This window comes from Miscanthus floridulus, chromosome 10 (genome assembly GCF_019320115.1).
Source record: "Miscanthus floridulus cultivar M001 chromosome 10, ASM1932011v1, whole genome shotgun sequence".
Classification (NCBI taxonomy): Eukaryota; Viridiplantae; Streptophyta; class Magnoliopsida; order Poales; family Poaceae; genus Miscanthus; species Miscanthus floridulus.
The window spans coordinates 87,790,945-87,863,033 of NC_089589.1; the positions used below are offsets into that span (position 1 = coordinate 87,790,945).

Genomic DNA, 72,089 nt, shown 5'->3' on the forward strand with positions numbered 1-72,089 from the left:
CACAGATGCACTAGATATTCAGGACACCCTAGAGTACAAAGAACACCCGATCCGGATACTAGATAGAGCTGAGAAGGAGACTAGAAGCACCATGATACCCATGTGCAAGGTTTAGTGGAGCAACCACACTGAACGGGAAGCTACATGGGAGAAGGAGTCCAAACTCCGGATGCTTTACCCCTACCTCTTCAAAAGGTATGTCACACCTTAAATCTCGGGATGAGATTTCTGTGAGGGGGAAGGACTGTAACAACCCAGAAATTTCTAGAAAACAAAAAAAAATCACAACTACAAATTTTTTTTCTAAAAATAGCCAATGGTTAGTGAATGTCTTGTAGGAAAACTACCCTAGTTGCATAAGTAGTACCTATTATAGATGTTTATATCCTTGTATTTAATTAAATTTGCATGAGTTGCTTCTTATGTTCTTTTGTATTGATTAATAAAAGCAACAACATTTATTTAAATATTTAAATAAATGTGTGTGTGTTGTAGACAACCCTTGGTTGAACCCTAAATGACCTCTAGTGGACCCCACTAGGGCATACATTTGTAGGCAACACATGTGTATGCATGTAGGAACTATGGAGTAGCTAGAAAAATGAAGACATAACATAGAAGAGCTAATTCAATTAAGCTAAAATGGAGAAACCCCTTTTGGCCCTAGAGCTCAAGCCAGCCTAGCTCCACAGCCCACGAATAGACTCCAGCCCAGCAGGCCACGCACTGGCACCCACGGGCCAACCCAACCCCCCAACCGGCCCAGCCTTTTAGCTGCCCCACTCCCACTGTGAAGGGCCACAGATTTGGCACGGCCCAACAACGCCGAGACGGCCCAGCTGGGAGCCCGCTCTTCATTCGTGTTATACAGAAGCCGCTCTTCCCTTTTTCCTGGTCACCGCCAACTGGGACCCCGTTGTCATTGTCCTCCTCGTGCCTTCACCCCCTTTTCGCACCCGAGTCAGGATAGAGGAGGAGGAATCTCCATCTCTAGTCGTTCTCTTCACGTCGGTTGACAACAAATGCGTGGATACAATGCCACATCGCCTATCCACATTGCTACCGTCCCTAGCTAGAGCCATCCGCGCCATGATGCCATCGCTGTGGCCCACGCCCTTGCAACCACCCCTGGCACCCTCGTACGAAGCCTGAGCAGGTTGTTGCGCCAAAACGGAGGCGCTAAGGCAACCCGCGACCGTGCCATGACCTTAACCCTAGCCTAAGCGCACCAATCACCTCCACGTGGCCCTAAGCCCCCTTCCCGCTGTTCACCTCACCATGATCACCACCTCCCTATAAGAAGGCACCACCGAGGTGCCCTAGCCATTTCCCATCACCTCACCGCCGCCCTGGTGGCCACCACTACCCATCACGACCAAGAGAAGGAGGGGAAGGAGGGAGAAGGGGGTAGAGAAGAGAGGGTACTACCGGAGCCACCGAAGAGGAGCCACCAGAACGGAAGGCGACGACCCGATCGGCTACAGTGGAGTAGTTGCTCGGCACGGCACGGCCTCGCCCCGACACTGCCTCGACTCGCCCTGCATCGATATCCCTTCGCCATCGCCACCTACGGTGAGCCCCAGCACCCTCCTGGCTCTCTACCGTAGTGTTCGCGGGCATCACTTCGCCGTCTCCGTACTAGGAACGAGCAATAGGAGGCCTTGACCCCTATACCCTACTTACACACATGCACGCACACCTACCGCCCCAACCACAGACGGCACTATGCACCGAGGGCCTAGGAACGCTAGAGGGGCGACGCGTTGCGGAGCATGCCCACCATGGCTAGAGCTCACCATGGCGAGGTTCCGTTCTTGCCATGTCAGGCCGGTAGAAGCGAGGGAAGGATAGCAAGATGGAGGAAGAGAGCCACGTGAGGGAGCTGCTCGCGTTTACCTTGTCGGTGGAGCCGCGCTCCAGAGCGCCGTCGTGCTAAGAGCGTTCCCAATCGCACCGGCCACCTCGCTGGACAAGGGTGGGCCAAGAAGTCTTCGGTTGAGCCTAAAAACGCTGCCGAGGAGCCGTCGTGGCTAGAAAAAGAGGCCAGGACAGTTGTTCGGTGCACCATGTACACCATGAACCAAGAGGAAGAAAGAGAAGGTGAACGCGGTCCACCGTAGATCCCATGTGCACCCGTGAACCGCTCGGTCATGCCCACCATGAGCCACGCCTACAAAGACTGGAGCCCTTTTCGAATCCATAGTGCAACGGGGCATCACGAGGAGCTACCATGTGTCTAGGCTGGCCCGGCCCAGACCGGCCCAACCCGGCCCATATCCAGCCCTAGCCCGGCCCGCTAGAGCCCGGTCTCGGCCCGGTCAAAGTTGACCGTTGACCATTGACCAGTCAACGGACCCACCTGTCAGTGACTCACTCCATCCCAGCCAATCGGGTGCTGCCACGTGTCACTTCCTGGAATTTCCAATTCTTTTTCTTTTTTAGAAATTCATTTAATCTTTGAAAATTCATAACTAATTCATTTTAACTCAGAAAAATACCAAACCAGTGTTCAAATCTTTCTAAAAATGAGCTCTTTGTCATAGGCTTGTGTTTGAGTGCCTTTGGATCTTTCGAATTTCTATTGCTCCTTTGTGCACCTTTATAGGAGTCGCTCACGCGACCATATGTTACGTTTAACAAGCCGGAGGACCTGCCGACTGAGGAGTATGACCCCAACTACAGCGAGGAATTAGGAGACAACCTACCCGATGCCATGATGCCATGCCCCACCCAATCTCATAGATCCTATTATGCATGCTATAACTAGAATTGCTAGCGCTTTATCTTTTATGCAATAATATGATGTTAGGTTGCATGGTAGTTTTACTTGAGCCTTATACCTTGTTGCAACCTTACTCCTGCACACCCGCTGATAGGCTAGATGCTCGCTTGTTACATACTTACTGCTTTACTATTACTCGCATTATATCTATGATGTGATGCTGGTGAGGGAGAGACGTATGTGCGTAAGGCACGAGGTGCCGTAAAAATTGGTAAAACTAGATAATGAACATGGGGAGATCTTGGTGTGTGTTTTGGGTGTGTGGTGAGGGTTGAGTCGATCGGATAGGATCTTACAACAAGTCTTTGGGGCAAGTCTTGCCGAAGGGGTGCAACCTGGGCATCCCTTGTGAGAGTTACCTATGGCGGGTATATGTGAGAGGTGGACCGGGGTGTTGGTTATCCCTGGTGAGGTGCTGTCATGGCATGGGGAGTTGGTGATCCCCTTTTGAGAAGATATCCTGTCCGGTCCCCCTAAGGACTAGTATGTATTGAGAACTGGAACCATGGGACCTTCGTGCACACCACTCGCTCCCGATGGGCGGAGGACGATTACCCGACTGACTAGGGCGGTACCACTACTACTAGGTTGGAAGGTGATAGTGTAGGGAGGTACGGGCATGGGGACCCACACCCTCCTAAGACAGCGTAATGACCTTGGGGGCCCGGTACTACGTCTCACAGTCTCAGCGTTTCGGTGGACTCCAAGGTGGCCCAGGGCTGAGTGGTAGGGTGGTACTGTACCGGTTGGGAGGCAGTCGGAATCAGCCTAGACGAGCTGGATCATCGAGGATGGCGATCTTGTGGATTACCAGGTGTACACGCTCTGCAGAGTTGATCGATCTATACGTATAGCCGTGTCCGCGGATATGGACATTCCCATGACCTACGCTTTACTTGATTAGAGAGAGGAGTCCTTCTCTACCTTTCCCCCGGGTTTCGTGTTGGATTCCGGCTTTGGCCGTTGAGGCAAGATCTGAGCGGGAGTCGATCTCGGCGCCTAGAGAGAGAGTGAGATGAGATGAGATGTGTGTGATGGGTGGGGAGAACATGTGAATAAGATGGGTTTCAAAAAAACCTGATGAACATATTATTATTAAAATATTAACTACCTGCATAGGAAACCCACAGCCTAAATAGGTCTCTTTCTAGTACCCTCAATGCATTCCACTCTCCACAAAGCAATGCAAGTATAGGGTGGGCGATGCGTGGCCAGTACCAAGTGTACTGATAGATTTTTGGTAGGTTCCGAGCCCGAGTACGACTACGAGGGCGATGACTGGGAGGACTAGAGGGTCTGTTCTGCGCTCGAGCTGGTTCCAGGAGATCGTTTTCCGCTGCTATCCTCGTCTGAGGCTGTTCAGGATGCTATGTGTGAGTGTGTTCCGCCCTGCGTGGCGAAGAGAATAATTTATGTAAAACTCTTTATTGTACTCTGATAATCGTGTATGACTTGGTGTATCACTGAGATTTGGGTGAATTGACGGATCATTTCGTCATTTTACACTTTGTTTCTGTGGATTTCCCTTCGTGGAAATCAAGGACGTTTCAGAGAGGCTTGTCGGAAGGCACACCGAAGACCCTCCTACGCGTGTGGAAGGACCGAGGCCATCCACGGAGTTACCCGATCAAGAGCTTGGCTCTTGCGAGGGGTTCCAACGAGAACCAGGGAAAGCTTGCACGCTTCTTGATACCTCAGTAAAAATACCGGAGTCGTCGATGGGAGTTTGCATCTCTACCTCATCTTTACCTTCCGCATTTATATTGCTACCTTGGTTGTTGTGTGCTTTACTTTTCTAACTTAGTTAATAGGCTAGTTGATAGGATTAGAACCGATATTGCATAACTTCTTTTATGGTAGAGATAGCAATACATTAGCAAAACCATAGTTGCACATTTAGATAGTTTATCTTATTACATAGGTTTTGCTAAGGTTGAAATTTGAGACCATAATTAGAAGTAGAATTTTAAGTTGGCTAATTGGTCCACCCTCTTGGACATCACGGTTCTTTCAACGTTAATTACATAGTGGACATGCATCATTCGTGCGTGTCCACAGGCGGGTACATAGTATATACCGGCACTATACAAAAGAAGTGCATGGATGTTGGCAGCATATACGCGTACATTGGCCAGAATATCATCAAATGCATGCAGGATGGACCCGTGTAGGTCGAGTCGAAATGATTGGATGCTAGGGATGGACCCACAGGGTATGCAGAGTGGGCCACAGCATACCCTGGGGTCCGCCAGTCATAGAGATAGGTAGAATTTTTCAATGTAAAAAAATAAAAAAAGAAAATTTTTACCGAATTACATAAGAATTTTTTTTACTGCACATACCCAGAAGTAAAAACTAGGTCTGCCACTGTTGGATGCAATACTGCATGCAAGAAGACTCCCTCCATGAGCCGCTGTGCCCGCCGGGCGTCCCATACATATATGCCCTCCTGATATAATGAAAGCTCACATCATCGGTGCATATATTGGTGTGAGAGGCAGAGAGGATCACATTCAGAATTAGATCAAAGTCGGAATTGAGTGCATTTGATGTTTTACACCGCATCAAACAGCAGGAATAGCTCAATAGTGGTGCAAAGAAAATCGAATTACACAATGCTGATAAATTCGAAATTCAAGGTTTATTAGTAATTCTCATACACACCGGTAGCTGGCTACAAAATAACTTATTCTGTAGCCACTTTGAGTTACGATAATTACTATGTTAATTTACGAAATAATAGTAACTCCTTACTAAGTGGTTTACTATAATGTTATGGTAAATATCTTCCTATATTATAGTAACACAAGTATCGTAAATATGTACTAACATTATTGTAAATTAGTATATAAAATTATAGTAAATGGAGGTGGCTACAAAATAACTTATTTTGTAGCTGGCTACTAAATATACTATCTCAATATATCCATATATATATATATGCACACATCCATATATCACTCCCACAGCACACGTGGCTACAATAGGCCCTATACGTGGCGGTTTTGGATAGATCGAGATATATATATATATATATATATGCGCGACAAGTCTTGAGAGAACGAAAATGCATAGAAATTGCATTGAGAGAATGGAGTAGTTGTTGCGGTTGTTATATGGAGTGATATATGATGTTCCGATGGATTGATGTGTGCGCGTTGTTGGTACTGGGGCATGCATGGACGGTCCTATTGGCCTCATCATGTCATATCGTTTTCGGAGTACTAAATAGCTAAAAATATTTCACTACTAAAAAACGATTTTTAGCAACGGTTTGATTTTTTTTTGTAGGGGCGGTTGGTGATAGAGCCGTCCCTATAGTGACGTGCTCGGGTGCCTAGACACCAGCCGCCCCTACAAATAGAACAGTAGGGGCGGCTGGTGTTACGAGCCGCCCCTACAAATGGGGTCTAATTTGTAGGGGCGGCTCAATCACCAGCCGCCCCTGAAAATACTATTTGTAGGGGCGGCTGGTTATTGAGCCGCCCCTACAAATGGCCCCATATTTATAGCACCGATTTATAGGGGCGGCTCAATCACCAGCCGCCTCTACAAATGCCCCTTATATAAAATAGATGCAGCACCTTCTTCCTCCTCGGGTCACTCACTCCAACCCGTGAAAGAAATATAGGGAGGCCTTGGACACCTCCCAAAAATTGCTCTACTAAGGGGGGAAGGTTTTGGTCTCAAATCCTTTGGTGGAGAGGTTGTAGAAGGTAAGAAAATGTTATTCCATACTTTTTTTTGAAGTTTTAATGGTTGGTTAGTGAGTAATTAGAGTTTTGTTTTTCTCTCTCTTCTATGGTGCTTGAGCTATTTATGAAGCAAATTAGACCCAACTTTTCAATGTACTAGGATAAATTAGGGAGGGGAACAAGATCATACCCTTATTTGGTCCATGTTTCTTGATTTTGTTGAACAATTAGTTAGTTTTATGGATGTTTCATGTGCATGTGGATCTAGATCTAGGGTTTGGTTTTTTTATTAATTTCATTTTTGTAAATTTATGTTTGATGAAATTGGATTAGGGTTTGTATGAAAGATATTGGGTAAAGTATAATTGTTGCTAATTGTTGTCTTTGAAATTATTTATTGTAATCAATAAATATGTATTTTAATTATTTATGGATAAATGGGCCGTTAATTAATTTTCTTTTACCATGGTGTGTTTGTATGCTTCATGTAATTATATTAGATTTATATTCATATATATCTAAAGTATATACAATTATTCTCAAGTAATTATTAATTTGTTTCATTTTTATATATATCTGAATAAGTACTCCTTTAATATTTGTTTTGTTGTTGTTGTAAAAGATGGAGTACAGGAACTCTTGGATGTATGGTTCGTTAAGGTTCAAGGCAAGTTTCCGTGAAGAGGTGGATAAATTTATTGAAGCCGCAAAGAAGCATGCAACGACATTGAAAGAGAATAAGGATACAATTATTTGCCTATGTAAAGATTGCAAGAACCGTATGGCATGGACAGATGTGACTATCATCATATCACATTTGATTATGTGAGGATTTGTTGAGAACTACACAGTGTGGATTCATCATAGTGAAACGGTTATTGTTAACGACAAGGATGAGGAGGAATACGACGATGAAATCATAGAATCCCTGTCCCAATATTTAGCAGAGCTTGATGCACGAATGGATTTCGAGTTTGATAATAAACAAGGTGGTGATGCTGGTGGTTGAAATAGTAATGACAAAGGTGGTGCCAATAATGATGGTGGAGCACGTGTCAGGGATGAAGATGATTTGGAGGACATGATTCGAGCCCTTGGACCAGAGATTTTACTAAATAGCCTGAAAGGTCTAGAAAAATTGGAAAGGGTGACAAAAGCATCGAAGGAGATTGTGTATGGTGTTGAAAAGGGTTGTCCGATACATTTGACACTGCTACGTTTTATGCTTGAGCTGCTCATCCTGAAGGCTAAGTACGGCTGGTCAGACTGTAGTTTCAATGATCTATTGCATCTCCTGTCATGGGTGCTACCACAACCAAACTCAGTTCCCACCAACACATACCAAGCGAAGAAGGTCATAAGTCCATTGACAATGGAGGTTGAAAAAATCCATGCATGCCCCAACCACTGTATACTTTTTTGTGGCAAAATGTTCAAGTCACTCGATAAATGTCCCCGGTGTGGGACCAGCCAGTACAAGAACAATAACCTTAACGGTGGGGACGAACCCTCCACGGGGAAAAAGAGGAATAAGAAGGGTACCAAAAAGGTGGTACAAGAATCTTAGCCCCCAGAAGACACTCCATTAGGCAATGATGCAAAGTAGAGAAGAATTCCTGCCCTGGTAATGTGATACCTGCAGTGACCGACCGCTTGAGATGTATCTTCCTAAATCCTAAAGAGGACGCACTCATGACATGGTGGGATGATGAGCGCAAGGTGGATGATGATAAGATTGCACACCCAGCTGATTGTAGTCAGTGGCAAAGGTTTGATGAGAAGCACAAAGAATTCGACGATGACACAAGGAATGTACGGTTTGGCTTGAGCACCGATGGAATGAATCCCTTCAATGAGAGGATGAGCGAACATGGCACATGGCTAGTGAACTTGACCATGTACAACATCCCAACATGGCTGTGTCAAAAGAGAAAGTACCTTCTCCTCACTATTCTTATTTCTGGCCCTAAACAATCAGGCATTGATATAGACATGTTCCTCGAGCCCTTGATACAAGAAATGGAGAGGCTATGGAGGCATAGGGAGCAGATGTATGATGCGTTCCGAAAGGAGGACTTCATATGTAGAGCAATAATATTTGTTACTACCAATGATTACCCCGCGCTGTTTGCTTTGTCTGGACAGATCAAAGGGAAGACGGGATGCTTGGTTTATTTGGATGGTACTATGAGGCTAATGGAAAATACACTCTACCCACGGCGTGCTTCAACCTAATACCAGACAAGAAGAGAGCTATATGCACTTTCTTGAGAGGGATCAAAGTCCCGACTGGGTTTTCAGCAAATGTGAAGAAGCTAGTGTCGATGAAGGACTTGTCAATAACACACTGCAAGGCTCACGATTGCCGTGTGATGCTGATAGTATTTCTACCTATTGCAATCAGAGCTATAAAGCTAGAGTTCTTGAAATGGCCATCACCCGCATGTGCTACTTCTTTTCGAAGATCTCACAGAAGACGATTGGCAAGGAAGAGCTGAGTGACCTACATGAATTTGTGGTGGAGACACAAAACCAACTAGAGATGTGTTTACCTTCTGCTTGTTTTTGATATAATGCCACATCTCATGATTCACATGGTTCATCAAATACAGGCGCTTGGCCCTTGCTACTTGCATGAAATGTGGTCCTATGAGCGGTTCATGTCGGTTCTAAGTCAATACATGCATAATCGAGCATACCCAGAGGGCTCCATGATAGAGGGTTACAGTACTGAAGAAGTCATCGAGTGCTGTCAAGAGTACTTAAAAGTACAGAAAGGGATTGGTAAATCTGATTCTCATCACAAGGGTAGGCTGGCTGGGAAGGGCACCAATGGTAGAAAAGTGTTCATCGACTATGATTATAAAGAGGTGAGTCGGGCACATTACAGTGTCGTGTAGAGTACACAACTGATACAACCGTATATTGATGAACACTTGGCTATCATTATGGCGGAGAGAAATGGCCGTTCGGATGATTGGGTCATGAAACAACACAAGCAATGACTAACTACATAGTTGAAGGACCAAAACATATCGCCTGGAGAAACCATAGACTCTATTACCATTAGTAGGTTGGCGGAGGGGCCATCGAGACAAGTGACATCTTAGAATGCTTATGACATCAATGGGTATACGTACTATACCCACGTAAAGGATAGTAAATATGTGAACCAAAATAGTGGTGTTCGAATAGAGGCTCTCGATGGATTAGGGCAAAAGATCTAATACTTTGGCATCATTGAAGACATATGGAAACTTGACTATGGAAGGGATATAATGGTGGCCCTATTTTGATGCTGCTGGATCAAACAACACCAACTGAACAAGATTGGATTGAGAGTCCTGGACCTCGAGAATCTAGGCTACCAAGATGACCCTTGGGTGCTCGCTTCACGTGTCGCACAAGTTTTCTACATGTCTGACCCATAAAGTAACCTCCCCCCGAAGAAGAAGACAAAGCATGTGGTTGCCTCCGGGAAACAGCACATTATTGGAGTTGATGGCGTGGACGATGTTGAAGCTTACAATAACTACGATGAGATGCCGCTATTCATAGACTTTCCTAAGAAGATCAGTGTTGTGGAAAAGAACCTCCCCAAAGACATAATGCCATGGGAATGAAAAGGTGTCAAGGGAAAAGTCGTTACAGCGGGCTAGCTAGTTGTTGAACGTGGAGTGTTTGTGTAAGTGTGTGTTTGTAAGACTTCATTTATGCATGCGTGTGAGACTATATATTTATGTACGTGTGTAAGACTACATATTTTTGTATGTGTGTGAGACTACATTTTATGCATGTGAGACTACCCTTTGCGACATCCAGATGACTCTATTTGAACATCCACTCTATTACTACTAAAACTTTATGAAATCACTTAACACTTTATGAAATGAAAAAATGACCAAAATTAAAGTAGGAGATCTTGATGAGTTTTTCATCTGAAATCATTTACTCTTTCAAAATATTGTTTCAAGTTGAAATTGTTTAATTTTCAAATTTTGAATCGTTCAAACAAAGTCACATGACAAGATGACCAAAATAAAAGTTGTACATGTCGATGAGTTATACAACTTTTATATTTACAATATTTTCATTTTATTTAATTTAAAGTCATAAAATTGTAGTCAAAGTTTTAAAATTCAAATTTATAATTTTTGTTTTTTCGTTTTCTATATTGTTTTGACTACAATCGTTTATATATATATTTCTTCGTATATATAATAATACAAAATATTATATTTGTGCATATACACAATTGTTTTTATATTACTTTTATTTTGGTCACAATTGTTTTATATATACACAATTGTTTTTATAATATAGAATTAACAATTTAAAAAAATAAAAATATATTTCTAGGGGCGGTTGGATCAGGAACCTCCCCTACAAATGCATTTGTAGGGTCGGCTGGATCAGGAACCGCCCCTACAAATCATCTTGCCTATATATACGAGGCGCACGGGTGTTGTCTTCATTTGGGCGCTCTCTTCTCGTCCGACGCCGTCAGGCTGCCCCGCCGACGCCGGCCCGCGCCCCTTCCCCACCGACGCCGACCCGCGCCACTTCCCCTCACCCACGTGCCCCATCTCCACCCCTGCGCGCCTGCTCCTTCCCCACCCTAGGGTTTCTGACCCCGCCGCCAACGCCCGCCCGCTCCTCGATGGTTGGCCTCCGCCGGCCAACCGCTTCCCCTCACCCGCGTGCCCCATCTCCGCCCCTGCGCGCCTGCTCCTTCCCCGCACCCGCGCGCCTGCTCCTCCCCACCCTAGGGTTTCTGACCCCGCCACCGATGCCCACCCACTCCCCGGTGGTTGGCCCCCACTGGCCGACCGCTTCCCCTCACCCCCATGCCCCATCTGCACCCCCGCGCGCCTACTCCTTCCCCGCACCCACATGCCTGCTCCTCCCCACCCTAGGGTTTCTAACCCCGCTGTCGACGCCCGCCCGCTCCCCGGTGGTTGGCCCCCGTCGGCCGGCCGCTTCCCCTCACCCGCGCGCCCCATCTCCGCCCCCACGTGCCTGCTCCTTTCCCACACCCACGCCCCTACTCCTCCCCGCCCTAGGGTTTTTGACACCGCCGTCGACGCCCGCTCGCTCCCCGGTGGTTGGCCCCCGCTGGTCGGCCGCTTCCCCTCACCCGCGCGCCCCATCTCCGTCCCCGCATGCCTGCTCCTTCCCCACACCCGCGCGCCTGCTCCTCCCCGCCCTAGGGTTTCTGACCCCCACCGCCGATGCCCGCCCGCTCCCCAATGATTGGCCCCCGCCGGCCGGCCGCCCCAGGATAGCCCGTGCGGGGAGTTTCCCCTGTGCAGGTCGCCCGCCCCAGGACCTGCTATAGCTCTGTTTCGCGTGGTGGTTGACGGTCGTCTTCAACCTATGCGCGTCGTCGGCACCTCGTCTCCAGCCTCCACTAGTCCCCACCATATCTCGATCTGCTGGAGGAGCTGAGCCCACCAGTGACGAAGGTATGCTGCATGCTAGTTATGATGATGATATTTGCAATGTTGCGGGTGGTGGCTGTCTCCTGGACTATCCCTGATCTGTGCATTTTGACTATCCACTAGATTATCGCTGAATTATTCTAGCATACTGCTTGAGTATAGAATTATTTCTTTAATGATCTATTCTGACTTCCTAGATTATATACTATAGTAAAACTTACTTATTTGTTTTTTATCAGCAAGTACACATGTTATTTCTTATTTGCAGTATGACATAATATGATTTGTGGTAGGTTCTTGCATTGTTCTATCATGCTGGCTTGACTATATTTTTTTATGAAAACTTGTGCTACTTGCTGGACTATGATAGTAAAGTTGTATTACTTGCTGGACTATGATACTTGCTTGATTGTATTAGTTGACAGTTTTGATTTAGGTGATTGTCCTCCACACCTAGCATGTCAAAGTTCTATGTTTTGTGTTTGGTTTTAATTGGGCTCCATGACACTTACACTGCATACTTTCAACTGTCTTGATGCTTACTACTTTTAGCACATGCCACTCTGTAACTAATAATTAAGTTGTCCTTGCTACTACTTTATACTCTTACTCTTACTACTACTTCACTACTCTTACACTACTACTCTTGCTGCTCCGCTCTGCTTGCTGCTTGCTGCTCAAAATTGAAACATGCTTCCAATTATAGAAGCTGTTAATGCTTATCTTGGACATGATGATGGCTATTTCGATTTTTACACGCTGAGCAAAGTGCCTAGAGTAATGGGAACTATACATGATGTTCATGCCCATTTTGATTCACACTGAGCAAAGTGCCTTAGGTCAATGATGTTAGATTTTTAGGCGCAGGAGGAGCACCCTTAGGTGCGGCAGCCGCACCTTACTTACGATTGTTGTCTGCAATTTTTGCTAGCTAATAATCAGTACACCCTCTCAGTGCATCCTCCCTGTCTAATTAGCACTATTTCCTAATGGTATCTGTGTACTGATTAGTAGCTTTGATGAGAACTTGGGTTATTAATTGAGACCTAAGGCACTTTGCAATGATGTTTCTATACATTCTTAATAGTATTATTTCCCATCTGTGAACTGTTGGTACTCGTTTCCTGCCATTTGCAATAGCTCATTAGCTCATTAATCCTAGCTATTCTTTCATTGTATGCTTGCAGCCTTGCACTTGTTTGTTTAATTAGTGGGACTTCGATTCATCTAGTTTCATTTTTTGGGGAATAAATATCTGCTGAGTAGAAATAATCCTTGCATTTATATTATTCTTCTTACATTATCATTTGTATGCTTGCAGCCTTGCACTTGTTTGTTTATATTATTGTGGCCGGTGGCTACTAATCTTCTCTGTACTTGTTGTCTTCTCTGTACTCCTCTTCTACTACTACTCTCCTCTACTCCACTCTACTCCTCTCCTCTTCTAAGCAGCTGTTGCTTTTTTTGCTACTTCTACTACTTCCCTACTACTATCTACTACTTCTGATTGTCCGATCTGCTTATCAGGTTTGGAAGATATTAAGCATATGTTTTGGAAGCAGCACCTGCTACTTCTGATTGTCCAATCTACTACTCCCCTCTCCTCTATTTGTTGCCACCTTTCCTATCCTCTATGTTTTGGAAGCAGCACCTGCTTTTTTTTACCAAATCTCCCCTCTCCTCTCATCTCCTTTGTTTTACCGATGATGAAATCGTCCAAGTCCATACATTATATGGAATATGAGCTGATGATCAAGAACTTGTGAGGAACTTGGCATCATTAGCAGCCGCCCCTACATTACCTTCTCCTCTCTTCTCTGTTATGATGCCTTGATGCTCCAAGTTCAAGATTAGATGATGTTTGACATGTTTTTGAGACCTCTACCACCGCTACTTCTCATTTTTTTATATATTGTTGTTTTATAGGACTACTTTGGTTTATAGACCTTTTTGATTTCTCATACCTTCTCGCATACCTAAAGCACACTTTCTTGCATCTATTAGAACAAAGCGTGAAATAATGTCGTGGACACCAGACAGTGCAGCCCGATGCCCCGAGCATGATGAGTAGCCAACCCTTGAGGAGCAAGCACTAGAGGACCAGCTTACTTAGGAATAGTTCAATAAGGAGGTACAAAATGATCTAGAAGTGATGCTTACTCAGGAGCAGTGTGACGAGGAGGAAGGCCCCGAAGGAGAGGCTGCTGAAGGCGAAGAAGAAGAGGATGATGCTGATGATGACTCAGAAGAGGGATATGTAAGTCCCGAGGATCCTTTCCCACGTGAAGCCAGAAGGAGGCCAACGGAGGAAGATTTGGACAAGGACTTTGACCCGAATGAGGAGGTAGGGAAAAAGCCTTAGCTTGTAAATTTTGCTAAAGCTTTGGTTGTGTTACCTCTGCTAACACTTTAACCTGTCGTATATACAGGTCCCTCCTGAAACTTGGAAAAGATGACGTCAACGTCCACGACATCTCGCTGGACAAGACGGAGTAGAGGAAAGGAGAGCAGAGGCAACAGCCACAGAGATAGATCACGATGCCTCTGCTCCACAACCTGAAGACACAACCACAACTACCAAGCCTAAGAGGAAACGAGGGGATAGAAAAGGAAATCTATATCTAGATAAGGCATGCTATGTGATAACAGAGGTCGGGCCACCAGGGGAGATCCTTGAGCCAAAGGAATTAAGAGGACGATTCCGTAATGCGATCGGGGCCCTAGTAAGAGATAAATTGAACCCAGCAATCCCTAACTAGAAAGTGGTACCAGAGAACAAAAAGAATGAACTATGGGATAGGCACCTGAGGGTCAATTTTAGATTTTTGGAGGATAAGCACGAACTGGTAAAAAATGCTTTCAGGATGATGGGAGAGGTATTCCGACGTTGGAGGTCGAAGCTTAACATGAAGTATATCCAAATGGTGTTAACTCCCTTCAAAGAGTTCAGCAAAATAACTCCTAGTCAATGGGAGGAGCTCGTGGCTCAGAAGACTTCACCGGAGGCATTGGAGCTCAGTGCCCGTAACACCGAGCTGGCGAAGAGGAACAAACACCACCATCATCTAGGCCCCGGTGGCTACTATGCTAAGGAAGAGCAGTTTAGGAAGATGGACAAAGAGGTCGTAGCTACTGGGAATATCGATGTGACGAATCTAAAGGTACCCTCAAGGAACTGGATATATGCGAGGAGTACAGAATCATCCGGTAGTAATCTTAAGTTTAATAAGCCGGAGACCCAAGAGGCGGTATCAAGGATACTAAAATATGCTGAAGACAAGGAGAAGGGCTCCTTCAATCCTTCCATAGAGAGGGACGAGCTTAGCCTTGGCTTGGGAAATAAGGAGCACACAGGCCGTACTAGGGGGCTAGGGAAAAGGACGACCTGGAAGCAAGGATTCAAAGAGGACAGGCACATGTACAAGAAACATGGCCGAGACCGGGAGACTAGTCTTGAGCTCCAAGTGAAGGCTCTAGTTGCGAAGGCGTTGTTGGAGCAAGGACTGTCTACAGAGCCACGGATATTAGTGACGCCGCTGGGAGAACTGACATTAGTTGGCAGCCCTCCAAAAGTTCCTAGCAGCCAAGGTTCCACTGCAGCCACAACCTCCGTCGATCGCATATGGGAACCAACTAGTTGCACCTTGGTGTTTCTCAGCGGCCGACAAAACACTGTGATGGAGGTGGCAACGGGTGTGGCACATCCTCTCGGTGGCTTACACCACAATAATAAGATATCGCCGGACTACACTAGGGTCGAGGTGCATACCGTGAAGCTCGAGTTTATGCAGTGGAGGATAGACTACGCAACTCCCAAGGGGATGGTGTTACTCGAAGATGTTATTGGGTAGTTCATCCTCTAGCACAAACGGGACATTATATTGACTGCTTCTTCACCGCCTCCCCCTCTCCCAAATTTGGAGCGAGTTGTTGTGGTTGGGGAGATATTTTCATTGTCTCGTGACCACCACGTACCTGAGATGCCACATTCTTCCCCGCCTCCTAGCGAGCATGTGCCTGATGAGATGCCACAACCTTCTCCAGCTCGTACCAAGCAAGTGCATGATGAGATGCCACAGTCTTCTCAATAAGCACAGCTGATACATGAACAATGAGTGCCTCCTGAAGAAGGTGATGCACAAGAAGACGAGGACATGCCTGAATGGGAACTTCAAAAGAAGATTCCAATCAACATAAGGCCAATTTATGTTCTGGTGAAAGACGTCTCGTCGGTGTCCAAGTGGTATTCACATGACCAGTTCAAGCCTGAGAACCAAGTTAAACAAGTCCCATCACGGGGTTCTGAGGAGGCCGTAACTAGCAAACTCCACCAAATTGCAAAGCAATATCCAAATGTTGATGATATCAAATGGTCAAAGGATTGCCCGAAAACATATGAAAGGGCAAGCCCTTTATACCAAACCGGGACATCCGGCGCCTACCACTTGGAATGAGAAGGTTCCATGATTGGTACTTGCATGTTCTCCCAACGAGCATAGATCTCATACAAGCATGCTTCCCCACCGGCATATTTGGAAGCCCAGCCAGGAAAATTGTCTTTGACTTCAATGACATGCACACATGCTTTCACCTGGGAGAAATGGAGATGAATCTAATTCGCATGTGGTGCTTGTAAGTCCTTGTCCTCCCGATATGATATGAATGCAATCTTTAAATTTTGTTGTAACTAACCAACGCCATGATTTGTAGAATGCAAGTGCACATTGTCAAACAAATGCCAAGTCTGAAAGCCGGGTATGTAGACCCTCAAGCTATAGCCCAACCAAATTTTAATTACCCTAAACAGTGGACAGTGGATGCCAAAGAGCTAGCTGCTACAAAGACTCTTCAGGAGAAAGAGCGCATCTGTACGGCGAAACTAAAGGAAGAGTCCCTTAAGGTTGCGGCATACATTGCTCTGGCTTTCAAAAATCTACAACAACACTCTACTATATGGCTACCATACAACTTTGAGTAAGTTCAACTATATACTTAAAGCTTTGTTCGATATATTTTATTCGATGCAAAAGAGCTTATCTAGTTCTATGATTAAATCCATGCAGCAACCACTGGATTTGTATAGCCGTCGATGTCGGGAGGAGCATGGCATGGGTCTTTGATTCAATAGATAAGGACCCGGCGACATACAAAGACTTCATATCGATTCTCAAGATGTATACATATCGATAATCCTCATTAGCTTATATATTTGTATACATACTTGTAACGTTCACTTATGGATACTAACAAGTTGTATTTGCTAAAATAATTCGAACAGGGCATTTAGGTTCTATGTCACTCATCATCACGGAAGGCATGATCCAGCGAGGAAGGAAAAGCTGGCTATAAAAACACTATGTGCGGTAAGTGTAACTTCTTCAGTACTTCGTTACATGGCTGTCAAAAGCATTACCTAACTTTTTCATATGTAAAACACACAGTGCCCCAAGCAGAGGCCTGGGAGTGTACATTGTGGATACTATATATGTTCTATGATGAGTAACACCAGTGCCTACAGGAGACACCCCTTAAGGATAAGTTTGAACCTCTTCATCAGTAGTATAAAAACTTCATACATGGTATGAAATACTAAACCGAAACTTGTTCTCTTATAGTGGAGAGAAGAGAAAGGAATGAAAAAAGACCCATACAAGGATGACCAACTCTTAGAGCTCGTCGGCGACCTTTGCAACTTCATATTGGACCAGATTGTACACGTCAAAGGCGCCTACCATAACCGAGAGTCTGAGTTAGGTAGAAATCCTCAGTACCAACATCTTCATGAGACTGAAAGGCTAGCTCTAGGAAGTTGATAACAATGTTTATGGAATTTGTATATTAAATGATGGATTGTATATATCCTTATAAATTGGACTTATAATTGTAGTTTATATAATACTATTGTGCTTGAAGTCGCGTTCGGAACGTTGGTCGCGGGCGTTCGGCAACGCGAACGTGGTTCGGAACGTTGGTCGCGGGGCGTTCGGTAACGCGAACGCTGGATGGAATACGCGGAAACAAACAGTTCGGGTCGAATTTGAATTGTAAATTTGAATTTTTTTAGCGGGAAAACGTACTGTAGGGGCGGTTCTAGATTGAACCGCCCCTACAAACAGGTATTATAGAGGTGGCTGGCACTACAGCCGCCCCTACAAATCGATTTGTAGGGACGGTTTGTAATACCAGCCATCCCTACAAATCGATTTATAGGGGCGGCTCAATCACCGACCGCCCCTACAGGCGGCCTGGAAACCGTCCCTACAAATGCATGATTTGTAGAGACGGTTCGATAGGGGCGGCTGGCCAAACCGCCCCTACAAAGGATTACCAGCCACCCCTAAAAATGTTTTTTGTAGTAGTATTTGTTGCGTTTTTTTTTACAAACTCTCCCGCGTTCTTTTCACCCTTTTTCTATTTTGCTTCAATTATTTATATATTATTGTTAGCTATACGAGAGATACTTATGTGTTGCATTTCTATAGTAGGGGGCGAGTTAAAGAGCATGTTATAAGTTGCAAAGTAAAAACATAGCATGGTGATCTATAGAATTAATTTTCATTTCACACCCTAAGAATTTGAGATAAGTTTATATGTGAACTTTGAAAAGTAGTGGAATGTTAAATTTTAAATCAAATAGGCTAACTTATTAACTAGATTTCAATTTCTCTAAATGAAAAGATCCCGACGGCCCCCAAAGGGAATGACATAACAAGGCCCTGTTCGATTGTCTTATAATCTCTTGTTTTTTCAGTCAGAATAGTATTTTTCTCTCACAACAAATTAGCCGGAACAGTGTTTTGGCTTATTTTCCAGCGAAGCGAACGGGACCAATGGAGGGCAGGCCGGCATGCATGAATGCATGTATGTACGTAGAAGAAAGCTCTGGCTTGTATTTTGTACTGTAATACGGTACGAGAAAGCTAGGAGCGCCTGCGCCTGGCAACGACCACGGGGATTTTGTTCATGTAGCGTCGTCGTCGTCGTCGTCTAGTACTAAAGTGCGCGCTAGAGTCCATTGGCAAGAGCACGACTGCACGAGCGCTACATACACGACGCGTGAGAGACGCCAAAACACGCATATAGGAGTATATATATAAATAAAAAGTTTTGCGTCACTCCTCGATGGATCCATATCCATCCATCCATCGACGTACGACGGCTCACTACCATTAACCGTCAGCCATGCACGCATGCATGCATGCACACGCGCGCTAGCACTAGGGCCATGCACATCGTGACATCCATATTTATATCCTCGAGCCTCCATGACAATATTTATATTGGTCGATAAATTCAAGAGAAACTAGCCTATAGTACGTCTTCACATGCATTATTTACCATGTATGCAATGCATGGCATATGGTCGTTACTGGTCATCGATGATCGTCCTGCAAGGCACGCATTAAAGCGCCCGTCCTGCTCCTGCAGTGGCGTTGGTTGCACCGGTCGGCCGTGTGACCGTGTCCGGTGTCCATGCATGCATGTGTGTACTATGTATGCATCGTGCGCGCCGACGACGGAACGGCGGCCTAGCTGCTAGCTAGGATAGCCTGATTTGTCTGTTTGCTGGTGATGATTGCAACCGAGATTGGCGATCGGGACCGGCCGGCCTATGGCCTTGTTTGGATCACCTCTAAATTCTAAGTTTTTTCACTCTCTCTTCGTCATATCAATTTTTAGATGTATACATAGAGCATTAAATGTAGATAAAAAAATAACTAATTGCACAGTTTGATTGTAAATCACGAGACGAATCTTTTGAGCCTAGTTAGTCCATGATCGGACAAAGTTTGTCAAATACAAACGAAATATGCTATAATATCCAGATTGTAAAAATTTGCGATCTAAACCAGGCCTATATCTCGATCGTCGTCTCTGCTCTCGATCTGGCTACCAACCATAGCTAGCGTACGTACACCGTGCATGCTAGCCTGCATGCGGGCTAGGGGACCGTGACTCCGTGACTGTACATCTGGCCATCTCTGTCTATGCATGGCTATTCCTCCGTCCCTCTAGCTCGCTATATAGATCGATTTCGCTGGGTGTGATGGCAACAGCGAACCTACCGGCCGGCGGTAGCAGCGCCGGCCGGGAGCAAGGCTGCAGTGTCTACCACCATCAGCCTCATGCCTCAGCTCGTGCGTGCATGCATGCCCATCCTGCCATCCATATGCAAACGGATGGGCTGTATAGCCTGTATTATGTCGATGAACCGTCCAATCCGACCGGCCGGTGTTATCAATATCATGCAAGCATGGGCAGGCTGTCAATTTGAAGGTGGATCGATGATTGCCTGCTTTTGTTATCATGCATACTCCCTCCGTCCCATAATAAGTGCACCTCTAGAGTTTAAAATTTGGTCCAAAATTAGTGAACATCTAGATAAAAGACAAACTAACTTCACTTGTATTTTTCTACTTTCTCTCTTCCTAATATGCAATGATTATATCTTTATAAGGACATATATGTAATTTGTCACTTACCTTGTTCTCCTCACCTAAACTCTAGAAGTGTACTTATTTTAGGACGGATGGAGTACGTGCTTCGGGTAGTATCGGTGATGGTGGTGTGTATCTTCATGACTTCATGCATGAGGCGTCTAATTAAAGTGGTCACACAAGTTATTATGTCTATAGATTCAGTGGTCAGTATGAATTTCCAATACGAGTTCTACACTGCGATTATTCGTGTTTCTCTCCCTACAAATAGGGAAACCCAGGTTTAATTATTGTAGTGCTTAATTATTAATTAGTTTCACAAATCAAATCATACTTGAGAAGATGTTACTCTCCCTCCGTCATATAATATAACGCATACAAACAAGCATTTAAAAATTATACCCAAAGATTTACAAATAAAAACTAGCCTCCAACTTTGGGGGTTAGTCACTTAATTAATCAGTCTGACACTCGCATCTCTTCCATAGGTCTTAAATGCCGTTTCCTACTCAATAGACTCAAGGCCTATTTGGCACAGCCCTGGCTCCGGCAGTAGCTTCTGTGAAGGAGCTAGAGGAGCCATACTAAACATTTTAGAAGAAGAAATTATTTTTTTGGTGAACAGTAGAGGAGCCAGAGTCGTTTTTAGGCCAAAAGCTGGAGCCACAAAAAATGGCTTCTCCAAAAGTGCTCTGGCTCCTCTGAAGGAGCACTTGAGGAGGAGCCCTGCACCAAACAGGCCCTCACATGATAGTCACGCAAGAAAGTGATACTTCACTCTGGCCACAATATGGGATTAAAATCATCAAGTTAATTTACAATATGCTCAATAGATTCAAGGGCACAGTTAACAACCTACACTTCCACCTTTGAAACTACAGAGGAGAAGATTCACCAAGTGTAATGATCAACAAGCTTTGACAATGAATAAGATTGATCATCTTTTTTGCAGCGTCGGAATGGCTCGAGATGTTCCTGCATAGACCTATATATAGGCCCTGGCTTGTATGGGATCCGATCATTGTCCCCGGTTCTTGTAGGGAGCAATGATTTTTAATTTTACTGAGATTTTGGCAATCATGTTTTTGCCAATTAGGAAGGCTAAAGCTGAACCAAAGGTGCCGCTTTTTTGCGTGGACTTTGTTCCACACGAAGGTCTCATGGCTAACAACCTAATGAAATGAGGTTGGCCTAATGACCCTGGCTGCAAGCTTTGTAGAGCCAATTCTGAAACCGACACATCTTTGCAACTTTCTCCAAAGAAGTATTGGAGGTAATTCAAGCAATCATTTGGCACGTCAGTGCTAAACTCAGTCAATATGATAAGATCATGTTATAAATACTAACACAAATGTTGAAGCAAATTTGACAAAAGCTGTAAGATAATTCGATTTTGGTGTAACATTTGGAAGGAGTTGAATAGGAAGAACCTTTCAGCAGAAAGTGTTACATCCGGGGCAAATCATTGTTTTGTGTAAAGATGTTCATCCGATCCACATGTATATGGCTCCATCTTCAACGATAACCTAATCATTCTTCTCTTCGCCCTGTTGTTTTGATCAAAACCATCCGAGTACTATTTAGTTGTTTTTCCTTATATTTCTGCAGTTGTTGTCTAGTTTAGCTTTTGCAACTGTTCTTTTTTCTTTAAGTTCTGTTTGGTTCAGCTTCTAGAAAGTGCTCCTAATGCAGAAAATCAGAAAAACAATAAACACAAAGCTGCTTTTCTAGAGACTGCTGCTTTTGTGTAGCAAAATTTTTGGTTTTCAACTTTCTGCTTTTTCCAAATGGATGGAAATAAAAAGACGTTTTATAGCTATTTCAAAGGAGATAAAGAGAGAGGGTAGGTTTTATAATTGTTTTAACCAAGCTTACAATTTTTTCACAACAGAATAGCACTCACAGCAGACTTTCCACAACTTATGATAGGTTATTCACCACTACTACAGAATAGCACTTCACTGTCGGTTCAAAACACCCCATCACTGTCGGATTTTGAACCGGCCCAATCATACCGGCAGTGATGAGGGTCAGCTATCACTGTCGGTTCCTACAAACCAGCAGTGTTCTTCAACTTCACTGCGGGTTCTTTACACAACCCGGCAGAGTTCAGTTCCACCAACACTGCCAGTTCATGAGACCACCCAGCGGAGTTCAGTTCCACCAACACCGTCGGTTTGTGTTTTAACCAGTAGTGTTGTCGTAACCAGCACTGCCGGTTTTTGACAAGAACCGGCAGTGATGGCTAAGCTAACGCTGCCGGTTTGTGGCTCAAGCCAGCAGTGCCATCTTGGCCATCACTGTCGGTTTGTTGCTAATCGGCAGTGATGGTTACGGGCCTGTTCGCTTGAACTTATCAGTCGGCTTATCAGCTAGAATCTATAGTATTTTTCTCTCACAACAAATTAGCTTCAGCCGGCTTTAATACCAGCCGAACATGCCCTACAACAACACTGCTAGTTTGTTGCTAACCGGCAGTGATGGTTATGACAACACTGTCGGTTTGTTGCTAACCGGCAGTGATAGCCCATTAGCATTTTATTGTTTTATAATTTATTTTAATTTATATTTTTTCGTGGAATCGGGTTTCGCTTTATATACGCTACGTAGACGATAGATCCATCAATATTAAACATTACAAATAATACGGTTACTGTTCAAATGTTCTTATCAAGATCTCAATCCCTCAAAATAAAAAAGAAATTATTTGATAAGATGAAGCATGCTTCTCGGACTTCTTACAATAATCTAATGAGCCGCTCTGGGTCATTCTGGTCCTTGAACTTCACGGATTGTGCAATGGAAAATACTCTATCTTTTTCCAATACCTCAGCTAAGATGAATTTTGCCAGCTCTGATTGCAGTGGAACGATCTCCATGTCTAGTAACCTTTTGTGGTTATATTTCTTGCGCTGTTGTTCAAAAAAGATGATATCCAAAGAGAAATCAGTAAATCATTTTGTTGAATTATTAACAGACATAAATAAAATGGGGATTATACACACCAACTTATCTGCTTCTTCTGATTTCCCACCGATGTAGCGAAGCATTGCCCACATTACATAAAACCCGCATTCATTGTTTCTCGTCGGCTGTTTTAGGTACTTCCCCTCCATTTCGACAACCTTGAATGGGACCTGCGTCCCACCGATATGTCTTCTTCGGACACTGTGCAACATTAAAAGGAGAAACATTAGAAAACGGTATGTGTGACTAGAAAATAATATTTTATTAGGATCGCTTACTAATTCAGCACTGCCACCAGTGCATCCAAATGATGAAATGGTTTTTTCTTCGAGTCCCACACCTCGATCAGATTTTTAGCAAGATTGACACAAATGAAGACGAAATGGTTGCTGCAATCATAGAATCCTAATTATCGAATAATCTTAACGAAAAAAGAAGCATAAAATTAAAAGTCGAGAACACATACTCGTAGTTGTGGGCTGGAAGTATATGGGTTTTGTTCTTTATCTTGAATTCATCGAAAACAACAATCAATCTCTCTTTCAGGTCTTCCACGTCACATCCATGGAGGCCTAAACATGTCTTCTCATTGACTCGCAAGGGGTCCAAGAAGCCTATGTTATCCCATTTGCTTTTTAGTATATAAAATTTTGCTATACACCTAAATAAAACCATGGGAATTGCTCAAAAGTTAACAATTTGTGTCTCAAGAGAGTAGTTAATTATAATATCATGCATGTAGGGTACTTACATAGTCCACAGCGTCAACATTTGTGAATCGAGAGAGCATTTCTGGTATAGCTAGAACAAGCACTCCCACTCGACATCGAACTTCTCTTCTTCAAGATAATGAAAAACATGTGGCGAACAGATAGTAACCTCAAAACCAAAGTCATCTGTCTCTGTTGCCTGAGCCATGTAATATTCATACAACTGACGCATATATGTTGTCAAATTTTTATACTTGTCATCAGGAACCAAAAGATTGCCCCTTTCATACTTTATTGCCGGTGTTCCTGTCCTTTGTACATCATAATAGATGTTCGTGGCCTCTTCCATAGTTAATTCGGGGTTGTCTTCGACGTACTTCTGTATTTTCCTTAAATCTTCATTGTGTATTTCATCGGCTCATATTGTAGCGTACTGATTCTGTGTTTACCTTTTGAATTTGGACTTCAACAAACACGGAGGCAGTGAGGCACAAAGATTGAAGAAACTAATACAATCTTCCTTCGAGATGTGTGCTGTAAATTTTTCTTCAATCAAGTTTGTAACGCTACCACTGAATGACATTTTTCTTTTTTGTTGGTCCACTTTAGGAGCATTAGCGACCGAATCCAAGGACCTTTTCTGCGACTGCGAGGATGCCTTTGATCTTGTTTTGGGCTGAGGTGGAGGAGGAGGAGGATGATGACGAGAATTCTGTTTTCCCAGGGCTGATGAAGATGGAGGAGGAGTCTTCTCTTTTCTAGGGGTTGATAAAGATGGAGTCGGACGAGGAGGAATAGAAGGAGACCTCTGTCTTCTCGGGGGTGATGGCAAGGGATGAGGAGGGGAGTGATCTCTGTTGGGAGATGGTGAGTGATCATCGTAGGTGGGCGAAGACTCACAGTCGTCCTCATCATCAGAGGACAATTGGTGGTCAAGCTTAATGAAGCGCTTGCGTCAAGCCACTTGAGAGCCCTTGTTATGACCAAGTTTTGACCTATCTTTCGTTGTGGGGTACTCAATGTGTATCTTGTGATACTCTTATCAAGTATTCTATCAATGGTGACTCGAGCGTACCCCTGTGGAATTGGGCGACCATTAATGGTCCCATCTCCCGTAGGCTAGGCCTAGCTGAGTGCCACCTTGTCCTTTGTCCATTCCTGACAGATGTACAACTTGACATTGACGGGTTCAGTGATGCCATCTACCGGATGAGGCATATTCACATCTTCTTCATCGAGCGGTGTCGATCCGTAGCTGCTGCGACCCCTAAACTGTGGGCTAAAGGCAGTAGGAGTAGGGTTTTGTGGTACTCCTGACCCCTTGGACAGCAAAATTTGTTGGACTCATGCTTCAACAGTCGCCTCAATCTGTGCATCCATTCTGTCTTCCATCTCTTTTAGTCACCTCAAACACTCTACCTCCTGATCCGCTCTACCCCTCGAGCGGCTCCGGTAAGTGTGACATTCTTTAGGAAATGCTAGTTTCCAATGTGGGCCTCATTGTGATCAAGTCGTATGTAAGCAGGTTCGTCACCCTCTTGAAGGATAGGTAGGGGTACGTTCGCCCCGAATAGAGGCATTTCCTGATAGCCCCTGTAGTCTTCTTCGTCCGTCACTCCATCGACACCGACAATCTTCCTTTTCCCTTCTAGGACTACTTTTAGCCTTCGTTTTGTCTTATTGTCCCTTGCATAGAAGACTTGCATAACATCTCTTGCAAGGACGAAGGGGTTGTCTCTGTATGCAGTCTTAGTGAGATCAACGATAGTGAACCCTTCGCTGTCAGTGTTGATTTCTTTGAGCCGGACCGACTGACAGCGAAAAAGGGCTGCCTTCAATGGACCGTAGACTAGCTCCCATATCTCCTCTATAAAACCATAGTATGTCGCCTACACGTTGTTGTTTTCGTCGTGAGCATCAAAACAAACACCATAATTTTGGTATGTGCTCTTTCCATCTTGCTTTTTGTATAAAATGTGAATCCATTGATCTCATACCCTTAGTACTTAAGATATGTACTCAAAGGTCCCTTGGCTAAGGCATCTAGTTGATTACTCAACTTTATTCCAAGCAAGCGGTGTCTCAACCAGTTGACAAATTTCTCCTTATGTTTTTATCCAGCCAAGCCTGTGACCTGCTTAGATACAGAGTTTGCAGTGATTGCCTATGCTCGTCAATGTATGGCATCACACCCTCGGCTTGTTGGAGAACAGCGAACTGTGCCTATCTAAAAGAAACAGGGTCATCTAGTGTAATAGATTTCTCCCCGATCGTTCCTTTGCCACGTAGTCTTTCCTCGTGATGAGATTCTAGAACTCCGACCCTTTTGATGTCCAGATAATATGTGTAGAACACAATGGCCTCCTCCATTGACCATCCTTCAACCATGCCCCCTTCTGGCCTGAATCTGTTCCTAACATACCTCCTGAAAACTTTCATTAATCTTTCGAAAGGGAACATCTGATGTAGGTACATTGGGCCAAGGGCTCTAATTTGGTCAACAAGATGAATGAGCAGATGCAATGAGATATCAAAATAAGTCGACGAGAAATTCATCTCAAGCCTAACGAGAGTTTCGGCTATGTCCCGCTGTAGCTGCTCTAGCGTGGACACATCAATGACCTTTTTTGAGATCGCGTTGAAGGACGAGCACAGCTTTATGATTGGGGCACGGACCTTTGGGGGGAGGATACCACGTAGGGCAACAGGGATCAGCTGAGTCATAATGACATGACAGTCATAGGCCTTCATAGGGCCATAGTTGAACTTGAATTCTCTCATGTTCACTAGCCTCTTTGGGTTCGTACAGTAGCCCGTTGGGACTTTGAGTTCATTGAAGAAAGAAATAAGCACATGCTTTTCTTCCTTCTTCAATGTCCATGATGCAACTAGAAGTTCGAACTGGCCATTCTCTAGCTCCACGGGATGCAGCTCCTTCCTGATTCCCAAGTGTTGCATGTCTAGGTGTGTGGCTAGTGAATCCTTCGATGTCCCCCCGGTGTCCATCAAGGTGTTAAGAGTGTTAGCGCACACATTTTTAGTGATGTGCATGGGATCAAGATAGTGGCGTACACTCAGAAATGCCCAATAAGGTAGTTTCCAGAAAACCAATTTTTTCTTCTAAACTCTCCCATCAGGTGCTGCTACTGCATTGTCCCCCTTCCAAGAACAACCTCCAGTTTGTTGAGTTCTTGAAGTATCGCAGGCCCGTCTCGATAATTGGGAGCTGAGTGTTTCTCAATAGTATCGTTGAAATGCTTTCTATTCCTACGGTAAGGGTGATCCTTAGGTAGGAACCTACAGTGTCCCATATAAACTATCTTTGAGTTATTTGGCAGATTTACCACATTGGTGTCGTCCAAGCACTCGACACATCCAGTATAGTCTTTTGTCTTCTCTCTGGACAACAAACCTCGACCTGGCAGGTCGGTGATTGTAGCGATAAGTACTTCCTTGATTGTGACATGTTCCTTTTTGTACTCGTCCCAAACATCCGGCACACCCTTTTTAAACATCTCCACTAGTTCATCGATCACTGGTTCTAGAAACACATCGATGTCATTCCTAGGTTGTCTTGGCCCTTGGATCAGTAGTGGCATCTAGATGTACGACCGCTTCATACAGACCCAAGGTGGAAGGTTGTATATACAGAGCGTCACTGGCCAGGTGCTATGATTGCTTCTAACCTGGTCGAAAGGATTCATCCCATCTGTGCTCAAAGCAAACCAAATGTGCCTTACCTCTCCACTAATGTTCTTATAGAACATAGTATTGATAGTCCTCTAGTCATGCCCATCGGTGAGGTGTCTCATCATTGTATCTTTCTTACGCTCTTCACCATGCCAGCGCAACAGCTTGGCTGACTTTGCACATACAAACAACCTATGCACCCGAGGAGCTATAGGGAAATACCAAATGATCTTTACAGGACCTCCTCTGGTCTTGATACCCTCATCTGACGGCCCTTCCTTGTACCGTGGAGCTTCACACTTGGGGCACTTGTCCAAGTCTTTGTATTTTTCTCCACAGTACAATATGCAATCATTGGAACACGCATGGATTTTTTTCAACCTTGAGGCCGATGGGGCAGATCATTTGCTTGGCCAAGTATGTCTTTTCTGGTAACTCATTTTTTCTGGGAGCATTTTCCTTATTATGCCTAACAACTGATCGAAGCCTTTATTGCTCATTCCGTTTGTCGATTTGAACTCTAACAGCATGATATCGGCTTCTAGTTTGCTCATTGAACAATTCCTATACAATGGTGTTTTGTCATCTTGTCTCATTTTCTCTAGCTTTCTCATCTGTCTTTTACTAAGACATCTGGTCTCTACATTACGTAGCAGCTGAGAAATGTCATCGTTATCCTCGGTGTCGTCAGCTAGCGTGTTCCTAAACACATTATTAACCGTGGCCATAGGTTCCGTATTGACATCGGGTTCCTCGTTAGCATCGTGGATGGCTACATCAGGCATGTCCGCATCATCATCGTTTTCCTGCAGAACATTCACACCAACCTCGTCATGCATAGTCCATATTGTATAGTTTGGCATGAACCCCCTGGTAATCAAGTGCGATCATATAGACTTAATTTGACGAAAGTTCCTTTGATTCTTGCAATCTTTGCATGGGCAGAAGACAGGGTTTCCATTCCCAACATGGGCTTTGGCATCGGTGATAAACTGGCTGACGCCATGCATGTACCGCTTGTCCGTTTGGGACAGATGCATCCACTCTCGATTCATCTCTGCACAAAAAATACTAAGATAGTAATTACAAAGAATTAATAAGAAATTGAGCCTCATGAACAACAATTGTAGCTCGAAAGTACCATTTTTTGGAAAACATAATTGTACACTAATTATTAGAAAATTGAAATTAGTAGCCCCGGCCCTGTAAATTGAAATCGTAGTAAAAAACAATTATTGCACAATAATAAAGAATAACTATTCTACTCTATTTCTAAGAACTAATTATAGCATCACATACTAACAATGATGATCTTACCACCATGGAATAGTTAGTTAGGAATTTAAATGTGTTCATAGACACCAACCTTTTGGATGATGGATTCACCATAATTTGAGGCTTGCACAAATGTCCAATTGGAAAAGTGTTCTCTAGAATGGAGAAAGAATTAGAATGAGAATCAAGCAATGTAGCCATCAAAACGAAGCTAATTAAGCAACAAAATCAAAGGAGCGGACGTTTGTTACTAACCTTAAAGCAAAAAGATCAAGCGATTCTTTAAAATTCAAGCGCTAGCTTCATGGTGAAGAGCAACCGCAACAATGGAGGGAAGGGCCCAAACGTGCGCCTCTGTTCTCGGGATGGAAGAGAGGAGGAAGAAGAGGACGTCTGCAGCCTTTTTGTGTTGTAGGCTTATCACCGTCGGTTTTTTGCTAGAACCGACAGTGATAGATCCCAATCACTGTCGGCTCTTTGCTTAAACCGGCAGTGATAATTGACCGCCAAAACACTGCCTGTTCAAGCCACAAACCGGTAGTGATGTAGTCATTCACTGCCGGTTTTAGCCCAGCCCCAATCATTTTCTCATTTTCAAGTTCATAACTGGCAGTAAAGGTATATCACTGCCGGTTCTCACAAATTTGGCAGTGATGAGGCCGGCAATGATGTCCAAATCTGTAGTAGTGCACAACGTACAACTGAACTAAAGAGACGCTTGGTATTACATCAGAAAAAAAACAGACGCCTTGGTAGATTTAGAGACTAGACCGCCCCGATGCTTGTAACTTTACTTTTATCTTTTCTTGTGAAATATAAATTGCGGCAAAACTCTTGTCGTCCCTTAAAGAAATGACAATCCCAGCTCATAACGCCATAACTTTGTGGTTTTTTATGGGTCGTATTTGTGCATGAATAATTGATGAAAATGCCTTGATTCAAAAACTAAATGACCAATTAAAGAAATGACAATCCCAGCTCATAACGCCATAACTTTGTGGTTTTTTATGGGTCGTATTTGTGCATGAATAATTGATGAAAAGGCCTTGATTCAAAAACTAAATGACCAACACAAACACTTATTCACAAGCAAGAACAGAAGATGCTGGCGGTTAGCCAGATCTCTATCCGAGTAAAATCCAAGTCTGATTTATTTGGATGCTGGCGGTTAGCACGACAGGTACTGTGGTAGCTCAGGCATTTGTCAAAGGTATGTCATGTGCTCCTCTGACACGGAGAAAGAGAGAAAAGATAAGACGCACAGAAACACAGGTTTCCTCAATTATTTATACTTGACATGAATGCTGGAAAAAACGTATCACATGTATGTCAGACTGCTTTGCTGCATCACAGTGTAAACTGCCTCGCAGCCGAAAGTTCAGACTGCCAAACCAGATCATATCATGACCAGATCAGGTAGCTGTTCAGCTTTGAAACGACCAACACTTGTGCAGTGTTTACTGACTTTATCTCTGCATACACAGGCACACAGCCAGTCAACTAGACTGAGCCGCATACAGACTCAACTTCATGTCCTCATCCTAGAATGCACTCGATGTGGAGTTGGTAAGACCCACCTGTCAGTGACTCAATTAGAGGGACTAATAACTGCTGAAAAACTTGGTCCGGGGGCTGTATATTGCATCAAATTGCCTCCGTTGGTTGCTGTGTTGGTAATGGAAAAGATCATGGCCGATTTCTCGATGGGATTCTCCCTCTACCTGCACAGGTATTATATGACCTCCACTGAGTTCTTTTTTGCTGCCGGTGATGGTCCTTGCCTGATCCTGATCCTCCTCACGCGCTTCGTTGATGAATAACACATCTTTTCACACACCTTTTTCTCCATTGCGCCTTCCTCTTCTTTACAAACCTTTCCTCCCCTCTCAAACTGCCTACCTTGATGCACCGCATTTGGCACACTTGTCAGTTGTCACAGCAACCGTCCATGGGCAGCTGGCTGGGATGGATCTTTGCCAGCTTGATCCCATTATTTCCTTGCACCAACCTATCAACCTATACATCGATATCATTGTTCTACTCTTGTGTGACATGCTAGGTTATGGTACAACAAATCATTAACTTGCTGCTGGATGCACATTTTGGTGGAGCAGCTAGTGGCTAGGTCCTGCCCACACTTCTTTCCTAGAACAAATCATTGGTGATCAAATCCAAATATATATAGATAGATAGATAGATGGTATTGGTAGCACACAATGGCCATTCCCTTTAGGATTTCTAAAATGCATGTATCTGATCCTAGCTACCAATGGAAGAATCATTGCATTATGCTTGGGATCTACTTAATGGCCCATTCATACAGTAGGACCCAAAATAAAGGGGAGAGAGATAGAACATTTAAGAAAATGTGAGCTTATGATTGGGGAGCTCATAGAGGGGTGGTTGGTGATGTACCTATTGTATTCTAGGCATGGATTATTGTACAGGGCTCTCATCATTGGGATACTTTTGATGACATGGATGTTTGGGTGCTTGGTCCCCTCCCAAAACTAGTTTTTCTAACATAACTTTGTTAATTAGGTATAAGGCTGGCTATTAATTTCTTTACAGACTGGAAGAATGTCCGAGGATGATGAAATAAAGTTGATATATACTCCTAGCTTGTACAACTACTCCATGTAAGTACAGGTTGTGTGATAGAACAATGATATGATCTTTCTTTCCATCCACAAAGTAGAGCAGCAGGAGTTTTCAAGTTCCTTTATTTTTTGGGATAAATCTTCACACGTCACTTCAATTTTCAACATGTGTAAAGCCTAAATGATTTTAGAATAAATAGGCGTATCACCGGTTGAATTCAGAGTCCCCTGACACAGGTTAAATTACATATATTATTTTCAACATGTGTAGAGCCTAAATGTTTTTTTTTCTTTTGCCTGAGTGCGAATTTTCTGGTAAAGATAATAAAATGAATGTGGCCACTCTTGAGATAGACTGATGGAAAGTACCTTTCTTTCATGTCCAATGTGCTGGGGATGACAGATCATATGTCAAGTACCTGTCTTTCATGTCCAATTCAGTTAACCTTTAGTAAATTGAATATGACTACACAAGATCTGGATCTTCCTGTTTCTATCCTTTTCAGGAACCATATTACAGATGGATCAGATCCCATGGCAAAGATAGACCACAAACTGAGCGAGAGGAATGACGCATCCACAGCCAAGAAACTGATATCTGAACTGGACTGGAATAGTCTTTGGTCAGAAATGACCTCGAGACAGGTGGTTGGGATGGCTACTTCAGAACCAGAACAGATTGGGCAAGTTCTGTCCAAACCTAATTCGGTAAATTCTGTCAAGAAAGAAATATCACAGCCTCATGGTTAGAATAAAAGCATAAGAAATTTGGTTGCATCTCGAGAATACCAACCTTCCCAGCTAGATCCAACTTCTTTCATAATTCAACTACTTTCACCCAAAACTGCATCCAACCTCAATTTTGTATGATTCTGATGGTCCCACCTAAAATAGGCACTTGCTAGAATCAAACACTGTAGTTGTTCCTCATCTAGCACTAGTGAAACTATGTTATCAAATGCAACCAAACAATCTAGCAGTAAGCAACAACGACACGCATATGCAGAGAGCCATCCAAGCAACAGGCATTGCAATCAAGTATGAAACATACCACATGAGTACACAGGCATGATGATATAACTGGAATCGTCGCTCCACAGCTAGAACATAACCTTCTCACTCCATTTTCCCCCAACCACTGCTACCAAATTTGACAAAAGGGTAAAGGGAAGACAAAGGAAATCCTTCACCCCCAAAAGCATGTAGAAACCATCCAGACTAAAGCTTGAAATTGTTGGTGCATACAGTCGCGGTTGCTGCTCGATGCAATTCCTAAACATCTGGGTTAAGCCAACTTGCCTTTTTCACATGGCTATAAATCTAAAAGTTGCTACATGTTCAATGCCGACTGGGTACAAGGATTAGTGAACCAAGTCGAGTTGGTAGTTAGGCAGCTGAGCGCTTCAGTTTGCAGAAGGTGGTGGGATATCCTCGATGACACCTTTGCCATCAGCCACATCAAAATAGAAGAAATTCTTGACTGGATCACCTTTGCAGGATATTGATTTAATCACCTCCTGTTAGGTACAAGGTGAAGCTGTAAGCTCAATGCTAACACAAAAAGAGGATGGTACAAATGCTGCAGCTTTTGCAATTAAACATTCAATTGAAGAAATCAAGTCCTGTTTTGGAAAGCTAATCATTCAACACTAAAGCTTTCAATATCTCAGAATGAAAATTCAGACAGGTTTCCAAAGTCCCACGTGTTGTCCTAGTTAATTGGGCTTTCGAACAGCCAAGAGTTATCCAAGACTATGAATTATGTACTTGTTCAAGATGATTTTCAATTTGTTTAATCGGCCCTATAATCGGCCCTAAACATGTTAGATTTTGTGGCACTTGAACTAATCTTGTTATCTTTCAGTGTAATTAAGCTTGTTCAGAATTGTTTCACTCTATAGTCGGATTTGCTGATTAAAGATCATAAATAGACCTCTGCCCATACACATACAAGGAGCCAGAAAAGTACCTACAGAAATCAACAGAAGATGCTTCAAGTTCTATATGTCATTGACTGAAAAAAGCATAGTCACTCAAGATCACTGTACTTTTCTAACTGAGGCAGTTCCATATTTTAGTTGTTATCCAGTGTTCAGCCGTTCACAAGCCAACCAAACAACAAACTTTAGATAAATATATGTGAGAGCCATGGTTCATAAGAAAAGGAGGTATGTAATGCAAACAAATACTAGAAGCCCAGAAGAAGCAGTTCATAGATTGAAGTATAGAACCTACCTGACCAAGAATACCACCTAGGATAGCACATACAGGAGGATGTTCCTTCTTTCCAGCTGCTAGCAGTCGTTCCACGAGAGTCGTAGGAATACGAGACTCATTCAAAGACTGCAGTTAACAATAACATGTAACAATCAGAAGGAATATGAGCTAAACCAAGCCAAAAAAAAAGAGCTTCAATACCATTTTATCACACATAACCTTCCTCTGAGCCAAAACTGCATGTACATCAGAAAGTGTTGTTTCGCCAGGGCTGCGCCCTTCAGATAATTCATAATCCTCCAGTACTGCAAAATGATAAAGTGTTGTTTCGCCAGGGTTTATGAATCAAAGACATAATTGTTGAACTCAGCACTTTCCAAGTTCCATAATTTGGGGAGTATAAACTGAAACAGGGATTTTCTTTTTTGCAGCGCTGTCTTAAATTTTGTAAACCTCACCTCTCATGGCAAAGTATAATTTTGATGTCTTCTTCGGTAGATTATTCCAAGGTACAGAGATAGCTTCCTGTAAGGACAAATAAATGCATTTATTGTGTTTAATTGAACAAAATTGTAAAGCATTTCCCAATTAAAGCATCCAAAATGGTAAGATGCAGATTTCTGGAAACAAATCAGACATGACTCTTCCAATAGCACTATACATTGAGCTATGAAGTTTAAAGTTATACAAATATGCCATTAGACACTACCAGTTAATGGATTTGTCATAGGCAAGCCGACTTTTAGGTAGATGCAATGCATAATACAAAGACTAAATAGAGCTAATTTCAAGGCACCTATTGCCCAAAAAAGTTATGTACAAAATAAAGTATCCACAATAGTATTAAAGGTGAATTGGAAATCGATGAACATCACTCTTTTTTATTTTTCATCACCGCAACTAAATAAAGTAAATCTAATTGTATTAGTACAGAAAATAATGGCACACCATTCACATTCAAATATAGAGATGTAATTCAAATTGCTTCATTCTATAGCATAACCTGTATCAGTTGCATCACATCTATTTCACAGCAAATGTTGCAGCCAGAAAATAATATATTCAGCAGTGCAAAACATGAAGGTATGTTTAAGTCAAAATAATTCTATCAAGCTTTAGAAGTCACTGTAAACCTAAGTCATCTACCTGAAGACTAGGATATGTCAACTCCTGTTGTTCAGTTGCTCCTCCAGGCTTTTTCTGAAAACAAAAAATGAAGACAGCTTCAGGAAGGTACTTTCAGAAGAAAATTTATAATCACAAAAAATAAGATAGTAACAGAACATATAGGTTTCTCAAACAAACATGACTACAAAGGATAAGAAACTCTTTCAACATGTGACTGAATCTAAAGAGAATTGCATCAAAGGTTTTATGTGAGACTGTTGCCTTCCCCAACTTACTAGGGACTAAAAGGCTTTGTTGTTGTTGTTATTTTTGTTTTCTGATGTGAGACTGTTCCATGGTTTAAGCACATGCCAGGTTTTTCTGTATCTCTTCCCTGTGGACAGAGAAATGAAACAGCAGTAGGACTTGGAATATGACAAACCATGAGAAGGCACATAACTAAAAGTTGTACCACAAAATCACCAGGAGTTCCCATGATTTCCAGTATTTGCAGTGCAACAAGGAAATCAAGGAAAACAGTAATGGTGTTCCTCACATTTTTATGACACTTTTTTTTCTGTGGAAACACATGGAAGGGAAACAATGATGAGTTTAACTGCATTTATGCACATTAATAGTTTTGAAGAAAATGAACAAATATTATGGGCAAAACATAGCTCAATTGCAAGCGGCTGCACAGGGATGCTTAGGTCATAAAGGTATACCTGCTCCTAGTTGTGAACATTGAAAATACTACTTCAACAGCTATTTGACAGATTTGTAGAACCAGTATTGAACATGTTCCAGTGTGCAGCATACCTGAACATAGCTATGCTTCTGTAAATCAACAAATATCTCACCACATGAATCCTTGCAATTTATAGTATAAAATGCAATGTGTTTGCTTCTCTTTCGGCAGTTTTCATTAATAAACAACTGAAAAGGAAAAAAAAAATACAAAAACATGATGAGCATGACAAACTTCCTGTAGAGTCACTGAAGTGACACAATAAAAAGTAGAATTACTATTTCCAGAGAAGAATATGCACCTTTGTTTTAAGAGATGCACGGCTAAGTACAACAATGTCAAACTTGTCAAGGAATTCTCCATCAATTAGTGATGGATCACCTGAAGGAAACAACAAATCAGAGATACTTCCAAGCATCAAATCCGTTAAGCATCTTAGCAATATAATAATATGGTAACAGCCTGTACTATTGTACCTATCAGAAAATCTCAAGGAGAATTAAGCTTGTAGAATTCCGAAACAACTACGCAACTTAGTACTAAGGAAACATCATATAGTCACTAAAGATTTTTTTTCTTAGAAGAATTTCTTAACAACCACCATCAGCTCAAAAATAAATATTGAAATAGCATCTCCCCTTAGTATAAGAAAGTAGAATCACAACACTTCAAGAATGGAAAGAAGAGATCCTTCTTAGCTGAGATTGAAACTAGCAAGAAATTTTGACTCAACCTTACCCTTTTCAACAGAAACTCGAACCATTGGATTGAAATCTATCAAAGACTCGCAGCAAACTTCGGCTCGAGATCTACCACCATATATGCTCTCATCAGGAGGAATTAGGAAATTTGCATTCAGATCATCTTCTGTGACTACATGATCATCCATCAAGGATAAACTTCCAACTCCAGCTAGAACAATATTCTTGCAGAACTACACCGTAGGAAAGAAACCACCACTGTCAGTGCATGATATGTTGCTTTCATTAAATACCATACAAAAAGTTTTAAGTGCTCAACGCAGTCCAAACTCACACTCTAAATCAATATATAATCAATATATATAAGTTTCGAAAGCTGCTGTTATATTGTCATTTATATTTTACGCATTCTCTGTGAACAAAATGATCTTGTTGTGATGGCTTAAACTAAGTGTCATCTTTGAGCCATAAATAATATCAGAATAACAGGGAGCAACTCCATGTTTAAACCACAAATAAAATATCAGCACAAACTGTTGAAATATATCCACAACTTAAGGACCCATTTGGATTAGATAGAGATTGTTAAAAGCTGGGGTGCTTATTGGACATCTGGACTGTGAGGGGACTGGATATGTCAATAGTCTTTCCTCACACCCCCCTGTCTCTTTCACTCTGACCATTTCCACCTTTCCCCAAATCGGCATCCCTCACAACTCTCCTCCACCCACGCAAGCACAAACACCATGGATGACAACTCCAACAGCTCCTGCTCCACCCTGTCTGTTTGCCAGTGTACCACCCAGCCCCTGTGCCGAGGAAGACCCAAGATTAAGCTTGCAATGGGAAGGGCTGGGGTGCCAGGCTTCATGGGGTTGTGGTGGTGGTCGCCCCCACTGCGGAAGCAGGAAGCCTTCTTGATAGGGTTGACCTGGACACATGGCTGCTTCTTGGCATCGCCAGTGGAAAGGGATGGGTATTGGGGCGGCAAGAGGGCTCGCAGCAGAGCTAGCGCAAGGCGGCCAGCGCTGCGCCACTAAGGACCGTCGTGATGGAGGTTAGGTGAAAGGATGTCAGCTCCGGGCTCGCTGCAGTGCGTCGCGGTCAGCTGCAACCGCACGTGAGAGGAGTTCAATGTGGGAGGGCAGTGCTGTATTTTCACAATGCACAAGCTGCTAAAAGGTAGGGAAGGCTGCTTGTGGGACTGAAAATCTGGGCTAGAGATTGATAAAAGCAGTATCCATAAGCAAACAATCTCTAGCTGATCCAAACAGACCCTAAGTAGCTTCCAAAACTTAGCTCTCAATAAGCATTTAAGTACTTATAAGATATTAATTCTAAAAGAAATATAACAAGGAGGCAATAAATAAAGTATAAGTTTCAACTCAAAAAAATATATATGTGGAGAACAGAGATTTTGTAACTGAAATTCTACACAAGCTATAAGAATAAACAAAGAGAAATAAAACCAACAGGTGAGACAAACAAAAGCTAACCAGTAGTGCCTAATAGATGGAGTAACTACCAATATCTTTTTCCAGAAAAGATCAGAATTCACATGGGAAATGCAATTCTGACAAACAGCGCAAACATTGTTACATAATATTAGTAATAAATTCCAAGAAAAAAATTATAACTAGCTAGTTCAAAGGAATACCTAAACTTGGGTTGCACTATAAATAGTAGTACAAAAAATTATTACTACACTAAACTGTAATCGCTACTCACTGGAGTAGCAGAAAAAATTAAACACTAATCGCTACTCGCTAGAGTAGCAGAAAGGTACCTCGATGGTGGTTCCGTTCATGCCGCACACAAGCACGTGCGCCTTACTTAGTCTGTTCCAGGAAACACAGATGTAGTAACAGTTAGCTCAGAAAGATGCGATGCATGACGAAAACGACTTGGAAAATAAATTGGGGGAGGTCCAACAATTTCACACCAAAATTCAAGCTTTGGATCTATAATCTATAATTTATAATAATCAAAACCAAAAAAATGGTACGCTACACATCCGAAATAAATAGAATATAATAAATAAACCACCCAAAAGATGGCAACTTTTAACAACAAATAACCGACGCCGTGCTCCAAATAGAGATGAAGAAAAATAGAGCAGGAATTATTAAAACCGAAACAACAAAAGAAGCAGGAGTGGGGGAACAAACAAACAAGAAAGGGCAAAGGCGAGGTAGGTCCTTGGCGGCTGCGCACCTCTTCTGGGCATCGACGCCCCAGACGCGGATCTGGCGGTCGTAGAGCGCCGTCTCCTGCGCCGTGAGCTCCCCCTCCGCGCCGCCGCCGTCCATCGCCGTGAGCGCCCGGATCCCGAGCCTGAGACGCCGCCAATCCGGGTTAGCCGCCGAGGAGAGATCGGGGGAGGGGATAGCGGACGAGGGTTTTGCGAGAGGGAAATTTCTTCGTTTTTTCCCCTCGTCCTTTTGACTTCGGAGAGGGGAATTTTGCGAGAGGGTTCTCTCAATTATCAAAAAAAAAAAAAAAGGGTTCGGGCAACTGCGTCATCGAGCCCTCCGTCTTGGATGAACGGAAGAACGAACGGTCCAGATTTACTCTACGGAAGCTTAGACGGGTTCTTTGGGCAACTGCGTCATCGAGCCATCCGTCGTGGATGAACCGAAAAACGAACGGTCCAGATTTACGAAGCTTAGACGTTTATTATAATATAATAAGGTCTTCAAAAATATTTAAGGGTAAAGCTAGAAATTATATCAACAGAGTAATTGGGGTCTTTTCTTTATAATCCTATGTACAAAGTTGAAAGAGGAATTTACCATTCTTACGTAGTATAATTGTACTCCGTAGAAGGATTAGTAATTTTTATTGGATCAGTTGTCCCTGTCTAAAAAAAGTGAAGCTAGAAAAGCCATGTATTACGACTTCGACTTCTAGGCAAAAATGACTTTGGTTTCAATGTTTTTAGGTTTGGTTTTGTCTTCAGAAACTATTCTTATGTGTTACATGTTTGGCAACACTTTTAATTAAAGTCAACGAAGAAACTCCAACAAAAACTCTAACAAAGAAAACCTAATTAACAATTATAATGCAGAATCACGGATGAGTCTAGTTTTGACTTGGGATTGCCAACAATTACAGTCTAGGAATGTGTTTTTTCAATCTCGCCAAAAATCATGTATTGTGAGATAGTTTTGGCAACTCTCGGAGATGCTCTTATACATTACACGTCAACGAAAGATTCATGAGAAATTCCCATCTTCAAAATATGCCGAAAATAGATTCTTGGATACAAAATGCCCAAGTCAAAACTAGACTCCGATCAATAAGAAACATACCATAAGAAAGGATGCCAACTTTTGTGACAAAATGCTTGAGTTGGGAATTTTTGGGGGAAAACCAAAAAATCGATCGATGCAGGTTGCAGGCGTACCTACGGAAGAAGCATATCAAATCGGCCACAAACTTGGGCAGATGATCCATCACGGAGAAACATTGGCCCTGTTAGAATTTATCAGCCGTACTGTTCCAACGAAAATAACAGTATTTTTCTCTCACAACAAATCAGCATCAGCCTTTTTCCAGCCAGCCGACCGATTGCTGGCAGAGAAGAGTGTTGTAGTTCGTGTAAGGGTCCCATGGAAAAGAGGATGTCTACGCAGCTCTATTTATGTGTGTTATGTGTGTGTAGTTACACAAGAAACAGATAGATAGAAGGAGAAGCATTTTTCATCCGTCCCTTCATTTGAATTCGACTGAATGCTTTGCACTGTGTCTATCCATTTGATGAAAACGGAAAAGGGATATTTACTGCGTGTTGCACACTCGAGATCTCAAGGGATTCGAAATGTATTCCTGGTGATGCAAGCATAGTACCTGTCAATAAAAAGGCATTCAAGCGATGATGTAATCATAGCTTAGCTTCTTTTCGTTTTGATCGATCTCTTATTTTGAGTGAAAATGTTTGTGGGCCTTAGGCCCATTGTCAGCCCGCTGCTGCTCTTACCGCCAAACAAAGCCCAAATCGAACAATTTTGCTATTCGTCTTTAAAAAAAAGAAAACCCTTTTGTTATATGCTTATTGTAACGGCGATATACTTTCAGTGGTAGGCGATGTCCTCGTCGATAGTGAGGCGCCTGTGGTGACTTCGTGAACCTCAAGATCTGCCAGCTCAGTCCTTCGGAGATGCTCAAAAGGGTAGGGTTTGCATACGTGTATTTATAGGGGTGAGTGTGCGTACATGTGTGGACGTCTACGTTGTACGTGTAATTCTAAAAAAACATTGATACATATACTCTTTCGGGTCCCACAAACTAGTTTATATACAATCCGCAGCTAATTAAACATATATATATATATATATATATATATATATATATAGGGAGAGGCTATTCAGCAGCCGGCTACAAAATAAGTTATTCTGTAGCCACCTCTATTTACCATAATTTTATATACTAATTTACCATAATGCCAATACATATTTACGATAGTTGGGTTACTATAACACATGGGAATATTTACCATAACGTTATAGTAAACCACTTAGTAAGGAGTTACTGTAAATCTCGTAAATTAACATAGTAATTATCGTAACTCAAAGTGGCTACAGAATAAGTTATTCTGCAGCCAGCTATAGGATAGTAGTTCTATATATATATATATATATATATATATATATATATATATATAGTTACTGACATACTCCTACTTATAGAATTAGAGGTCGCGATTAAATTTTATTGTTTTATTGATTCCGTCCACATCCCAACTTTGTGCACATAGTTTTTTTTTTTGCAACTATTTAGCGCCCTCATTGTTCATCTACCTTCCTCGATCAATGAATTGATCACGCAGTCTTGGAGAACCATGTGACGAGGATTTTATATATACATTTATAAACCCTATTTGGTAGGGCTCTTCTCCAACTTCAGTGGAGGAGTCCTATCAAAGGGTTTAATAGGAGAAGCTGTTTCGGAGAAAAAAAAGAGCTGAAGCTATTTTAGAGACCAAAATGACTCTAACATCTTCGAAGGAACCCTTGTGGAGGAGCCTTATGAAACAAGCCCTAAGAGGTCACCTACCATTGTATATGGATTTTCGTATCTTGTAGTACTGCCTAGTAATCCTGCCTAACAGTACTTTACATATTAGAGCAATCGTATATAAGTTGTTTATGGAAAGCCTCTTAGACCATTTTAGCACTTTGTGGCACTAGTCTAGCAGATTTAGTGCATCACCGTCATATCTACGTTCGCTTTTTTCTTATAAAATTTGCTAATAAAGAATTGATAAAACAGACCTAGATAGGGTGACTTTGCTCTCTCCATCCACCCACCAATTCAGATTCAAAGGCTACCGGTAGTTTGAAGCAAAAGGAGTTGTTTTCAACAGCAACCAACGTCCTATTCATTTGGCTTATAAGTCGTACTTTTTCAGCTAACGAACAATATTTTTTTCTCACAACAAATCAGCCAATAGTACTTTCAGCCATGACTTATCAGCCAAACGAACAGGGCGCAAGTCCATGTTCCTGCAGATCGTCGATCAAGCAAGCCTGCTGACAAGTTCAAAACTATTGCTACAGTTTTTAATGCATACAGTATCACAACTCATTTATTGTAACATGATTGCATACCCCTCCAATTGTTTGAGTAATTTTTAGTACAATAATAATCCTGGAATGGAAATGGTATTTTGATGAACTAGTAGTCACTAGCAAATATACCCGTGCGTTGCAACGGGAAAAATCAGACCATACTCATACTCAAGTGTATTGGCATAAATTTTAATTTTTTCAGAAATTATGCATCATTGTTAGGTAACATACTTGTTTGCAAAAATTTTAAATATAATACTCTAAAAGTTACAAAATTAAAAACATAACTTACTTTTAAAATCTTTCTTCTATGCAGCCCAATAGTTTAAATTAACTACAGTAAATAATAAAAAAACAACCTTAGGAACCGGAGCGAATTCAGCTGGTCCATACGGTGGTACCTCACGTGCATCTTTAGTGGTGGAATTAGTCAGGGGAGGCCATATCAAAAAAGTTGGAAAAAATGAGCTTTTTAATATTAGATATAGATAAAGAAGTCTGGACTCCCCAAAATACGTGCATTGAAAAACCAAAGACCAAATATAGTTTATTTGCTTTCACACCGCACCTATGGATCTCCAAGTTTGAAAACTACGGCCTCGTTCGGCTTGCTGAAACTTGACTGAAACTGATTAAAAAATACTATTCTGACTGAGTTGTTATGAGAGAAAAATATTATTCCAACTGAAAAAAAAATAAACCGAACAAGCCGGTTTCTTACTAAGCCGCACGGGCGTACGTGTGCCTGAGTTTGCCTCGTTTGCTCGCCCTTATGTCATGCTCATGCACACGTGTTGCCAAAAGCAAATAAACAAATCTGAGTTGCTTCGTTAACACCACCAAAGTGCCGCTGGACTATGACTCCTAATACACGCGACGCCTCCTTACGGTAATCCGATCTGCTGTTCTTGTACACAACTATGCACACGTTGATAGTTCTCCTTATATACACAAAATTATTCTTCTCTCTTCTTATCTTTGCCAAATACTGTCTGCCTAGAATCTGATCAAATAAACAATCCTTCCAAAGGAAAGAACAATCCTTGACCTACAGGCTTTTTTTTTTTTTGCATGTATCTCGATCCTAATCAAACTCACCTTGCAACAAATTGGCCCATTTAATTTCCCTTTCCTTTATCATCAAACCAGCAGTAATCTACTCAGACTCCATGATGAGCCTCTGGTGATGGCGTGTGTAACGGTGGGCAGATTCGATTCCTCGAAGCCTCTAGTGATGGTACACAAAATTCTCCAAGAACTCTGGAACGATATCGCACGAGTAATAACTTTGGCTCTCCGTTTTCTATCCTTATAGAGGCCGGTATCTTTTATGAGCTTCTATATGTATAATTTTTTATATCGGCAAGGAGAAGAAACATAGAGGTTTTGACACAACATGAGTTGGGTTCGTATACGACAATGTGTGGGGGTTTTAGTTTTCAAAACAAATACAAAAAGAGTCTGATTGGAACATCTTGTATTTTGATTAAGATTCCTAGTTATATTCAGGTTATTTCAAGATGCTATATAGAACGTGCGAGCCATAAACAAATATGAAAAGAGACGATTTTCACATTCACAGAGTTAGTTAGGGGAAGACGGACAAAAAAAAGTAGACGGACCAAAAAAGAGGCTAAAATTTTGATTCTTTATTATTACTAGCAAATGTGCCCGTGCGTTGCTACGTGTGAATATTAGATTATTCGATTCAATATGTATATTTTTGGTCAACTTTTTTATATAACAATTAAAGTTGTAATAGTTTGTTGTGTAGTTACCTAGACGATTTGTGTCTCGACAGATTTATCTAATGATCGCATCATCTATTCAGATATGTCTTGGACACGCATTGTTCTAGGTCGTGTGCGCATATGGAACATGAAGAGGCACATGGCATTGCAGGAAGTACAAAAATAATTAGAAAAATAACATTTTCAACTTTAATACTAAAAGCAAAATGGCTGTGTTGCAACAGAACATATACCTTATGACATAAGGCCATGCTGCTTGAAGATTCAATCTGCTCCATCTCTTTGACACGTGCGGCATCGCCTGCTACCACATCATAAATTTAAAGACCTAAAGTTTTAAATATTTTTTGAAATAAGAAAATACAATGAAACCCCGTCGTAAAGTAGATTTTCTCAATTTATATATATATTATTATTTAATTTCAGACATTTTTTGTTCTCTATATAATATATTATTATTTAATTTTTGACTTAATGTTGGGCAAGCCGGCTACCGAGGCTCTTGTCCTTTGCTACTTTGACGGAGAGTATTATTATTTTTATATTCTTTGCTACTTTGACGCTTTGCTACTTTGACGGAGTGTTTCTGTGCGGACTGGTGGCCGGTTATCCGTCGATCAGTTTGAGTTGAGCAGGTTTGGACGGGATTTGTGGTAGTAAAGGGAGGCGGACTGGCGGAACACAGGCTTGAAGCAGATACGGCTAACCCGGACGGGAACGGAAAAATATACAATAAAATAAATAGCGGAGCAAAGGAAGAGGTTCAAAAAAAGTACAACAGAAATTTTGACTATTTATTATTAGGTACCAAATATGTATGAGAATCAGACTTCGTATAATCACTGAACGTTGTTTTAACCTGTACGAGCGTGGGTCATGAGCCTGGTTCATATAATAGATTCGGAAGGTGTGGCCTAACACGTATCGGAATCGGTCCGGAGTTTGGACCAGCTGAGCTGAGTCGAATGAAATTTACCAGAAAAATTTTAGCCCTCTAATGTTTGTTGGAAAATAAAAAGGAAAAAGACCAAAACAGGCATGTGAAACAACGGGAAAAAAACGGACGTGGAAAAAAAGAGTCTAATGTCGGACGTTCATTATTATTAGGAAAAAAAATGAACGTGGAAGTTGAGCGGCGGAACATTGGCAGCCGGAAAAAATGTAGTCCGGACTCTAGAAAACAGAAAAAAAAGATCCACGTAAAGAAAGACGAGTCGGACATGGAAACCGAAAAAAATCAGCAACAGTAGGCTGTGCAGTTTGCTCGCTTCTCCTTTTTTTTTTGTGTGGTGTGATTTGGTTTGTTTTGTTTATTATTGATTGATTCTAAGCTAATGCACCTGGAGGAGGACTTGGTCTCTTGCCGGGCACCAACGCCAACACATAGTGGTAGAACTGGTCTCTTTGCCTTGAATTATGATTCATATTTCTATTTAGTTTATTCAGGCTCGGAAAGATCTATTTGTCCTAACTATCTAGGATCATATAAGTTTAGATGGAAGAAACTCTCGACTACTCTCGACTACCGGTAGTTAGCGGGAGGTGGACGAAAAAAATGGATAGATGAAAAAATAGCAAAAAATTTTACCTTTTTATTATTATATATAGATATAGACATAGACATACGTGTGCATGTTTAGGATTGCAATATGCATGTGTTTCTATAATGCATAATTAAAATAAGATATGTTATGTGTATTTAGTCAATAATAAAGCAATTAAATAAGCTAACATTGAGAGATGTTGCTAATTAGGTCATCACATCGGCAAGTAGCTAGATCACTCAGTACAGTCAGGGTGGAATATAGAAACCAGCCTAGCCACTTTTGAACCTGGTTGAAAGGTCCTAAATGGTTAGGAGGTGAATAGCTTATAAAAATTTTCTACAACAACACTAAGATAAATTGTTAGACAACTAAATAGTGAAGCGAATGTTGCGCTAGCTAGCACTACAAGTGTTGCAAGCCACCTATCCACAAGTCTAGTTGGTTATGATATCTATGTATCAAGCAATGGCTATGTCACTACCTTTACCACTAGTGAGCAACCTAGCAAGAGTAATTACAACTAATTAAGCTACACTACTCACTAGCTACAACTAGCTCTACACAAGTATATGACAAAGTAAATACAAAAGCTAGAGATGGATATACCGAACTAGCAAGAGATCAATCACAATAAATATCAATGAAATCCTCGGAGACAAGATGACACAAAGATTTTTCACCGAGGTTCACTTGCTTGCCGGTGTTGGTATTTCTTAACGTTTACAGAAAGAATCCACAAACGTACGGAATTACCGTTGTAGCTTTTACCCGAAAGTATTTAGGGTATCGTATTTCCATAGGGAACGGAGGTATTTCTTCTAGCTAATTCGTCCAAGGACAATACAAGGGTAGCTGATATGGATAGAGATGGATTCCTTTGACTTAGGGTCTAAGGATAGATAAACCCTACTTCTACTTGCTCACTTCAGGCACCGGAGATCACCTGGTCTGTCAAGCGATGCTGGCCTACGGCTCTACGTCAAACCTGAACTTGGGGGATTACGAGGGACGGACATGGCTGTCACCACCTGTCGCCTACCCCTCAACCGTGGGGCACGAGGCAAATGAAGGTAGCATCTAGTCTAGACACTACATCTATGCTATCGACTACTACTCTAGCGTTAGCTAGGAATATCTGTCTTTATCAGGAGTCCTCTACTAGAGCATCCGCCACGGGAACGGACGACGAACCCACAAACAAGTAAGAGTAAAACTTAACTAATCAGAGACTTTTATGTAGGACCCGATTTTAAGGACAAAACCAGATACACACCATATATGAGCCTAGGAAGTCAAATCTCACATATAGCTACAAATAAAGGTAATATCAATAGATAATGCTTAATATATAACATACTTAGTATAAAGGATACAACCTTAGACAACAAACAGCGAAAAGACAACTCCGATCTTCGGGTGAAGACTCCAATCCACAGGGACAACTGACTGGTTGATCACAAGCCTAATTCCTTCAAACTCTAGCAATCTGGTACCCATCCGGGATTTTCATCCAAATATTTGAAAAGTAAAGCAAGCGTAAGTACATGTCGTACTCAATAAATATAACATAGGGTTCATGAGGCTCAAAAGGCTGACACTGGTTTAACTACGATTAGCTTTTAATAAGTCATGATTTTAGCAATTGAGTAGCAACAAGTTTATCACAAGCCTATAATCACATGATCAGGTAAACAAGAATAATGAATAGCATAAACAGTAATCATTAGTGAGCATCTTTATCATCAGTATCATTAGTGTTCATCATCTATGCCATAAGGGTTCCAAAGCCACTCGTGACCGTGAGCATGGCTGATATACCAGTTTTACACTCTGTAGAGGTTGTACACTTTCACTGTGAGTCATGATTTACTCTTTCGCTCGAGGTCGCGAGCCTTTTGACTCACTACCAAGGAAGGTCGGTAGGGTTCATTATGAAGCCTTTCAAAGGTTCGTCTAACAAGTTAGGGCCGCTAAGGTTTCCCCATCAATAAGCATGAGCCCCCCTCCAAGGAGTGACTAACAAAATAAAAAAAAACCAAAGTGCACCCTCTTGGCAGGCCGAGATCATACAAACCAGAGCCCCTCTTGCTCCATAAAGGTAACCTCTAACAAGCTAGAAAAGTTCCTCATACCGAGCTAAAGCCAGAGCTATATAGCCCTCACAACTGTACTATAAGTCCTGGATGATCACTTACAGATAAGTCCTTAGGGAGAGGAATCTAGAGCATTTAGAAAGTAGCTAAACACTCCAGCCCCCTATTTCCATGTTACTAAAAAGCAACTTTTAGTGTTTATTGCATATACCATTAGTCAAGTTACAAGATCATGGTCTTTAATTGAGCGTTAGCATTATACTACCCAATGCAATACCCCATAGGTATCAAGATACAAGGTAACAAAGTACTAGAAAATCCTTAGTGGTAATCAAGGTAGACACATGCAGTATGAATTAAATGATTAAAGTTGTATAGGACAACAAGGATGATCCCATGCCATACTTGCCTTAAACTTAGATCCTTCTTCAAGTCCAAAACTGTAAAGATCTGCTTCTTGATTCACCACATATAACTCACCGATTGGACAAGATCATAAAGCACCACACAAGTATTCATGCAATCATACACGAAGCAAATAATAGATCTAAATGAGAACAGTACACCAATCATAGAAAAATAAGTAAAAGAGTTTGAAATACGATTCTGCGCATCGCTACGAACACACAGTCGCAAGAGGCACACTAATCGAAGCTACGGTGAAAAAGATACATCTACCAATAGATTTACTCATAAGAGAAAACATAAAACTATAAGTTTCATGTGTTTTAACTATATAAAAGCATATATAAATTGAATTAAGTCAAATTTAGATTTGAATTATAAAACTAAAGTAAAACAAATCATATTTTATTTATAAAATCCAGTTGCATAATTATTATTCCAATTAGAGTTAAAACAATGAAATTCCAGAAATAGTATCATGATAAACATTGTTACTAATGTGTAGATCTCAATGCAATGAATCTAGCACAACTTGAACGGGTCAATTTGGAGCTAAAACGTAGAAAATATGAATTAAACAAGATTTCCTTTATTAAAATAATAGATTAAATCTAACCTCGAATTTTAAAAGTTGAAAACATACTTAACAGTAGTATGAATATGTAGATTATGAAATTACGAACCTAACGCAAGTTGAACGGGTCAAATTGGAGTTAAAACGCAGAAGTTATGGCCGAAAGAAGGTAGTGGCAAAACTTTAAATAAGTGAAAACGTATTTTGAAGTCAACCGAACAAAATATGCTTTTAAAAGAACAAGGCATAATCTATCAAATATGCAATGGACCGCGGGTTCTATTTTGAAGAAACTGAGGGACTCTTTAGCAAAAATTTCTACGAACCGGTATGGGATGATCTGGACCGTAGATCACGCGATGAACGGCCGAGGAAGGGTGGGACTTATTCCGGCCGCCAGAATAGGACCAAGGCGACGAACGGCCATGGCCGACGACGGAGCTCGGTGGTGAAACTTGAAAATGGCCTTAGGGTGCATGGTTTTCAATGGGAAAGGCACGAGAGGAGAGAGGAGGTTGAGGCGAGCTCACCTAGGGGGATTTCGGCAGCAGAGGAAGCACGGAGGCAGCGCTGCGCTTGGGGAGGCGGGCGGTTCGTTCGTGCGAGCACGCTAGGGCATAGGTGGTGGCTGCGGCTTGCTCTAGGCTCAGTGGGGGACAACATAGGCCTAGAGGCTCTCTATTTAAGGGCCAGGTACTGCTAAGGGTGAGAGGGGGCGTGGACGGGACGGACACGGACTCTCGGCGCGATGGCGAAGAGTCTACGTCGCGTACGGCTAGAGGTAAGGGGCAAAGCTAATAGGCAGACCCAGGCGGTCGGCGATAGAGGAAGAGGTGAAGGGAAACAGCGGCGTCCGCACTGGGCCGGTGACTGCGCGGCTTCACTTTGGCTGGGCCACGGCCGTCGGCCCAAGAGGAAACAGCACGCGGGGAGGGCACTAGGCCAGCGCGCTGGGCCAAAGGGAGGGAGAGCTAGACTAAGAGAGAGGGAGGCCAAGGTGGGCCTTTGGCCAGATAGGGAGAGGGGAAGTCTTTGCATTTCTATTTTTTAAATCCTTTTTCTTTTCTAAATTCAAAACAAATTCAAATCTGAACCGAATCGAGTATAAATATGATTTAAAATATACTTTTTAATTCAAACATAAATGAGCAAATTTTGGGTAAGTTTTCCGAGAATAACTTTTTAAATTCTTTCATTTTTCTAATTTTCTTTTATTTCAAAGCCATTTTTAATTTCATTTGCAAAAAAACAATTTTAACCATTTTAAATTTTCAATCAAAACCACTCAACCGAATAAATCAAATGCAAGGGCATGTATGCTCAAACATGTTGCTACCTTAGGATAAATTTTAAATTAATGCACATTTTTATTTTCCTATATTTCATGAGCACAAAAATATAAAATTAAATCATTTTAATCCTATTTTTAAAAGAGGCAAATTTGAGGGTATTACAATTCTACCCCCCTTAAGATGAATCTCGTCTCCGAGATTCGAAAGATAGTGATAAAAGAGATATGAATACTCTGCCTTTATTCGATCCTCTTTTTTCAAGTTATATCTTTCATTAAGAGCCATTCTAAGATCCTGGTTGGCTAATCTACATAAACATGATCGTCTCTCATATTGAGATCCTCCAACAGTGTTTGCTCCTTTATAATGACATCTAAAAACTCACAGTCTACTTTACTATCCTCACAGGATGCACCTTCTAATAGGTCATTCTCATATTCCTTAGGTGCAGGTTGAATACCTTCATACTCAATTCTTTCTCCTGACGGTGTGGTTAGAAGCACCGAACACTGGGCATACTTAATCATTCCTTTACAAGCATATAACCATCCATTTCCAAGGATAACATCAATGTCCATTAACTCCAAGACTATAAGATTTGCCTCGAAGTTCTTTCCTTTTATGTTAAGACTAACTTTTGGGCATAAGCTGTTTGCCTTCTTTTCTCCCCCTAGAGAGTTAACTATTAAGGGTTTCCTCATCGAAAGCATAATTATCTTGTGTTCTTCCACATATTCCCTAGAGATGAATGAATGTGACGCACTAGGGTCAAATAACACCATAGCAGTGTCTGAGCTTACTACAATCAAACTATAAACAACCTCATTAGCTCCATGAGTGGTAATCAGATCCATATTGTTTAACCAGCCTTGAATGTAGTTTCACTTTAACTTATTGCCTTGCACCTGCTCCTTATGGATGTTTTGTTCTGACTCCTGCTGCTGTTGATTCTGGCTTCAATTACTCTCAGCAAACTTCTCAAAACAATCGTTCTTATAGTGTTCAATCTCACCACAATCATAACTTTCCTTACTAGTAGAAATATTTGTCGTTATCAAGGTGATAGTGGGAGATGACAGACATGGCTCTTGAGAACTAAAATGCTGCACTTCATTATTAGGTTGATGATACTGATCTTGATCATTACTTTCAAGCATATCCATAGGGTGTGACTGACATTATGGTTGTGCAGCAAAACGGAGACGAGTATTCCTTAACTAGCGTTGAAGGTCACATTTTCTCTTCTTCTCTTCCATCTCTCGACGCTTGTTCTCAATTACAATTGCTCTGTCCACCAATGCTTGATAGTCGGCATACACCATGGTCATCAGTTGTAGTTGCAAACCATCATTCAGTCCGTTCAAAAAGCGTTTTTGCTTTTTAGCATCACTATCCACCTCTTTTGGAGCATAGCGTGACAATTGAGTGAACCGGTTATGATACTCACACACTGACATAGATCCCTGCTTTAATTTGAGGAACTCTTCTTGCTTAAGTTCTACCTCACCTAACGGGACATGGTAGGACCTAAAATTCTCCTTGAATTCCTGCCAGGTGATAGTAGGATCATTGTTGAGACGCCCATACTCAAATGACTCCCACCAATATTGGACAGTTCCTTGTAGTTCACCGGAAGCATAAAGCACATTTTCATGGTCATCACACTGAGGTATGTCCAATTGTCGCTCCACAGCTCTAAGCCAGTCATCAGATTCTAATGGTTTGCTTGTATGAGAGAATGTCGGTGGGTGTCCCTTCATAAATTCACTACGCTTGTCAATAGGTGATGCTTGATGCGGGTTATTCAACACACTTTGAGCAATGGTCTGTAATAACTGAGTCTGCATCATCAAAGCTTGCTCTATAGATAGGGAATTGGATGGCGGTGGATTAGAATTGGCAGGATTCCTTCCAGCACCTTGTGAAGCACTTCTTCTGGTAGCAACCATCTGTTATCAACATGTATGAATTAGAACTCAATCGTTCATAACATCCTTAATTGTCGCTTCAATAGATGACAAGATAGGATTGATGGCAATTGATACAAGAGAACACCAAAGCCCAGAGATACTAATACTTTCAAACGAAGCGCTAGAATGTAAGAAACTTCATCTTACAAATCCTTCAACTTAGCTACCCCCCTTAAGAAAAGATCAACTAGGGGACACAATGAGGTAGCTTCCATCTTCTTCTAGATGAACTAACTAGTATCATGTCATCCTGACATCCCAATGAGACTCTTGTGTATGGGCAAGAACAAGAAATCTAAAATTCCTCACGAAATGAGAAACAACAGCACAGTAAAACAGTTGTAACTCTCATTCTATTAATCCAATGAAGTTGTAGCTTATATCGTTCGAAAGCTTATAAAATTCCCCACAACTTCTTTATAGAACACTTTTCCAAATTATGTAGTTAACTTGGTCAAAAATAGTGCACAACCGAAACTACTCTAGATTCCAAACAGCACAGATGCATCGCCTTGTGATTTTCGTATCTCCATAACCAAAATAGCTATCAGGCTAATTCTTATGCTCATAGAGAGATATTGACATCTACTATTGTCTAGAATTTTCTCATAATTTATGATCATCCAAAATCAGAGATATAAGCTGAAGAGTGATGGCTACTCCGAAATGACAGGATAGGGAGAACAGAAGAAAACCATATACGAACTATTTATTTCACTGATCCTTATACCTTAGGCCTATAAATTAAATGAAATTATGGGAACACCAAATAAGATCATTGCAGTCATTACAAAGATGCAAAATAATCATAAGCATAATGATAATTCAATAAGACAGTAAAGCTGCACAATTCAATCATTAACTCAACTTGCGATACTATCACCCTCATTGTACTAGGGGTAACAATCCTAAGACTCATCTTGAGATTACACAAGAAGGTGATGAGGAATAGTTCTAAAAGCATATCAAATCAAGAAGTGAAGAGAAGAACAAAGACTTTAAAATAAGCACCAAGGTAGAGATGAATAGCAAGGGTAGAGATATAGTAGAGAAAAAAATATCAAGGTTCATAGAGCAAGGATTTTTGTAACAACTTCTAAACCTTAGAATGACCAGTTTCTACTAGGCTTGTGTCCTACAGTTAGCATTGCTCTGATACCACTTTGTAGCACCCGGTTTTAAGGACAAAACCAGATACACACCATATGTGAGCCTAGGAAGTCAAATCTCATATATAACTACAAATAAAGGTAATATCAATAGACAATGCTTAATATATAACATACTTAGTATAAAGAATATAACCTTAGACAACAAACAATGGAAAGACAACTCCGATCTTTAGGTGAAGACTCTAATCCACAGGGACAACTATCTGGTTGATCACAAACCTAATTCCTCCAGACTCTAGCAATCTGGTACCCATCCGGGATTTTCATCCAAATATTTGAAAAGTAAAGCAAGCGTAAGTACATGTCGTACTCAATAAATATAACATGGGGTTCATGAGGCTCAAAAGGCTGACACTGGTTTAACTGCGATTAGCTTTAATGAGTCATGATTTTAGCAATTAAGTAGCAACAAGTTTATCACAAGCCCGTAATCATATGATCAGGTAAACAAGAATAATGAATAGCATAAACAGTAATCATCAGTGAGCATCTTTATCATCAGTATCATTAGTGTTTATCATCTATTCTGTAAGGGTTCCAAGGCCGCTCGTGACCATAAGCATGGTTAATATACCAGTTTTACACTCTACAGAGGTTGTACACTTTCACTGTGAGTCATGATTTACCCTTTCACCCGAGGTCGCGAGCCTCTTGACCCACTACCAAGGAAGGTCAGTAGGGTTCACTATGAAGCCTTTCAAAGGTTTGTCTAACAAGTTAGGGCCGCTAAGGTTTCCCCATCAATAAGCATGAGCCCCCATCCAAGGAGTGACTAACAAAATATAAAGAAACCAAAGTGCACCCTCTTGTTAGGCTGAGATCATACAAACCAGAGCCCCTCTTGCGCCATAAAGGTAACCTCTAACAAGCTAGAAAATGTCCTCATACTAAGCTAAAGCCAAAGCCATATAGCCCTCACAGCTGTACTGTAAGTCTCAGATGATCACTTACAGATAAGTCCTTAGGGAGAGGAATCTAGAGCATTTAGAAAATAGCTAAACACTCTAGCCCCTATTTTCATGTTACTCTATCGAGTGAAGGCTCCTCCTTCACGGGCATCATCAGAGTTGGCGTAGTGCAGCGTAGATTCCATCTTCGAACCAAACTTGAGCGTAGGCACGAGACCTCCTAATCCTTCTAAAGTCAGCATCTCTGAGAAGCAGGAAATCTGCACACCGCTAGATGTGTGCAGGCCATGGTCAGCATCGATGAGCTTTAGTGGAAAAAGATAAACAAGGGATCTAGTGATCCTAATATTTGGCTGTGGTTTGCATTCTTAGCGCATGAGAAGTAAATAACAATTGTATTATAATAATAATATCCAATTTTTAACACATTCACCACCACACCATCCATATCCATCCACCAACCATCCATCCCAAACCATCTCCACACCACCACACCTTATCTCATCTCACATGCTCTGGTCGACAGGCCAACTCCCTCTCAACCTTGTCTCAACGGCCCGCAGCCCCAAGGCTCACGACCAGAAAATACCCCATCCCTAGAGGGAGAAAAGAAGGACTCATCTCCTATCTAGTTTAAGCGAAACCCAAGAAAGGTCCATAGCCGACATGTCAGCATATGTATCGATCGATCAACTATACACTCTATAGAGGTTTCACATACCCACAAGATAGCCATCCTCGATGGTGCCCCATCTAGGCAGATTCTGGCCGCTTGCTAGCCTAGAACGATGCCACCCTACCTCTCAGCCCTAGAACATCCCAAGTCTAGTCTGGGATGATTGATACTATGAGTCGTAGACAGAGCTGGGGCCCTCCGGATGTCAAGAGCCAGGTCCACAAGGCCTCCTAAAGTCTCGAAAGGGTGTGGGGGAAAACCGCGCGCCCCGTACCTCCTTGCACACATTCACCTAGCAGTAGTGGCATCGCTCTACCAAGTAGTCCGACCGTCCCGCACCATATAGGGCGAGTAGGATGTAAAGGATTCCCGGTGAGTCTGAGTACTAGTAAGTCCTTAGGGGTGACCAAGCTAGAATGTCTTCCTTAGGGTTTCCATTTTATGTGCCACCACAGTACCTCCACCCTGGGCTCCTCCCATCACAGGTTCACACCCAAGGCCACCTCCAATTACCATTTACCCACCATAGGTATTCCATATCCAAGTGCCCAGGTAGCACCACACGGCAAGACTCGCCCCAGGCTCATCGTTATTCCAGCTCGGTCGACACAACCCTCACTCTCCACGCACCCAAGACACACGCAGCACGCTCACACACCACCAAGTCCGTCACCCATAGCCAAACCATTCCCAGGGGGTTCACCACTAGCATCACATCCCCGACATAATGCGAAGTGGAGTTAATAATAAGTATAGTGGTGTAATATGCAAGCAAGTAGGCAAGTAAGCATATATAAGCGAGCGAATGCGCAAGGCAGGGTGACGTGGTAGAGTGGGTTGCATTAGAATAATAATGGCTCAGGTAGTAGCATGCATCAAAGTCTAGCCAAGGAGTAATTTATAAAGCGCTAGCAGTTCTAGATATTATGCAATGTCTAATAGGATTCTCTAAAAGAGGGTGCTACCATGACACCTGCGATGTCGAGGTAGTAGTGGTACAAATCTTCGTTAGTTGATGTAGTTGATCAGCAAGGTCTCCTCTTCCCAGGGTCCTGTCGTTGATCATGTTCTCCTTCTCCATCGGGTTCCGATCCAACGTTGTCCTCATGGCAATTACCTCCAAAACACACTCAAGGCAAGAGAACAAACAATGTTTCAAAAAAAGGCAACAAGACCCAAAAGGAACACAAAGAGGAATTGACTTGGACCTCTCGGCTGATGTCCGATCCATGGGCCAAAGAAACACGAGTGGTGGTATGCTGAGCACAAGCTTAAGTCATGGCCAAGCCAGTATGGCTTTACGATAAACAGTTTATGCTAGAGCTTATCCAGAGCAAACACCACGGCTCACGATCTTCGATCCGGTATCATTGAATTGACAGGGATTGGAAGTCGGGCCCCAAGAAAGAAGAACGATGGGGTTTGGCTCTTATAGCCTTATCCCGCAAACAAGAATGATTAACACTATTATAACTTGGCTCCAACGTACTTCGGCTCGCCTGCTATGGTAGAAAGTGGTAGCGCAAAGAGATTGGACATCAACATTTCCCCTCGATCCACACGACACAATAACGTCGGGAGCCAAGAAGAGAGTTGCTCAACACGGCAAAAGATGCAGGGGTTAGCTAGGCACATCCATGTCATGTTCTCAGACACATCTTCGGGAAAGATGGTTTTAGACAGTCGATCGGGTCGAAATGCACGGGTCCGAGGTACATCATAGACCATAGCTTCGCTAACCCAAAGGGAATAGTTCGGTCTTTGATCCAATCATCATGGGCAAGACGGAATCGAATAGAGCGGGCTAACGGTGCAACAAGAGCAAGAACAACAAGGGACAAGGTCTACTTCTTCCAACACTCGCGCCACGATGAAAGACGGGCATTGGAAGGAAGCGACAAACACCAAGTGCGCAAACCACTCATAGGGTACCTGACTTAGGTGCACTGGCACTAAGACATCTCTCTAATTCATAGCGGTGTGGTTGTCACTGCAGGAATCAAAGAAATGCGATGGTCATACAAGGTACAAGCATACGGGGGTTTGAGCACGAAGAGGCAAGTAAAAGCAAAAGAGTGGCGTTGCCCCATGGTCATGGCAAGGCGAACTCACAGCCAAGAGCTTATCCTACATGAGTTGGCATCCGTCTTCTACAATCATCATATCCCGACTCGTCCACTAAGTTAGGCCACAAAGGGCTCATTGTGTGCGGGTGATATCTGCACCAATGTTCAGTCCACAATGGCCAGGTCCTAGGGCCGAATCGGATTACTAATAATTGTAGTACGTCGGAGACAACTAAAAGCAAGGGAGCGAGTTATGCTCGCCATTACGGCCACGGTGGGGCGAACTCACGACCAAAATGGTTGAACAAGGTACGATCCCTCGACTGGCTTGAAGGCACAGTCCTTAGGCAACAAACATAACATAAGAACAAGAATCTCGACAACCCAACATAAGAGCCAAGACACGACCACACGAATGGAGTAGTACATCTCCGTAGCAACGAGGGAACCTTCATAAGGGCATGGCATATGTGGATTTAGATAGGCATAGATCATGAATGACAGGTGGGTCCCGCTGACATTAGCATGGCGTCATCTACGTCATCGGCTGCTGATAGGTGGGACCGGGGCTCTTCGATCACTATCATGTGGGTCCAGTCAATGGTCAATGTTGACTGGTCAACGGTCATCCGGTTTGGGTCTCGACTGGGCCTTGGTGGGCCTGGACAGGGCTAGATTTGGGCTGGGCCGGCCCGAACATGTGTCGCGCGGGGAGGCCATCCACATGGCTCATCTGGGCTCCATACGGGCTCGGTTCTAGGCTGTGGGCGTGAGCGTGGCTCACGGTAGACCAAGATGCACTGGTCCATGAACCTAAGGCAGGGTCCATGGTGGACCAAGTCCACTTCTTTGTTTCTCTTTCCTAGCTCACGGTAGAATGGGTTCGCAATGCCATGATAGGTTCCTCTTTTCCCCTTCTCTGTTCTCCCGCGGTAGGGCTCTCACCGGCGCCGAGCTCGTGCGCCAGCGCAAGGCGGCGGCACCGCAAGGCTAAAGATGGGTTCTACGGGTTCACGGGATCGCAGCGAGGGCGTTGGTGGACTAAGGATGAGGCCAAGGGTTCCAGTGGCCAGTGCATGCGAAGCAGTGGTGCGGGACAGTGGTGACGGGCGATATAGCTACGGCGGCAGGGCAGTTGTGGGCTCCAGAGAGGCTACGGGGAGGCTCGACAGCATCCTGGCATGTGCGATTGAGGGCAGGAAGGTGGCGGTAGGGCACCGGCATGGCCATCATTAACGGCAGTGGCATGGTGGCGCTGGCGGACAACGGCAAGGTGGTCGCAGCTCTGTTCAGGGCAAGGAGAGGTTCCTTTCGTTCGATTGGGGTCCGCTGGTAATCGAAGGACTCACCGGCGTCAGCCAAACAGCGTGGCGGAGTCCGCACCACGGCGAGGACACATGACAAAACTCCAGTGGCTGCGCAGCTGTGGTTAGCAGGGCAAGGCGAGGGCTTCCTCCCCATCCGATGAGTTGGCAGGGTGCGCTGGGTCACGGTGAAGCTCGACGGTGCATCCTCGCGACACGAGGTGGCTGGAGATGGTCGGAACGGCTACGGCAGAGCAGTGGCATGGAGCGTGTGGTGGTCTGGTGAGGCAGACATGACTAGCATTCCCGAGGTCAGGGGGTGGCTTTCCATGTTCTATAGCAGGGCGGACTTGGATCCGGTGGCTTTGCTACCTCTACAGGGGCTAGATGGCCAGAATAGGACGGCACCGTGGGTGGCTCTAGCCACAATGACTGTGTGTGGGCAGGACATGGTGGTGGCTGTGTTCCCGGGCGCCATCAGCCCGGCAAGGCAGGGCCTTGGCCGTGTACGTAGGTGTGTGCGTGTGTAGGCACCACAGCGGCGCGTGTGAGAGCGCAGCCACGTGCGTCCCCTACGGCGGTTCCCTAGACCTTAATGGAGAATGTGCTGAAATGACAGACAAGGCCGACGGTCAGGCAAGTAGGCAACTAGGGAAGGCAAGGGTCTAGGCTTTTGCATGTTTGCACATGGGTGCACTGTGCCTGTGCGACCGAGGTGCGAGACGCCTCCATGGCATCGAGCCGTGATGACGCCACTGCGGCCATGGCAGTGGTGGGCAGATGACCATGAAGTGTATGGCTAGTGCGATAGGTGGCAAGGCACTAGGTGCCGGTGGCTAGCTGTGTGTGTGTCTTGGTGAATAGCTGCAACCATCGGTGGCCAACGGCAGCAAAGATGTCGCACTATGCATGTGGCAAACAGAGCCAGTGTCGAAGGCTGGAACAGGCTTAGGATGACTAACTCGGCTAAAGTAACGAGCTTGAGCACTCGAGGCTCACCGATGGGCTCGTGGGAGGCAGATCAGATTACTCAGTGCAGGTTGGGCTCTCGGTGTAGGTAGATCGTGCGGTGGTGGCTCGGATCAGGGCATCGCGGTCGAGGGCTCCATGGTGAGGTGGCTCTAGGAGGTCGTTCCTGCACCAAAGGTGCTAGGTTTAGCGACGCGAAGGCCTGTTAGTGACGATGGCAGCTAAAGGCAGGACCTTGGGTAAGAGGAGGCTCACCGTCCGCTTGTGAAGGCCATGATGGAGACGAGGTGGATGGCGGCTCGACGTGGGGTCGACATCGGGGCTTGACATGGATCCATGGCTGCGAGGTTTCCGTGCGACGTGGCTTGGCAAGGCCATGGAGTTTCCGTGGTCACGCGGCTCGATGACACATCCAGTGTTGTAGGCTTGATGGCGGGGTCGCTCGGTGATTGTGCTCGCAGCACGGTGGCAAAGAACGGTGGGGCTCGGTGCAAACCCAGAGCTCTATGGCTGTGTCATGGCCCCAAGGCATCCCGGCCATGGCGTCCTTGGATGGGGGAGAAGGCAGAGAGGAAGGAGGGGCTCTGTGGCAGCAGACAGGAGGGAGATGGTGAGGGAGAGGGCTTGGTCTGGCTCTTATAGGCGATCCATTAGGGTTCGCGAGAGCAGGGAGCTTCCAAGGGACGAGGGTGATCATCGGGGTCGCATGCTCATGGACACGCGGCCACTATCCGTGGGATGGGTAGGGTAGGTGAGGAGGTCAGGAAGCTGCTGGAGGGCCCTAGAGGGGTCACAGTGCTGGTCTGGGTGCGGGCGAGGCACTCGTCTGCAATTTGCGGCATGGGTTCCGATGACGTGGGCGCAAGGGGCGTCTGAGGCGTGGCCATTTGGCTGGCGAGCTGCTCCGCTTCGGACGAAAAAGGAGGAATGGGGTAGGTAAAAGAAAGACGAAAACGGCGAGGCTGATGGTCGAGCGACGAAAGGGAACAGCGTCCTCGGCTTCCTCTATTCTCCACTTGAGGCTGATGCGTGGGTCCCGGAGATGAGAGCCGTACAGGAGCATGCACGTGAAGGGAAGAGCAGCGGCGGCTCCTTCATGTGCGTGCTGCGTACGCGAGACGCAGGGAAGGAAGCTGGGCTGTGCGCTGCTGCTTGCGCTAGGCTAGTTGTTCTTACTAGGCTAGGCCAAGATAGAGGATGGGAGTCGGGCTTGACTGGCTGCTGGTCAAGATAGGTAGGAAGTCGACGAGCTAATGAAAGCCACCAACGGTGATGCATGCAGCTCTCCAACCCAAAAACCCTAAACCAAATAAGGAACTCCAGCAAGCTCCTACAAGCAATTCTATATGAGTGCAACAATTTATTTATAAATTGTCCTTAGTTTGACCTAGCAACTACATGCTTCACACATTGGCTCAAAATTTTTAAAAAGTTCGTATTTTTGGCTTCTCCAAAAACCCGGTTTGTTACAACCGCATTCTTCATCATTGATGGAAAAGGGTCATACAGTTTACTCCTTGGTCGTGATTGGATTCATGCAAACTGTTGTGTACCAATGACCATGCATCAGTGTTTGATTCAGTGGCATGGAGATGATGTCGAGCTGGTTCACACTGATGAGTTTGTGAGTATCGCAATAGCCGATCCAATCTTTTGGGAACTAGGAGACTGTGAATGCTTTTCTGGCAAGTTATGGGAAGGAGGCTTCATTAGAATCAACAATGAAAGCCAACAGTCGATCCAAGCAGTCGGCTTTGAAATTTTGTCTTAATAGATAATCCAATAGATGGTACAGATGGCAAACTAGGACATAGTTTCACATCGGCCAATGAATTAGAAGAAGTAGATATTGGTTTTGGAGATAGACCTAGGCCGACGTATGTAAGTGCCAAGTTGGACCCTAAGTATAAACGAGAGTTAGTTGATTTGTTAAAGGAATTTAAAGACTATTTTGCTTGGGAGTACTATGAGATGCTTGGTCTAGACTGATCAATTGTCGAACATCGGTTGCCAATCAAACCTGGATATCGACCGTTTAAACAAGGTCCAAGGAGATTCAACCCGAACGTGCTTGATGATATCAAAAAGGAGACTGAAAGGTTACTAGGGGCAAAGTTTATCCGACCGTGCCGATATGCAGAGTGGATATCGAATGTTGTCCCTGTGTATAAGAAGAATGGAAAATTAAGAGTTTGCATCGATTTCAGGGATTTGAACAAAGCCACACCCATGGATGGTTATCCGATGCTGAGAGCTGATATGTTAGTAGATGCAGTAGCTGGGCATAAGGTTATTAGCTTCATGGACGGCAATGCAGGGTACAACCAAATTTTCATGGCTAAGGAAGACATAGCAAAGTCCACTTTCAGGTGCCCCAGTGCAATCAGTTTATTCGAATGGGTTGTGATGACCTTTGGTCTGGAGAATGTTGGTGCAACTTATCAAAGGGCGATGAATTATATTTTTCATAAGTTGATCGGTAGGATTGTTGAGATCTACATCAATGATGTGATGATAAAATCCAAAGGGTACAAAGAGCACCTAGCTGATTTGTGAGAGACTCTAGAATGCACACGAAAACATGGTCTAAAGATGAATCCTAATAAGTGCGCTTTTGGAGTGTTAGCTGGACAATTCTTGGGATTTATGGTCCACGAGAGAGGAATCGAAGTTGGTCAAAAAAACGTAAAAGCAATTGATGAGGCAGTTCCCCCGACTACTAAGATAGAGTTGCAATATCTGCTTGGTAAGATTAATTTCATCAGAAGATTCATTTCAAATTTGTCGAAAAGGATCCTGCCGTTTTCTCCCTTGTTGAAGTTGAAAAATGATCAAGAATTTAAGTGGGGTGCCATACAACAAATGGCATTTGAAGAAATAAAAGAATACATGAAGTGTCCACCTGTGCTAGTCCCTCCTCAGCAAGGTAAGCCTTTTAAGTTGTACATATCAGCTGATGACAAGACAATTAGATCAGCCTTGATGCAAGAATTTGAAGGAAAAGAGCGAGTTGTTTTCTATCTGAGTAGAAGGCTCCTGGATCCAGAAACAAGATATTCTCCCACCGAAAAGTTATGCTTGTGCTTATATTTCTCTTGCACTAAGTTGTGACACTACTTATTATCAGTCGAATGTATGGTTGTTTCCAAGGCTGATGTGATCAAGCACATGTTATCAATGCCAATACTGAATGGGAGAGTGGGAAAGTGAATTCTTGCATTATCGGAATTTGACTTGAAGTACAAATCGGCTAAAGCATTCAAAGGACAAATAATGGCTGATTTTATCACCCAGCATCATAAGCCAAGCATTGATTATGTAGAGCTGATGCCTTGGACATTATTCTTTGATGGATAATCATGCAAGCTAGGTGGTGGCATTGGTATTGTTATTATTTCACCTCAGGGGGCAAGTTTTGAGTTTACTCTTCCAACTGAACCAGTGATTACCAACAAGCAAGTGGAGTATGAAGCTATTTTTAAGGGACTTCAACTTCTTCATGAAGTAAAGGCCAAAGCAATTGAAGTATTGGAGATTCACAGTTAATTATTAATCAATTGATCAGCCTATATGAGTGCAAAGAAGATACTTTGAAATGATACCATGATGAGTGCCAAAAGTTTCTCGAAGAATTTCTTCATGTCTCTTTCCAACATATTCTGAGAGCACAAAACCAAGAGGCTAATCGTCTAGCTCAAAGTACGTCAGGATATCGAGTGTTTCAAGAAGTCTTGAATAGTGAAACCTCGAATGATGATTGGAGAGTCAAAATAGCTGACTACCTTAGAAATCCATCACAAAAAGTTACCAGAAAGCTAAGGTATAAATCGACTAAGTATGTTTTACTGAATGATCAGTTGTATTATAAAATAGTTGATGGAGTATTACTCAAATGCCTAAATCAAGAAGAAGCTAAGGTATTGATGGGTGAGGTGCATGAAGGGATATGTGGAGCTCATCAATCGGCTTATAAGATGAAGTGGATTATTCACAGAACTGGATATTTCTGGCCAATAATATTGGAAGACTGTTTTGAATATTACAAGGGGTGCCAGGATTGTCAACATTTTGGTAATATCCAGAAATCGCCTGCATCGGCCATGAATCCAATAATCAAGCCATGGCCGTTTCAAGGTTGGGGAATTTATTTAATTGGTTAGATTTTTCTGCCCTCAAGCAAAGGACATAAGTTCATATTGGTAGCAACAGATTACTTCACTAAATGGGTTGAGGCAATTCCTTTGAAGACGGTAACCTCAAAGAACATGGTTGATTTTGTCAAGGAGCACATTGTGTATCATTTTGGGATTCCTTAAACTATAACTATCGATTAGGGGACAATGTTCACATCAAAGGAGTTTAGAGATTTTGCTACCAGTATGGAAATCAAGCTACTAAATTCTTCTCCTTACTATGCTCAGGGTAATGGCTAGGCAGAGGCGTCCAATCAGATTATGATTAAGCTGATCAAGAAAAAGATTGAAGAACAGCCAAGGAAATAGCATTCAATGCTTAATGAGGCACTATGGGCATATAGGATGGCTTGTCATGGATCAATTAAAACATCGCCTTATGAACTTGTGTATGGTCATAATGTAGTTCTTCCTTGGTAAGTTCAGATTGGATCAAGGCGTGTTACATTGCAAAATGATTTGTCAGCCAAAGTCTACAAGAATCTTATGATAGATAACTTAGAGGACTTGAGTTGCCTTCGGCCACGTGCTCTTAAAAATATCGAAGCCAATAAACTTAGGATTGGAAAATATTACAATAAAATGGTCAAGATTAAGCAATTTTCTAAAGGAGACTTGGTCTGGAAAGTGAAATTGCCGATCGGTCAAAGGACAGTAAATTTGGCAAATGGTCACCTAACTGGGAATGACCTTATCGGATCAAACGTTGTACGTCTGGTAATGCTTATATTTTGGAAACACTAAGAGGACAGGAAGAATTTGGCCAAGCAATCAATGGGAAATATCTAAAGAAATATTACCCTAGCGTTTGGATTAATACTTAATAACCGATTTGTTCAGTCATCGGCTCTAATAGTCGATATCAGAAAGGTATTGCCTCTAGTGCAAAAATAAACCCAAAGGGGTAAAAGCCGGTACGATGTGTATTGCCTATAAGAGCAAAGCAAACATGGCCGAAGTGATGCATAAAATATGAAGTACGAAACAAAGGAAAATCACTCAAGACAAGGAATTTGTTTGCTAAATATCACCTATTACAAGCTACGGGCCAGAAAACACTTTGCTTACTATATCATCGGCTAGGGTGTTGAAGGCTATAGAGTTGGTGGCGCTAAAGAAATCCTCAACCAAGCACTCATGATCCCCAAGGTGCACCGCGTCTGAAAAATTGTGGGGAAGAAGCCAAAGATTGTGGCCAGAGCGGGCTTGTGCAGCAGCCAACGCTAAGGCAGCACCATGATGAACACCATGAAGAGCGACCTCCCTAACATGGTTCGGGATGTTATGCAAGCAAACCACCGGAATGGCACCCCTGGCATTGACAAATCCCACCGCATGATCCGTAGCTGATCAAAGGCTTTCCAACTGAGCAGTTAGATCTAAAAGATTTAAGGAAAGAATGATCAGAAATCATGAAGGCAAAATTAAGTAGAAGACAAAGAAATTGTGGTAGACATATTGCCTATGATTCTAGCTTTAGCCCTGGCCAACCTTTCCCCCACTAGGCTGGCCTCAGGGGGTGATCGGCCTTGAATCATGGCCAAAGCCGATTCTGCAAGGGAGAGGCATCTGGCAAGATTCTAGTCAGTCCGATCGATGGAGGCCAGCAGATCGTCATTTTCGATCTACCTCCTTGGATAGCGGGGAAGCTAGCAACGAATTGGTGCTAAAGATGACCCCAAAGGCTGAGCAGAGTCGGCCCTCTGCTCCAAAACGACAGGAGCATCCCAAGTTGCACCCTCTTGGTGATTGTAGCACCCGGTTTTAAAGACAAAACCAGATACACACTATATGTGAGCCTAGGAAGTCAAATCTCACATATAGCCACAAATAAGGGTAATATCAAGAGACAATACTTATTACACAATGTATTAGTAAAAGAAAAGTACCCTCAGAGTATAGACAGCAGAAAGTTGACTTCGATCTTCTGGCGAAGACTCTAAAATCCACAGGGATGACTAACTGGTTGACCACAAGTCTAACTCCTCCAGACTGGCAATCTGGTACCCATTCAGGATTTTTATCCAATGTATAGAAAAAATAAAGCAAGCGTAAGTACATGTCGTACTTAACAATTATATCATGGGGTTCATGAGGCTCAAAAAGGCTGACACTGGTTTTACTGCGATTAGCTTTAATAGATCATCTTTTTAAGCAGTTGGGTGGCAAAGAATTTATCATTCCCATAAACACATGATCAAGTAAACATGAATAATGTATAGCATAAATAGTTGGTCATTAGTACCATTATCCATTAGTGATCATCTCTATTCTATAAGGGTCCAAGGCCACTCGTGACCGAGAGCACGACTGTTATAACAGTTTTACACTCTGCAGAGGTTGTACACGTTCACTATGAGTCGTGATTTACCCTTTTACCCGAGGTAGCTAATCTCTTGACCCACTTCCAAGTAAGGTCAGTAGGGTTCACTATGAAGCCTTTCAAAGGGTTCGTCTAACAAGTTAGGGCCGCTAGGCGTATGTGGCCCATCTCTAGGAGTGGCATGCATGGGTATCGCAGCACGGTACACACTTCCCAGCAGTAGAGGAAACATACCTTGCGCATTAAAGGTAACCACTAACAAGCTAGAAAAGATCCTCATACTGACCTAAAGCCAGAGCCATATGGCCCTCACAGCTATACTGTAAGTCCTGGATGATAGCTTACAGATAAGTCCTTAGGGAGAGGAATCTGAAGCATATAAACACTCCAGCCCCCTGTTTCCATGTTACTAAAAAGTCATATTTTAATGTTTATTGCATATACCATTAGTCAAGGTACAAGATCATGGTTTTGATTAAGCACTAGCAAAAATTATCCCATGCAATATCCCAAAGGTATCAAGGTACAAGTTATCAAATATCTAGGATATCCTATTTGGCAACAAGGTAGACACATGCAATATGAATTAAGTGTTTAAATGTGAATAGGTAACAAGGATGGTCCCATGCTATACTTGCCTTACACACCGATCCTTCGGTAAGCTTTATTCTTCGATGTCCTTCTTCTGGATCACCACGTATATCTCACCGACTGGACAATCATAGAACACCACACAAACATCCATACACATACATGTATAGCATATAGTTGCATCTATATCAGAACAGTATACCAATCATAGAAAAATAAGTAAAATAGTTTGAAACACGATTCTACGCATCGTTATGGACACACAGTCGCGAGATGCACGCTAATCGAAGCTACGATTCAAAAGTTACAACTACCGAGAGATTTGCTTAATACGTGGGAAAATAAACTATAGGCTTCATTTATGTTAACTATATGAATTCATATACAAAAGATATTTTACAAACAATATGGATTGAATTAAGTCAATTTTAGATTTAAATTATAAAACAAAAGTAAACAAATCATATTTTATGTATAAAACCTAGTTGCATAACTATTAATCAAGATATGATTTAAACCATGTTGTTTCAGAAATAACAATATAGTAAACACTATTACTAATGCATAGATCTCATCGTTACGAATATAACGCAACTTGAATGGACTATTTCGGAGTTAAAATGAATAAGTTATGATTTAAACAAGTTTTACTTTAGTTAAATAATAGATTAAATCTACCCATAAATTTGAAATATTGAAAACATGCCTAACAGTTGTATAAACATATAGAAAATGTAAATAGGGTCCTAACGCAATTCGAACGTATCAAATCGGACTTAAAACACAAAAGTTACGCATGAAATAAGATTCAGTGACATTTCTGTAAATATTTGAACTCATTTTTGAATTAAAACAATTAAAATTCTGAATTTAAATGTATTTTGGACTGGGCATACTATTTCTGGAAAACATAGGGTCTAAAGTGAATAAAAATAGGACTAAAATGTAATTGGCTTGAACTAGAACGGAGTGCGGGTTGATTACTGAAAACTGCAGGGACTAAACTGCAAAACACGCGTGGCTTTGACTGCTGGGTTGACCCGGGTGCTGACTAGGTGAACACGTGGCGGCTAGGGATTGGTGCGGTGTGCCACGCGTGCGGTGGACGCGGTGCGCTGGCACCGTAGGCCGGGTCTACGGGTCCATGGTGGACTAGCCACTTAACCAAACCGGATATCTAATCTTGGCTGTTCATAGGGAATCCAACAGCGTGGGCACGTGCAGGTGATCCCCGGCGCTGCTCTTTGTCCCCGGCGAGGGAGTCATGGCTGGCGGCGTGCCAAGCTCAGCGACGGGCACTGGTACGACGTTCTAGACCTCCCTAGGGCAAACCTAACCTACTGGGGTGATCTACGGGTGAGTGTGAACACATTGGGGGCGCTACCAAGGCGAGGGGGACGCTGAAGCATTGGTTCCATGACGGCGCCATGGCTGGCTAGTCGGCAGCTCGCTGCTACGACGTTTTAGCACGCTATTTTACGAACAGAGGGCATGGGGAGGTTGAGTGGCGCACCGAGATTCGTTTGGAGGGGAGCACAGCCTCCAAGGAGGCTTGGAAGGGGCGGCCAACGGTGGTGGCAATCTAAGGACAGAGGGAGGGCACGGGTGAGATGGAATCCAGGCGAATCAAGACCAAAAAGGGGAATTTATGGCACCTACAGTCACGGGGGAGTACGGCAGAGCTCCAGGAGACGTCGGCGTCCTTGATTAGGCATCGGTCGGCGTATTGCGGTGGCGAGGAGTGTGAGCTCGAACGAACGGAGGAAGGGACAGAGGGGAGGGCTCGGCTCGAGTTTTATAGGCTTGGAGAGGTGCGGAAAAAGGAAGGGAGCGGGGGCGCGGGCGGATTGATTACCTTCCATGCGGGTGCAGCAGCCGTCAGCTTGCCATTGGGGCAGCGCCATTGGTAGGACGACGGAAGGAAAGAGGCGTGGGGAAGAAGGAAAGGGAAGAAGAAGGGAACGGGGCTGGCTGACGGGTGGGCCAGCGGGGCAGTGAGGGAGAAGGGCGAAGCGCGTGCAGATGCGCGCTGATGAGCGGGTCCTGGCTTGCAGCGAGGGAGAAGGGAAATGGTGCGTGCGGGCGCTAAGGAGGAAGCCAAGGCAGGCCACGCTGGTGGGCTACGGGCGCGCGTGCGGAGCGGAGCTGAAAAAGGGCGCGGAGTGGGCTGGTGCGAAAGAAAGGGAAGGGAGGGGGAAGGGATTGGGCTGGCTGGGCCAGGCGACTAGCTGGGCCGACACCAGGGGCTGGGCTGACGCCAGGAAGAAAGAAGAAAGAGGCGAGCCAAGGGGAAAATATGGGCCTCCGGGCCAAAATGGGAGAGGAGTTTTTCTTCTTTTTCTAATTCCTTTTCTATTTTTTAGTTTTCAAATCCTAAGCCAAAATCAAATTCAAATATGTTCTCAATATACTTTTCATCTCTAATATAAATGAGCAATTTTGGTAAGTTTCCAAAAATAAACTTTTCCATTTTTTCTAAATCCTCTTATTTTCAAGTTTTCTTTTCTTTTATTTCAAAGACATTTTTAATTTCATTTCAAAAGCATTCCAAATTACTTTGGAGTTTGGATCACACCATTCATCACCATAAATAAAATGCAACAGCGTGTATGCTCACACATGTTACTACCTTATGATGAATTTTAAATTAATGAAAAATTTTATTTTCCTATATTTCATGTGCAAAAAAAATCATAAATAAATCATTTAGCTCTATTTCAAAAGAGGCAATTTTTAGGGTGTTATAATTCTACCCCCTTATGATGAATCTCGTCCTCGAGATTCAGAAGACGTCGACTAAGAGATGAGAATACTCCGTCCTTGGACTCTTCTTTACTTCCTCGTGTAGTTCCATCGTCTTGATAAAGATCCACTTTACTTTGCATACCTGTTGCCCTTACTCCAAGCAATTTGCCTAACTAATTCCAAAACTTTTACAGGTACCTTGAACAACTCTTAGGTAACCCTAATCACTAGGATAATTCTCTTTTCTCATATGTTCACCTTTCAACAAGGCTTCCTTATCTTCTTGGTCCTAAAGAGAATCTACCACCAATCTGAAAAACATTAATGATCCTAGTTAAGTTGTTCGAACTAGGAATACAACTCTTAATCCTTAGTGTCACCTGAACCTTCTTAGCACAATTCTCCGTTGCTAAGGGCATCGGCCATGACTTCGATTCTTGAAGCGATAGCACTTTTCCAAGTCATAATCAATCTCATTCCAACGAGGTTATCACAAGCTCAAAGACTAACTTGGTGAAGATGTCCTATATATTCTTGTGATCCTCCTAGATGTCACTTTTACTTTCAAGAAGATGGTACTTCCATGCTCTACAATGGATAGCTCCAGATAACATGTTAGTTCAACTCACGCATATAAGAACACATCCCACACCTTCACAAGATGCATTATTGTAGATATAAAGCTCTTGTCATGATCTAACAAAGCTAATACTTAGGTTTTACTTTGACCTCTTGGACTCCTTCAAACACCCCACACTTGGCTGAAGTCTCTTGATCCAAACTAACTTAAAAGCTTCTCTAGTAGCTTTATCAACATCTTGCTGGTCTTGGATAAACTTTTCTTGGACTTCTAACCAAACCTCATTGAAACTCTGAGTTCCTCTTGAATCTTTGGGTACCACCATGCTTCCGCTACGCAAACTCGAATGTAGGACACTTCATCTTGCAAATTCTTCAACTTGGCTACCCCCCTTAAAAAAACATAAACTAGGGGACACCAAAGTATAGCTTGCATCTTCTTGTGATTGAAGTCTACTATTGTCCATAAATTCCTCAAGACTTTTGATCATCCAAAATCAAAGATATGAACCGATAAAGACAGGTAACTCCAAAGATGGGATAGGAAAAATAGAAGAAAACCATAACCCAACTATTTATTTCATTAATCCTTATACCTTAAACCTATGAACTAAATTAAATTGTGGGAACACCCAACAAGATCATTGCAATCATTACAAAGATGCAAAACAAGCATAACATAATGACAAATCAATAAAGCACTTAAAGATGCACAACTCAATCATCGACTCAACTTGCGATGCTATCGTTTTTATTACATAAGGGGCATAACTCCTATCCTTAACTAAGGATCTTGGATAGTCTAGCATAACTTCTTCATTCACCACTCTCACCAAATGCTTCTTTCAGGTTGGTTATCACTGACACTTTCTAGTAACAGTCCAGTAGTGATCTGACTCTGGCTACTTCCTTAGTGTAATTGTTGATCCTTCTGTGGGCAAGATTTAACATAATGCCCTTCTTGCTGGCAATGATAACACTTTCTCTTAGCTAGATCTTTAGTGATGTCATACTCTATAGAATTGTTGCTTAGAGTATTGTTAGCTTGCTGACTCTGTAAGTTCATCTTTGTTTGACTAGATCGCTTTTTAGCTCGCTTGATCTTTCGGAGTTGAAACTCCATGTAGGTGATTGTCCACCCATCTATGCATACCTCATGTGGAAAGAGTGGAGTAACCTTAGCTTGAGAAACTTCTAATTCTTTAGAGTCTGAGTTTAACTGACTAGGGATTGGAGCTAGATGTGATAATGTAATAGAACTTGAATGTTGATTGCTTCCTGATTCTAACTCTAGTGAGACCTCCTTTCTCTTCTTATCCACATTGTCCTCAGGTACATGTTGAATACCTTCATACTCAATTCTTTCTCCTGACGGTGTGGTTAGAAGCACCAAACGCTGGGCATACTTGATCACTCCTTTACATGCTGACATCCATCCCATTCCAAGAATGACATCAATGTCCACTAACTCTAATACAATAAGACTTGCTTCAAATTTCACCCCTTTGATGTTAAGACTAACTCTTGGGCACTTGCGGTTTGCCTTCATTTCTCCTCTTGGGGACTTAACTATCACTAGTTTCCTCATTCATAGCATAGTTATCTTATGTTCTTTTACATATGCACTAGAGATAAATGAATGTGAAGCTCTGGGATCAAACAGCACTATGGCAAAAGCTGAGTTTACTAGAATGATACCATACACAACCTCCTTAGCTCCATGAGTGGTCGTCATATCCACATTATTCAATCTTCCTTGGATGTAGTTTCTCTTTGCTTTACTTCCTTGCTCCTATTTCTTCTAGACCTTCTGTTCTTGCTTCTACTGTGGGTGATCCTGGCATTCATGTGCCGTCCTTCCAACATCTTCATTAGACTTCATATTCCTCCAAGCTTCTGCTGCTTGTCTCTTCACTGGTTCCTTTGGTATGTTGGTTTGACCTTGTGGCAAGCACTGTTGAAAACTCCTAGGTTGAGTCACTCCTTCTGGTACTTGTTGTTGCATAGCTACAAGCTTCTCCTTGTCGAATACAGTCAAGGACAACGTAGCCTGGTCGTCCTGACCTTTGATACCGGTGGTCTCCTCATTATGATCCATCTATATAGACAAAGATAGCGGATTGAGAGTAGAGACAAAGTTTTCATAACAGACAGAGGCTAAAGTGAGCATAAATTTTTAGCAAATAGCAAGGTTGGAGAGAAAAAAGAACTAAGCAAGATAAAAGCATGCTAAAATGTCCAGTTCTGTCTAGGCTTACGTCCTATAGTCAGCATTGCTTTGATACCACTTTATAGCACCCGATTTTAAAGAAAAAACCAGATACACACTATATGTGAGCCCAGGAAGTCAAATCTCACATATAGCCACAAATAAGGGTAATATCAAGAGACAATACTTATTACATAATGTATTAGTAAAAGAAAAGTATCCTCAGAGTATAGACAGCGGAAAGTTGACTCCGATCTTCTAGCAAAGACTCCAAAATCCACAGGGACGTCTGACTGGTTGACCACAAGTCCAACTCCTCCAGACTAGCAATCCGGTACCCATCTGGGATTTTTATCCAATGTATAGAAAAAAATAAAGCAAGCGTAAGTACATGTCGTACTTAACAATTATATCATGGGGTTCATGAGGCTCAAAAAGGCTGACACTGGTTTAACTACGATTAGCTTTAATAGATCATCTTTTTAAGTAGTTGGGTGGCAAAGAATTTATCATTCCCATAAACACATGATCAGGTAAACATGAATAATGTATAGCATAAATAGTTGATCATTAGTACCATTATCCATTAGTGATCATCTCTATTCCATAAGGGTCCAAGGCCGCTTGTGACCGAGAGCACGGCTGTTATAACAGTTTTACACTCTATAGAGGTTGTACACGTTCACTGTGAGTCATGATTTACCCTTTCACTCAAGGTAGCTAATCTCTTGACCCACTTCTAAGGAAGGTCGGCAGGGTTCACTATGAAGCCTTTCAAAGG

General features: G+C 42.8%; 1 protein-coding gene across 2 annotated transcripts; it reads right to left on the reverse strand.

Annotated features, from left to right (window-relative positions):
- Positions 1–32,701: 32,701 nt before the first annotated feature.
- Positions 32,702–38,828, reverse strand: LOC136486846 (SUMO-activating enzyme subunit 1A-like). Of its 2 annotated transcripts, none has more exons than XM_066483883.1 (10): positions 38,586–38,828; positions 38,158–38,209; positions 36,409–36,604; positions 35,972–36,051; positions 35,742–35,858; positions 34,962–35,015; positions 34,274–34,340; positions 34,035–34,120; positions 33,834–33,941; positions 32,702–33,115 (listed from the first exon to the last, which is right to left on the reverse strand). In XM_066483883.1, the coding sequence occupies exons 1-10, from the start codon at positions 38,678–38,680 to the stop codon at positions 33,002–33,004; spliced, it is 969 nt and encodes a 322-aa protein (XP_066339980.1). In that variant the 5' UTR covers positions 38,681–38,828; the 3' UTR covers positions 32,702–33,001. The 2 variants fall into 2 exon arrangements, with proteins under 2 accessions (XP_066339980.1, XP_066339979.1); XM_066483882.1 differs by having other exon boundaries at positions 34,017–34,120.
- Positions 38,829–72,089: the final 33,261 nt, after the last annotated feature.

Excerpts from the sequence above, each read along its gene's own strand:
- LOC136486846 (XM_066483882.1), bottom strand. The coding sequence starts at position 38,680 with ATGGACGGCGGCGGCGCGGAGGGGGAGCTCACGGCGCAGGAGACGGCG. Across the intron at positions 35,859-35,971 it reads GTGCATCTCTTAAAACAAAG|TTGTTTATTAATGAAAACTG; the intron begins GTGCATATTCTT and ends TTTCCTTTTCAG. Across the intron at positions 34,341-34,961 it reads TGACATATCCTAGTCTTCAG|GAAGCTATCTCTGTACCTTG; the intron begins GTAGATGACTTA and ends TTGTCCTTACAG.